The sequence below is a fragment of the Canis lupus genome, chromosome 4, assembly GCF_003254725.2.
Source record: "Canis lupus dingo isolate Sandy chromosome 4, ASM325472v2, whole genome shotgun sequence".
In the NCBI taxonomy this organism is placed as follows: domain Eukaryota; kingdom Metazoa; phylum Chordata; class Mammalia; order Carnivora; family Canidae; genus Canis; species Canis lupus.
This window is the reverse complement of record NC_064246.1, coordinates 9,539,305-9,611,393: the sequence shown is the minus strand read 5'-3', so window position 1 is coordinate 9,611,393 and position 72,089 is coordinate 9,539,305. Positions and strand designations below refer to the sequence as shown.

General features: G+C 42.4%; 2 long non-coding RNA genes across 2 annotated transcripts; one reads left to right on the top strand and one right to left on the bottom strand.

Annotated features, from left to right (window-relative positions):
- Nucleotides 1-36,836: 36,836 nt before the first annotated feature.
- On the bottom strand, nt 36,837-43,704 carry LOC125754916 (uncharacterized). Its single transcript, XR_007410057.1, has 3 exons — nt 43,327-43,704; nt 39,640-39,718; nt 36,837-37,275 (listed from the first exon to the last, which is right to left on the bottom strand). It is a non-coding gene; the product is annotated as an uncharacterized LOC125754916 (long non-coding RNA).
- Nucleotides 43,705-52,978: 9,274 nt separating this feature from the next.
- Nucleotides 52,979-63,696, top strand: LOC118354586 (uncharacterized). The gene is made up of 2 exons (XR_004815385.2): nt 52,979-53,180; nt 63,522-63,696. It is a non-coding gene; the product is annotated as an uncharacterized LOC118354586 (long non-coding RNA).
- The last annotated feature ends 8,393 nt before the right edge of the window (nt 63,697-72,089 follow it).

The following is a 72,089-nucleotide window of genomic DNA, read 5'->3' as shown; positions in this document are numbered from 1 at the left end:
TCTCTTGTCCTGGGGACACTCGCCCCGGCCTCAGCCCGGCTCCTCGCGGGGCCCCTCCCCCTCGGAGGCCTTTGTGTCTTTACTTCTTTTTCCCCGTCTTCCTACCTTGATAGAAGCGCGAACTCTTCTCACTGTTGCATTCCAGCTGGTCTCTCTTTAAATCTCAGGCCGAATTCATAGATTTTCAGGATAATTTGAAGGTTTTCTAGGTAGTTTGGTGGAGACAGGTGATTTGGAGACCCTACTCTTCCGCCATCTTGCTCCTCCCCTCCATTTGTGTATTGATGAACACTTGGGTGGCTTCCATATTTTGGCTGTAAAGAATGCTGCAATAAACAGGGGTGCATGTATATTTTTGAATTAGTATTTACATTTTCTTTGGGTAAATACCCCAGTAGTGGAATTACTGGGTCATATGGTAAATCTGGTAAATCTATCTATCTATCTATCTATCTATCTATCTATCTATCTATCTATCTCTATCTATCTATCTATCTATCTATCTATCTATCTATCTATCTATCTTAAATTTTTAAAAGAACCTCCAAACCATTTTCCATGGTGGCTGCACAAGTTTGTTCTCCCACCAACAGTGCATGAGGGTTCCCTTATCTCCACATCCTTGCCAACACTTGTAATCTCTTGTCTTCTTTATTCCAGCCATTCTGACAGATGTAAAGTGATATCTCATTGAGGTTTTAATTTGCATTCCCCTGATGATGAGTGATATTTCCATGTGTCTTCTGGCCATCTATATGTCTTCTTTTTTAAAAAATTTTTATTTATATATGATAGTCACACACAGAGAGAGAGAGAGAGGCAGAGACACAGGCAGAAGGAGAAGCAGGCTCCATGCACCGGGAGCCCGATGTGGGATTCGATCCCAGGTCTCCAGGATCGTGCCCTGGGCCAAAGGCAGGCGCCAAACCGCTGCGCCACCCAGGGATCCCCATCTATATGTCTTCTGTGGAAAAATGTCTATTCAGGTCCTCTGCCCATTTTTTTTTTTTTAAAGATTTTATTTATTTATTCATGATAGTCACAGAGAGAGAGAGAGGCAGAGACACAGGCAGAGGGAGAAGCAGGCTCCATGCACCGGGAGCCCGACGTGGGATTCGATCCCGGGTCTCCAGGATCGCGCCCCGGGCCAAAGGCAGGCGCCAAACCGCTGCGCCACCCAGGGATCCCCCTCTGCCCATTTTTAAATTGGATTGTTTGTTTCTATAGTGTTGAGTTGTGTTAGTTCTTTATGTATTTTTTATATCACTCCCTTACTGGTTATATCATTTGCAAATATCTTCATCCATTCAGTAGATTGCCTTTTTGTTTTGTTGATGGTTTTCTTCACTGTGTAAAAGCTTTTTATTTAGGTGTAGTCCCAATAGTTTAATTTTGCTTTTGTTTTCCTTGCCAGAGGAGACATATCTAGAAAAATAGGTTGCTATAGCTAACGTCAAAGAAATTATTGTATATGTTGTCTTCTAGGAGTTTTATGATTTCAGGTCTCACGTTTAGGTCTTCAATCCATTTTGAGTTTATTTTGTGTATGATGTTAAGATAGTGATCTAGTTTCATTCTTTTGAATGTAGCTGTCCAGTTTTCCCAGTGCCATTTGTTGGAGAGACTGTCATTTCACTATTGTATATTCTTGCCTGCTTTGTCATAGATTAATTGACTATGTAAGCATGGAGCCCAATGTGGGACTCAATCCCGTGAGCCGAAGGCAGATCCTCAACCACTGAGCCACCCAGGCATCCCAACAGTATTGGTTTTTCCAATACATAAGCATGGAATAGCTTTTCGTTTGTTTTGTGTTGTCTTCAATTTCTCTTATCAGTGTTTTATAGTTTCCAGAGTACAGGTCATTCACCTCCCTGATTAAGTTTATTCCTAGGTATCTTATTCTTTTTGGTACAGTTGTAAATGGAATTGTTTTCTGAATTTCTCTTTCTGCTACTTCATTATTAGTGTATAGAAATGCAATTGATTTATGTATTTTAATTTTGTATCTGTACTGTAAGTTGTAAGTTTCCTGTAAGTTTCCTGAAATCATTGGTCAGTTCTAATAGTTTTTTTGGTGGAGTTATTAGAGTTTTCTATATGCAATATCCTATCATCTGCAAATAGTGAAAATTTAACTTCTTTCTTACCAATTTGGATGCCCTTCCTTCCTTCTTTCCTTCCCTTCTGTCTCTCTCTTTCTTTCTCTCTCTTTCTTCCCTCTGTCTCTTTCTCTATTTTTTTCTTTTCTTTTGTCTGATTGCTATGGCTAAGACTTCCAGTACTATGCTGAATAAAAGTGGTGAGAGTGGACATCCTTGCCTTGTTCCTGATCTTAGAGGGAAAGCTTTCAGTTTTTCACCATGGAGTATGATGTTAGCTGTGGGCTTTTTATATGGCCTTTATTATGTTGACATTCCTTATAAATCTACTTTGCTGAGGGTTTTTATAAATTGATGTTGTACTTTGTCAAATACTTTTTCTACATCTATTGAGATGATCATATGGTTTTTATCCTTTCTCTTATTAATGCAATGTATCATGTTGATTGATTTGTGAATACTAAACCATCCTTGAATCCCTGGAATAAATTCCACTGGATCAGGGTGAATGATTTTTTTTAAATACATTGTTGGATTCAGTTTGCTAGTATTTTGTTTAGGATTTTGCATCTATATTCATCAGAAATATTAGGCTGTCGTATTCCTTTTGCATAATGTCTTTATCTGGTATTGGCATCAAGATAATACTGGCCTTGTAGAATGAATTTGGAAGCTTTCCTTTCTCTTTAATTTTTTGGAACAGTTTGAGAAGAATAAGCATTAACTCTTCTTTAAATGCTTGACAGAATTCACCTGTGAAGCCATCTTGTCCTAGACTTTTGTTGTTTGGGAATGTTTTGATTACTGATTTGATTTCATTACTAGTTATTAGTCTGTTCGAATTTTCTATTTCTTCCTGTTTGTTTTGGGAGGCTATATGTTTCCAGGAAATTGTCCATGTCTTCTAGATTGTCTAATTTGTTGGCATATTAATTTTTAATAACATTCTCTCATAATTATTTGTATTTCTGTATTATTATTTCTCCTCCTTCATTTCTGACTTTATTTGAGTCTTCTCTTCCTTCCTTTCTTTTTTCTTTCTTTCTTTCTTTTTTTTTTGATAAATCTGGATAAAGGTTTATCAACTTTGTTGATCTTTTAGAAGAACCAGCTCCTGGACTCACTGAACTGTTCTATTTTTCTTTATTTTTAGTGTCTCTTTCATTTATTTCAGTTGTAATCTTTATTATTTCCTTCCTTCTACTGGCTTCAGACTTTGTTTGTTCTTCTTTATCCAGCTCCTTTAGGTGTAAGGTTATGTTGTTTATTTGATATTTTCTTGTTTCATGAGGTAGGTCTATATTGCTATAATCTTTCCTCTTAGAACAGCTTTTGCTGCATCCTAAAGATTTTGGATCATTGTGTTTTAATTTTCATTTGTTTTCATGTATTTTTCATTTCCTCTTTGATTTCTTGATTGGCCCATTCATTGTTTGGTGGCATGTTATTTAGCCTCCATGCATTTGTGTTCTTAACAGATTTTTTTTCTTGTGTTTGATTTCTAGTTTCATAGTATGTGGTCAGAAAAGATGCATAATATGATTTCAGTCTTTTTGAATTTATTGAGATTTGTTTCATGGCTTAACATGATCTATTCTAGATGATGTTCCATGTGCACTTAAAAAATGTGGCACTTCAGCACTGTTTTTGGTTGAAATATTCTGAATATATTGTTAGATCCATCTGGTCCAATGTGTCACTCGAAGCCACTGTTTCCTTGTTGATTTTGTTTGATCTGTCCATTGATGTAAGTGAAGTGTTAACATTTCCTACTATTGTTCATTTCTTCCTTTATGTCTGTTATTAGTTGCTTTATGTATTAGGTGCTCCCATGCTGGGTGCATAAATATTTACAAGTATTATATCCTCTTGTTGGATTGTTCCTTTTATCATCATGTAGTGTTCTTTTTTGTCTCTTGTTATAGTCTGTTTTAAAATCTATCTTATTAAATACAAGTATTGCTACCATTTGCATGGCAAACATTTTTCTATCCCTTCACTCTCAACCTCCTTATGTCTTTCAGTCTGAAATGAGTCTCTTAGTAGACAGAATAGAGATGAGTCTTGCCTTTTTGTCCATTCAGTCACCCTATGTCTTTTAGTTGGAGCACTCAGTCCATTTAGATCCATAGCGATTATTATTATTATTTTTTTGGCAACAATGGCAACAGGAATTTTCATTTTATAAAACATTAGGGGGAAAACACATGGTAGTACTGAAAAAAGGAAGACCAAATTTTAATTCTGATTACTAATGATTTCTCAATTGGCATGGAGGATGCCAAGAGAGATAAGAAACATCCCTAGTATTATCAGTTATAGACAGCATTTAAAGCTGGGAGAATGTATTTTCTACTCCTAAAGACCTTGCTGCTTAAATGACAGGACTAACAGGAAAAAAGTCATGCAAACAGAATGCATATATCGCATGAAAGTAGATGTAGGAAATAGTAGTACACGGAGTATACGATTTTCTGAGTTCATTGTGGACACCTGTTTGGAAGTCCTGAATGCTGAAGTTAACAGAGGTTGGTGACCACAGGACTGCTAGGAAACAGGCAGACTGACTAAGGTTAAACAACGAGAGATGACTTCACACTCATTGCCAGGGGGCAAGTCCTGCAAAACAGCACAGCTTTCTTCAGCAACATTTAATAGCGAGAAAATGCGACAAGCAGAGTGGTAATTCAGTATTCAAATGATTCCGATGATTCTAGTCAAACCTCAGGAAGACCACTGAAGGCAAAGAGAAACTAACGAGGCTGAAGGTAGGAAATGACATAGAAGACAATCAAATTATCCAGGAAATAAAGAAAGGCAGGAATGGACCACTTCATGAAGTTACAGAATTCCTTCCAGGAAGCACATCTCAAGTTTCTACTTTGATGATCTTCTTTCTTTACAACCCAGAATGACACAAGCACACAGAAAACTAGCTTCACCAATTCTGAGCACACATTCACGGTAGTTGGAAGATAATCATACTTGTTTTCTTCATTGGCCGAATATTTTACCAGTAGGATTCGACTTGAACTTAAGGCAATGAATACGGTGTCTATACATTGTTGACCAGGAGCAGAACACAGGGCGGCCACAGCACTTGCTTTCCATTGCAGTGTTTGTTAATTGCCTCCGTCCGTCCGAAGGGCTTCTGGTAGAGGAGCGCACGTCCTAGAGCCAAGGTAGTGGCCATGCAGCTCCGCAGAGGCGGCAGAGGCTGTTAAGGTCCATAGCTGTGGAAGCCATGCGGAGGAAGGAAAGGCGAAAAAGCCTCGGCCCCCGACCCTCCTATTCCGGAACGAAAAGCATAATAACGTCCGGACTGGGAGAGAGCGGACCGGCACCATCCATAGCGATTATTGATAGGTATATAGTTATTGTCATTTTGTAACTTGTTTTATAGTTGTTTTTGTAGTTCTGCTATGTTCCTTTCTTCTCTTGTTCTCTTTCCTTGTGCTTTGAAGTCTTTCCTTAGTGATATGCTTGGATTCCTTTGTATTTATTTTTTGCATATCTATTTATTACAGGTTTTTTATTTGTGTTTACTATTAGGTTCTTATGTAACATCTTCTTCATATGGTAGTCTATATTGTTGACAGTCACTTAAGTTTAAACCCATTTGAAAAGCACTAATATTTTACTCCCCTACCATGTTTCATGTATATGATGTCATACTGTTCATCTTTGATTTTGTGAATCCCTTAGCTGATTTTTAAAAAAGATTTATTTCTTTATCTGAGAGAGAGACAGAGACAGAGAGAGAGGAGGGGGAAGGGCAGAGAGAGAGGCAGAGAAGCAGACTCTCCACTGAGCACAGGGCCTGATGCAAGGCTTAATCTCACAACCCTAAGATCATGATTTGAGCCAAAATCAAGAGTTTGATGCTCAACTGACTGAGCCACCCAGGCACCCCTCACCCTTGACTGATTTTTCGAGATATAGTTGATCTTATTGCTTTATGCTTTAACTTCTGCATTGATTTTTAAGTGATTGATCTACTGCTTTTATTATGTTTATATTTACCTGTGAAATTTTTTCCTTTCATAATTTTCTTACTCCTGATTATGGCCTTTTATTTTCACTCAAAGAACTCTCTTTAACATTTCTTGTAGGATGGTTTAGTGGTGAACTCCTTTACTTTGTTTGTTTGGGAAACTCTTTATCTTTCCTTCTATCATGAATGACATTCTTGCTGGGTAGAGTATTCTTGGTTGCAGGTTTTTTTTCTTCAGCACTTATCATGCCACTTTCTTCTGGCCTGCAAAATTTCTACTGAAAAATCAGCTGATAGCCTCATGAGGTTTCCCTTGTATGTAACCATTTTCTTTTCTCTTGCTGCTATTAAAATTCTCTCTTATCACTATTTTTTGCCATTTTAATTATTATGTCTCAAAGTGGACCTCTTTGGGGTTGTTTTGCTGAGAACTCTCTGTGGATCCTGGATCTGAATGTCTGTTTCCTTTTCCAGATTAGAAAAATTGTCACCTATTATTCCTTCAAACAGATATTCTGCCTCTTTTTCTCTCTCTTTTCCTGGGATCCCTATAATGCAAATGTTATTATGTTTGATGATGTGATGATGTCACCAAATCCCTTAGCCTATTCTTATTTTGTTTTTTTGTTTTTGTTTTGTTTTGTTGTTCAGCTAGTTGCTTTCCATTACTCTGTCTTCCAGGTCACTGGTCCATTCTTCTTCCTCCTCTAATCTGCTGTTGATTTCCTCTAGTGGATTTTTAACTTTGGCTATTGAGTTCTTTATCTCTGATTGGTTCTTTTTTATATTTTCTATCTCTTTGTTGGAGGTCCCACTGAGCTCATCCACTCTTCCCAAGTCCAGTACTCACTGGTATCTCTATGACCATTATTTTGAATTCTTTATCAGGAATATTGCTTATTTTCATTTTGATTAATTCTCTTGCTACTGCTTTGGTGTTTGTTTGTTTGTTTGTTTGTTTTTCATTTGGGACCTATTTATCCATTTTCTCTTACTCTCTGGTTTTGTTTTAATGCATTAAGTAAAATTGCTACATATTCTGATCTTGAAAGTAGTAACCTTATGAAGAAGAGGTCCTGTGGTGGTACCTTATAGCATAATGCCCCCTGTTTACCAGAACCAAGAACTTCAGGAGTGTCTCCTATGTGGTTTGTGTGCACCCTATTATTGTGGCTGAGCTGCATATGCCTTTAGTTCACTTGGTTGTAATGGCCCACTTTGCCTATTGTGGGCAGGGTTTGGTCCCTGTTCTGCTAAAGGCCCAATCTGAAGCCACTATGGGCTGGTGGTTGGGCAGTGTCTGCATCCAGACCAGATGCCTGTTCTCCACCTATTTGTTGGGGCTGCAATCACACCAAATTGTAGAGCCTTCTTTCTGTGCTGCCCCCTGAGACCTTTTTGTTGGTGAGCATGACTAGCAGTTAGATCATCTGTCTACTGGTGCTGCAGTTGAACTGGTGTGTGTGTGTGTGGGGGTCATATTTCCCTCTCCCCAGGGCAGAAGTCACTTTGAAATGGCTCTGGTCCCCGCCATAGCTGCTTTCTGGATGTGACATGGAATGGCTTAGGTCCCTGCTGTGGCTGCTTTCTGGATGTGACATGGCAGGAGCCACTTTGGAAGGATGATTGCTGAGTAACGTGGGTTGGATGGGGTAGATACATGAGAGAACACAGGGCAGGGTGTATGGTGTTAGAAAGCTAGGTATGAGGTGTTTGTGCTTATTCCTGCAAGTGTCTGGCTAGTCAGGCTGAGGGAGGGAAGAGAAATGGCACCTTCCAGAGATTTTGTTCTTGAGGAAGTCTCCTAAAGATTCTTGCCCCTCCAGCACACATTCTAAGGTTAATAAATAAGTCTTCTTCATGTATATCCCAGGTACTTCTCAAACCACTGCTTCCATGCTGTATCTCCTCAGAGTTGTTTGTTGTGCTGTGTCCCTAAAGGCAGGAGCTCAGTTTCCTATTGACCCTGTCCCCCAGATCTCCCAGAACTAAGCCTGCTGATTTTTAAAGTACCCAGAGTTAAGCCCTGCTGATTGTAAAAACTTACAAAATTAAGCCCCACTGGCTTTTGAAGCCAAGTGCTATGGGGATTTGTCTTCCCAGAGCAGGTCTGTGTCTGGAGTGCCTGGTGTGGGGTCTACTTCTCTTCTCTGTGCTTGTGGTGTCCCTCCCATTTGTGGTTAGTCTCACCAGGAGTTTAGCTCCTGATCATGTTTCTGCCCCTCCTACCTTTCATGATGTGGCCTCCTCTCTCCAATTAACAATGGAAAGTCTGTTCTGCTTGTCTTCTGGTCACTTTCTGGGTTAGTTTCACTGATGTGGCTGTTATCTAGGTTTCCCCATGGGGGAAGGTAAGCTTAGGATCCTCCTACTTTGACATGTTCCCAAAAATCTCCCTCAGGCATTATTTCTTCAAATATTTTTTTCTCAATGCTCCTTTTCTTCTTTAGGTTTTAATTATACTTACAGTCTAATTATATTTATACTATACTACATGATAATGTTCCACAGACCACTAAGGTTCTTTTCATGTTTAAAATCATTTTTTTTTCTTTTTGTGCTTCATTTTGATTTTAAGTTCCTTACTCTTTTTTTTTTTTTCTAGGATGTTTAATCTGAAAATTCCACGCAGTAAAATTTTCATTTTAGATGTTATGTTTCTCATTTGCTTCTCTTTTAGACCTTTCACTTCTCTCCTCATTATATCCATTTTTTCCTTTAAATCTTTGAGTTATCACACATTTATAATGTCTGCTTTAATGTTTTTTGTTTTATTATTCCATTTTCTCTATTATTTCTGGATTGTTTTCTATTGACTTATTTTTCTATTGGTTATGTATCACATTTTTTCTGCTTCTTGGAAATCTAGTAATTTTTTTTACTAGATTTAGTACATTGCATTTTTTCATTGTTGAATGCTAAATATTATTTTATCCCTTTAAAGTGTGTTGGAGTTTAATCTGACAGGTAGTCAAATACTTGTAATCAGTTTGGCCTTTTCAAATATTGCTTTTAAACTCTTGTAGAAAAAAAAAAACTCTTGTAGATTAGGTCTAGAGTTTTTATACTAGAACTAATTTGTAGGGCAGCCCCGGTGGCGCAGCGGTTTAGCACCGCCTACAGCCTGGGGTGTGATCCTGGAGATCCGGGGATCGAGTCCCATGTCAGGTTCCCTGCATGGAGCCTGCTTCTCCCTCTGCCTGTGTCCCAGCCATTCTCTCTCTCTCTCTCTCTCTCTCTCTCTCAATAGATACATAAATAAAATAAAATAAAAAAAGAACTAATTTGTACCATTTCCAAGGTTTTAAAGCAGTTTGTTCAGTTCTCTTTTCTTTTTTTAATGGGAGAAACCAATTTGGGACTCTTGTTTTTTTATTTTTATAAGTAGAAGTCTCTTTTGATGAGAATTAAAAAAAACCTCTAGAAATATGATACGTTACGTTCATGGGGCTGTTTGGGAGCATTTGGGGTAAATTTTACAGCAATGTATTTAATAGTATGAGCCTATAGATGTGAGGCAGATGGGGCTACTCTGCACATGTATAAAAGGCTTTGGAGAGAAACAGATAAGCTGAGGTGATGCCCAGCAGTCAGATCTACAAATAGGAAGGGTTGGGTCAGTGGTTCTTAACTTCTAATGCAAAGAGAAGTATTTGAGTGTTAAAAGGGCAGATTCTAGGCCTCCCACAAGAGATCTTGACTCAGAAGGTCTAGGATGGGACCTCATAATTTATATTTCAATAGGCACCCTATGGTGATTCTGATACAGGTGTTGAAAAACACCAGTTAAGGATCCTAGTTCCTAGTTGATGTATCCTGATGTGAAGCTATATAATTCCATCTCAGGCACATGAACAGGGGCACCAGTGAGAAAGCAACTGTCCTTCAGGACCAGATGGCAGGTAGAGGAATAAGGAAAGTGTGAGTAAGAGGTGATAGGACATTGGGTACAAAAATTACATTCCCTTGGCAGGCTGCCTAGATTGTGTATAGAAAGTATACCTCAGGATTAGGCGACTGAAGGCCTCCAAGAAGGAAAGGTTCAGACATAGGAACAAGAGCAGCCCTGAAGGAAAACAGGTAGAGTCAAAGCAAAATGAAAACCTCACTTTGCTGGCTGACACATCGGCAACTACAAACACTGATTTAGATGAACCTTTTGCCTCTGCAGTGATCTGGCCTTTTTCATGAAATACTCATCTCCATCCTAGTGAGCTCTCCAGGGACACAATTCTAGCTTTGTAGTCATTCATGCTGGGTTGTTATATTAGCCAACTTGCCTTAGTGCTGTATTGAAGAGCTCAGTAGAAACATAGAGCAGGGTTGATCTCTTCATCAGGGTTCCTAAAAGCTCTGTCTCAGCAAGAATTCAAGAATTCAGGTCGACCGAGTGCTGCTCAGAATCCTTTATTAATTTCCTCTTGATGTATCACCAGTGAGGAGTCAAATCTTCCTATTTTCTGTCCAAACACTAACCACCACTGGTGCTTGGAGCAAAGACAGAATTCTTTCAACTACAGATAAAGGGAGTACAAAAGAGGAGTCCTCTGGACAAAGAATAAGTACTCTGACAAACAGGCCCACCACAGGGCTTCTTCAGAGCAGGATGTGCACTTGGACCTGTGAGCAAGGAGAGAACATTGGACTTTCATGTGACTTAATGACACTGAAGAAGATGAGAATAGAGGTATAACAATGGGAAAATGTCTTCCTGGATTATTTTGTGATCATTTGTGATTGAGGGCAGCTCAATGCCAGAAAGTAACCCTATTCAGAGGTGACTGGCATTGAGGAGAAAAAATGTCAGTGGAGAGCCAAGGTGCTGTGTTGAGAAGTTGAGAAATTGCAATGTTGTAGGACTTTGCAATCACATTTACAAACTGTCAGTCACAATTCCATGGGGTGTTCTTAGAAAAAGAGTCATGGAAATCATATTCTTGAAGAGGATTGATGAATTAAGGAAGAGACTTTATTTAATGAAAAACAAAGAGACCCCTTTACTTTGTGAAGAAGAAAAACTTTTCAGCTGATGTATATTTATTGAGCATCTGTAGATTATTTTTCTTTTCTATGAATTGTATCAGCATTTCTCAAATGAGTTTTGCCTAGTATTTACCCTTTGGGATACTCCTTTGGAAAAAGGTTTCATGATCAAATTTGGGGGAACACTGACTACTATATCCTCCTTGTAGATGTATGCAGAAGGCCATCCAATAAGAAAATAAGAAATACAAAATATATACATGTTTGCTTATACTTTAAAAAAATGGAAGGAGGGGCACCTGGGTGGCTCAGTATGTTAAACAACTCTTGATTTTGGCTCAGATCATGATCTCAGGGCTGTGAGATTGAGCCCTGCATTGAGCTCCGTACTCAACAAGGAGTCTGATTTTCCATCTCCCTCTGCTCCTCCCTCTGCTCCTGCTCTCTTTTTCTCTCTGTCTAAAATAAATAAAATCTTTTAAAGAAAAAAATGGAAGGATAAGCATTCAAAATTGTTGTCTAAGGGGAGGGAGGCAATAGTGAGAGAACATAGAAATTAGAATTAATATATCTTATTTTGTATATTTACTTTGGAATCATATAAACATTATGAAGAATTCTAAAACAAAGCTAAATAAGTGAAAAAATGAATCACTGAAAATTAAAAGTAAAACAAAACAAATGAACCTGTTCCTAGATGGGACATACTTCTGAGAAGGAACTATTTTAATTACCTTTAATACAGAATAATTTAACTGTATATCCCTTCTGGGGATATGCTCTAAGGATATAAACCAAACCAAACCACCAACCAAATAAAAAACCCTAAGATACTAAACTGTTTTCAGTAATCATATTGTGGAGAGTAAGGTTGATATTATTATTTGAAGATTTTTGTGTATATTATTATAGGAAAAGTAATTATGCTGTGGTTTTGAGAATTGAAATTTTTTGGCATGGTTGAAAAGAAAAACAAATGTAAAATTGATGATGTTATGTAAAAACCCTGTAGCCCTAAATTTGAATTGGAAATATCAGTTTGATCTCATAATGTATTTTATCCTTAACAAAACAAAACATATTTTTAGCTCTATCCGTCCAAAACACTAGACACAAAGACCATCCCAGTAGCAGTAAGCACTCCTACATTCTAGATGATGTTCTGTAAATGTCACTAGCCTCTAGAAGGAACCATGACTCTTTGGAGAAATGATTGCTTCCAGGTCTGGGGTGCAAATGAGCCTAGAAATTTTGTCATACCAGAAAGAAAAGATGCCATGAAATAATACTAAAATGATGTCTAAAGCAGAAGACCCAACTTGAACAAGTTCTCATTGGTCAAAGGTGGGACAATTTCAGCATCAATAAGGATAATAGCTGCAATGCTTAAATCTATAGGTTCATAATGATATCAAAAAGAAAGAACCCTTCATTGGATGTCTTTGGAAGGTTTCAGGGAGCCATTTCATTATTTGAAAACAAGTAAATTAAAGGAAAGCATCAGAAGTCAATTTGAGGTTTATTGTATGATTTTCATTTCAGAATAACCAAATAGTAGACAAAGGAAATTTTCTCTTTAAAGGAATTTAACTGATAAATGAAGAAGAAATAGCAAACTTCAGATATCATCAGGCAATGACTGTCAGTGGCTGATAACATCACAGAGAAGGAAACCATTAGAATCATGTGCCTCCTGAAGAAGTAGTTCTGGCAAAGAGGAAAAAAATTAACTGAAACCTGATCAAGACTTTAAATCTTAGTACTAATTTATAAGAAATACAAGGGACAGAAGAACATGCTCCATGTTACCACAGAGATATAATCAACAAAATCCAAACTGGAGATCTTTACAAGATAATTAAGACTGTTTCTTCAGCAAATATTAAAGGAGGAAAAGGAGATGGGGAATAAATTGTAGGTTAAAAGAGACTAAGAAGATATAACAAGCAATATCTTAGAATATGAGTCTTGTTTTTGATTCTGATTTAAGTAAGCTGTACATAAAAATAAATAAACTGAGACTGTATCATACAACCAAGGAAAAATGAACTGCTTAGCTTTGATAATATTAAGAAATGATTAACATTTTTAGATCCGATGATATTAAAGAAAAGAGCTCTTTATTAATTTCTTTTAGTAGAAAAGAGAAAAGATGTGCATCAAAGAACAGCTTTTGTATCTCTTAGAGCAGGGGTTTGCAAACCATGGCCTGTGGGCCAAGTATGGCCCATGGGATGTTGTGTAAATAAAGTTTGTTTATTTGTGTATTGTCTATGGCCGTTGTGCACTCACTCCAGTGGCAGATTTGAGTAGTTATGACAGAGACCTTATCTGTCACTTTACCAACTGGCTCTTGAGATACCTACTGACATAGTTACAGATGAAATGATGTGATACCTGGTGTTTGCTTCAAAATATTACAGGGATGGGATAATAAGTGGTGATGTTGATGAATTGGGATTGATTGTATTGAATTTAGGCTTATCATTTTGTTTCAATATACTATTCTCTTTGTTTTCATGTTTTTTTTCTTGAAATTTTTCATAATAGAATATTTTTAAAATAATGTATATCTGTACTTACTGACATAAAATATTTTCATGATATATTGTTAAGTGAATAAAGTAATTTTTAAAACAGCATGGTATAAAAATATGTTTATATTATATATAGGTATATTCATGAAAATGTGTGAAATAATACAGACAAAACTGTTAACAGTGGGAGTGGAAATGAGTGGGATGAGGAATAGGCTGTTTTTTTTTTAACTTCATACTGTACTGTTTGATATTTTTCTTAACAATGAATATGTTTTTATAGTAATTTTTACAAATATATAGACTGTGACAAGTTTATTGTATTCCCAATTGAATTCCAAAGAAAATTGGTGACCAGCTCTTGATAAAAGATCTTCCAAAGAAGTTTTCATGCACATTTGTCTATTTATTTATTGGCCATGGGATTAACCACTGTTGGGCAGGTGGGTCTGTGTAAGACCTGCCTGTTCCAAGGCAGCTCTTGGTGTCTGACCCATGGTCCTTCTGTGTGAACTGTTTGGGTAGGGTCCAGGATGGGGTGGTTGCTGCTGGGGAGAGTGGGGAGGCTTTACTAGAGCAGCCCTCTGGGTGGCTGGGCCTATTCCTGGCTGTAGAATATCTATAAGCCCCTCACATCCTCAAAGAAATTCCTTTCTTTTAAAATAAAACTTGGTGGATACTTTGTGATTGTGAATCCCGACTGATACTACTGTACCTTTTCTTTATAGGATTATAATAACTGTTGTCTTTCTTTTTCTTATCTTTTTTTTTCTACCAAAAATTATTATGATTACTATTTGTTGGATGAATGAATGAATGAATGAGGGACTAAGTGTGATCCTCCTTCTGTTACACAGGGCCCAACACAAGGGTGGGTTTGACAGATATGTATAAGGAACATTAAAACCTCACAGAAAAACTCACAAAAACCAGAATTGCAGAAAGAACCACTCTGAGAAGGCCAAGGGCTGTTGTATGACTTGCCAGGAATAGGAGGCCCGCAATGGGTGCAGTCAGAACCAGGCCTCAGGTCTCCTGTTTCTGAAGCCAGGTCTTTGGCTTTGTTACCCTGCCTTGTGTCATCAAAGAAGTCTTCCAGGCTTTCACACAGTGCCAGGAGTGGGTTAGAGAGAAGTAAGATGTGAGGAGGAAGAGGGGAGAACTGCAAAATTTCTCTTTTGTTTGTTTTGTGCTGCTTTCCTCTTTTTATCAAAACCTGGGATTTTATCTAAAATTTTCTTCTGTACCAAAGTCCTTCAAAGGCGGTGGCAATGTTACCATTTTTGTTCCAAAAACACCAAATGCAATGCCCTGTAGAAAGAAAACAACTCTATGAAAATCAGTGTGTTGGGTCACCCAGGAACAACCATTCCCATGAGCTCAGTAAGTCAGTCAACTTTCATAAGAGGGGGAAGAGTTGTCATGCTCTGGTAACCCATTTTTGCATCTTCAGCCTTTTGCTTTCAGTACTTTACAACCTGGGAAGATAGATATTCTGTAAGACAGGATGAAGAAGAAAAAAAAAAAAGGACAAGATGAAGAAGCCATCCTGAGTGTTGGATATCCAGTCCTGGTGAGGTAGCATCTTACTGAGACCAGCAATGGTGGCCATGTCTCCCAAGGCAGCACAGTCTTTTTCAGAGACAGGAAAATACAAAGTGAATCTAGCCAAGGTCAAGGAGAGAAGACCCCTCATCCCCTTACTCCTCTAGGCTTTGAGGCACAAGGCTGGAGTTGTGAAGGGGAGTAGGGTTCTCTCAAGGATGTTTTTTTGGCCTGGCAGGATTTTTTCAGCTGTTGGTTTAGCACTCTGTTGGTGGTATTTAAATTCTAAAGGACCTGAAATAATCTAGAAAAAGGTACCTAGAATAATCCTTAAGTCTAAAGTACCTGGCACATCTTGGGTGAAAAGTTCTAACTGAAGTTATTGTATTAACAGACTTCATGTTTCAGTTCAATAAGTTTCTAAATTTCCTCTTGGCTTGTTGGGAAGTTCATTAAAATGCCTTTGCACTAACTCCTTGGAAGCATAGGCTTTTTTGGTTTCTTAAAACATTCCTCTACAAATCCCTTCATGATTTCAGGCAGAGTATGGGTGGGCAGCCTCCCCCAACTCTTCCCTGGAAAAAACCCTGGCCATCTATGACAGATGGAGGCACATTGATCGAATCTAAAGCTACTGAATAATAAAAACTCATGAAAAATAAATGCACCCAGAGAAATAAGCTTTTCCATAGCAGCCCATTCCATCATATTTTCCTGACGGCCTATCTAATTTATGATGGCAATTCCATGGCAGTTCCTCTTAATTTCCTATTATGGGTAATTTATTTTTTCCCCTTCTGAACATGCAGCATAAAAGTCTTTATTGCACACATAAGGGAAAAGGAGACAGCCTCAGACACTGAGCTAATGCCAACACAACATCTTGAATTGCCCGTTGGATATAAGCTTTTGTAAAAGTTAATCAGTTGAAAGACTGTAGAGCAACAACAGTTTTGATTAGAGTCCCTATTTAAACTCTGAATGCATAGAAAAGTTTTGGCTGTCACAAGGTGAAAAATTTGGGTAAAAAAATGGGAAGCTCTCAACCATAGATTTTAAAAACAGATTCATACCATTTTCAGACAGATCCAAATGAATCCACCCACTTCAAGTATTCCATTCCACTGCGGAGTGTACAGAGCACTTGCCTCTGGTAATCTAAACGTCGTTTGGTAGACTAAGGGACAGAACAGCAATCAGAACTGAGGCAGAGAACAGAAATATGGTTGTTGGCTAAGTGGAACACACAGGATGGAACCTAATACTTGTCCAACCCATGAAAGTGTCCTTTCAGGGAAAAGAAAATTGAGAAGATCTGAAGTTACAAAGGGGCTGCTTCCTCAGGACATCTCCGAGAGTGGAGATGAGGGAGATGAAGTAGCAGGAACTGTGTGGTTTGCAGTGGATGAAGATATTGGTTCACAAAGTGGACAAGTCTGGCTTTGCCCACTCTTGTGATCAATAAATGTGGATTCCATAAATGGAACTGTCCTATCAAAGAAGGCTGAAACTCTGTCCCCCACCTCAAATAGAATGAAGAGCAACTACGTAAATTTCTAACATGTCTGTGAAATATGGCATGATGGAAAGGACAGAGATCTTAGAGCTGGAGGACCTGGATTTGAATCCAGGAGCTGTGTGATTTTTCGTTTGATATTTTGTCTTATTTTTGAAATTTTTTACTTTTTAAATTTTATTTAAGTTTTCACTTTAATTCCAGTTAGTTAAAATCCAGTGTTATATTAGTTTCAGGTGTGAAATATAGTGATTCAACAGTATTGAACTTCTATTGCCCGCTTGCCAAATAGATGTGAGTTGGAATGATACCTCTGCGACTAAGAATGGTGTGATGTAGGCGAACACTTTCCTCTCACATCGCCCCATGAAGCACTGTTTTTAATGGTTCCGTTTTTATTTCATTTGTTGTCATTACCACGCAATCCAGTACTTTACTTATGTCATTGCATCTGTGTTTGTTTTTTCTCTTGAGCTAGTCTAGAAGCTCCTGGAGAGATAGGTCCAGTCTTAGGACTACCCGTTCTGCATGGTGCTGGGGATGCACTGTGCTTGGTGCACACAAAGTACATGAGGAAATGCTTGGTGACTAGAGAAATGACCTTCGTTTCTCTCACGTCTAACTGCTCATTAGTGACCTAAAGTGTCCGGTAACTACTCCTCTGGACTCTGGGACAGCACAGATTCTTGGGATGTCCTTGAGCATTACCAAGAAAACATAAATTTGGGCCCACCATACAAATATGAACCATGTAGAAAGACTTCTCCCCTCAGCTCACCAGATTGTTTTTTTAATTAGTTGAAGTTGGTAGGCTTTAAATCATAACAAGATGATGCAAGTTGGTTATAACACAGTAATTTAAATGTAGGCACAACAGGGATGTCTGAATTATAAACAGTGTGATTGCTTTATGATGCTTCATTTTTCCAGAGCATGGGAGCCCAGCCCAGGACCACCTGGCTACAGCTGATAAGGACCAGGGCTTTACCCAGTTAGCAGACAGAGGAGGGGTCCTCAGGCTGTCACTCCTGATAAGGTGGGTCAGGTGCTGTGAGCTTCCAGAACCTGCCAACCCACACCCCAACCTGTAAGGGAGGAGGAGTAGATATGGTAGATATTTTAGAGAGCCACCTGAGGCTCAGCATTTATAGAGCAGCAATATGGTGCCAAGCAGTGGGCTCTGTAGTGAGAATTCAGAATAGAATGAGATAGTTCCTTGTGGATTCTGAATCATTTAATTATTCAGGGTCAATTGAGAGATTAGGTGGATGTTTATCCATCTCTCTCTCTCTCTCTCTTTCTCTCTCTCTCTGTCACACACACACACACACACACACACACACACACAGAGTCAATCATCACAGTGAAGGTAATTAGTGGTACTGATTCTAGAGATTGGGAAGGAGGGATGTGAAGAGTTCCCAGAAGAGTGGGATCGATGTGAGCTCTCTGCCTTCCAGGCTTTGCCATGGGCTAACAAACAGAAAGGATCTATCCTGAAGATAGTCAGTTACCTGTTGACCTGTGAAGGGTCAGCACTTACTGTGCTTTCACAAAGCAAAGCATCATTAACCCTTTAGCTTCCATCAGTTGTACTTTCCAGATTGGCTCTGTGAGAATCTGCATCCCTACTCTCTCCACCTGCTATGCAGAAGTCATCTCAGGGTTAAAAGACCACTAAGTTCATCCATGTCCACTCTCCATCTGATACTGGCATTGGCTAACTTGTTGACCTGGTTCTTGGTCACCAGGGTACAATGTCACCTACTGTAGCTAGTTCCAGATTTGCTTGGCTTTGAAAGTTGAAAAATCCTTTTCTATTCATAGGCTTGCTTCCTTCTGGTTTCTTCCAGTCCGTGGATTATTGGGCCCTGTGCTCAATAACCTTAGGATGTGCTGATAGCCCCAGAAGTCTGCCTGTCTTAAAGGAAGAGAATGTGGAAAATGAGAGTTATAGATCCAACAGAGTATAGAGAGGTCTCTGGAAAATCTCAATTTCTTTTTCAGAAGAAGAGGTATTTCCCAATTAAGCAAGTATCAGTAGGGAAAGGTGAACCACTGGAGAATTTCAGAGGTAAGTTTTCCTTGTACCAGGACTTGTGAGGACCTTGGAAGAAGAATCTATATTTAGATTCAAACAAAGAAAGTGATATTAAATATGGCCTTAGGAACCAAGTAACCATTACTAGACAGTGTCTGATGGGAAGAGGATCACAAAAAGGGGAAAGAATTTACATAACCCCAAGGATTTTGACTTTCTGAACATCAGGACTACTACACATTGTCCAAGAATGCTGCTGACCTCTTACAACAATAGTGGGCCTTTTTGATACTCTCACTGGAATGCAAGTTCTGGAAGGGTGAGAACCCTGCCATCTCCTTCTCCATCATTCCCAGAGCCTAGTCCAGTACCTGGCACCTAGTGGGTCCTTCACAGATATCTGCTGGATAAGTGAATGAAAACTGATTGAAGTGATAATATAACACTAAGTGATCATAAGTCCACTCAGATTTTTAAAGGACCTGCAGTTTACTAAGCACAGTTGCATGCATATTTATCTGAAATATTATTGTGTATGTATGTGCGAAATAGACTGCTTATAAAAGACTGGGTTCCAATGGTTGTTAATAGGTCTCTTCATCCAAAATGAGATTATATAAGCAATGTTAATGCCATCCAATGGCAGTGGCAGTGGAGTTGATGTGTTTTTGCTGTAGTTAGAGTATACTAGTCATAGTCATTAACACTATGGCCTTAATATCAATAGGTAGCAGCTTTTGAGTGCTTACCATATACTAGGGTCCATGCTAGTGTTTTGGTTTTTGTAAATATTTTATTTATTTATTTGAGAGAGAGAGAGAGAGTGTGCATGAGCAGGCGGAGGGGCAAAGGGAGAAGCAGACTCCCCGCTGAGCAGGGAGCCAGACACTGGGCTTGATTCTAGTACCCCGGGATCATGACCTGAGTCAAAAGCATTTAACGGACTGAGCCACCCAGGTGCCCCCATGCTAGTGTTTTGTATGCATTACTTCCCTTAATCCTACAGGCTTCTGAGGAAGGCATGTTAATGATCTCCATTTTATGGATGAGTAAACTGAAGCTTAGAGAAGTGACCTGGCCTAGTTGGCTTAGCTTCTGGTAAGTCACAGGGTCAGAATTTGAATGGCAGTAACTGGTTTGGAGACTAATCACTATACTAAATTTTTGTTGGAGCTATAAAAGTTTCTAAATTGAAATGTTGTAAGTACAATGGTTTCCAAACTGATTTGGCTTGTTGACCATGTTTGGTGCTCATACAGTTAGCACATTCCTAGCAAGAACTCTAGGGTCCTGCCTGTCGGTACAGGTTGCTTCTAGCTTACCTCCCAGATGAAGTCTGCATGATCAGTCTCCAGCTCCCTGAGGCTCTCTCACTTTTCAACACTGGGCTCTGCCCAGTGCCCAGGGTCCCTGCCAGCCAAGCAGCCCCTACATCAGAGAGTCTCCAAGTGCAGTCTGAATTATGCTGCTGCTCAGTGAACATGGCATGAATCATAATTATTTAAGAGTCTGTTTGGCTGTAAGTTTCCCCCAGCAGGCAGGCAGATTGTCTTGTCTGCACAACAGGATTTTGGGTTAGGTTTCCTGATCAGTGCTCCTCTTCCAAATCCCTCTGCTAGAATCAGGACTCAGAACTGAATTTCCCACAGCTGGGGCCCAACACTCTCTATATTGTGCTTCTTAGCCTTTTCCCTTTAGGCCTGTAATAGGGAAGGCAAACTCCTTTAATAAAGAGGTTCCCAATGGATAATAGGCCAAGCACGTTAGAATGTTATTTCTCCCTCACACAATTAGACCTAGTGGTTGTTTCTGGTTGTTAGGGAGTCTTGCTCCATACAGTGATGCAGGGACTCTGGCTCCTTTTAGTTTGGATTCCACCATCATTTTGGGCATTATCTTTGTCAACATCCAGCTCGAAGCAGATGACAGAGAGGATGAAGGAATCACTACCAAGTCCCAAAAGCACTCACATTTTCTTGGCTAGAGTTCTGTTACCCATGATCATCTCTAATTGCAAGGGAGGTAGGCAATGTAGTCTGGTGATGTGCTTAGATACTCCAGCTAAACTTGGATTCTGTTGGATAGCTAGAACTCTGGGCCCCTGGACCGTATTAGCTAGGAGGCTAGGCTGCTGGTGAAAGAAGACCCCAATTAACAGTAATTTAATATGCTGAAGACTTAATTTCCTTTCATATGAGAGAGGTCTGGAGTTCAGGTCTAGTAAGGTGGTTTCACAGTCCCCAAGGACCTATATTCCTACTTAGCCATTCTACCAACCTAGTATGTGCCTTCATGATCCAAAACGGCTACGTAAGCCTTGGACACCACATTCCATTCCAGTCAGCAGGAAGGAGGGAAAGATGGGCACATCCCCTATAGCTTCTAATGAGAGTCCCCTGAAGTCCTTTACAATCTTTCTGCTCACACAGTCTTGGCCAGAATTTAAGTCATATGACCCTGCTTCACCACTAGAAAGCTGCCAAACACGATCTTCTATTCTGGGCTTAGTATGCTCTGCCAACATTGGGATTTTGTTCCCAAGAAGAAAAGGGACACTGGATCTTGGAGAGCTAGCTGAATGCCCCTGGGCCTCACCCTATTTGCAGTGCGCATGGCTCTCCTGGAGGAGTGCAGTTCTGCAGATGTACTGGGACTCGGAATGCTGTTCAGTCTGCTCTGGCAGCTGGAGATGTGGCCTGCAAACTAAAAAACAAATGTCTGGCCTTGTCAAACTTGTATTGGCAGAGGAGAAAAGGGAAAAACATAAATCCAGTGAGCGTCAGAAAAGAGGAGAGTGGAAAACACACAGCAGTTCTAGGAGTTAGCCTGCATGGCTGTTGCTAGCCAGGTTGGGATTTCTTCAGAAGGACATTTTCCTGAAAAAGTTAGTACCTTTTTAGCTTATCTTCTTTCAATTGGTTTTTCATGGGAATCACCAGTCAAGGATCTTGCCTGCACGTAGTGCTTCAGCCTGAAGACTCCTAAAGTTGACTGCTCTTTCCTCCATCTTGATGTCTTGGGTGGGAGGCCATCTAAACAGGGCATGTGGCTATGAGGCTAACTGTTTGGCCAGCAGGTCACGACTTCCATGTGCAGATCACCATCTCATTTCCTCGAAATGGCTGCGTTCTGGCTACCCGTTGTCATGCTTTGTTAGGGGTGCAAGAGCAGGGGCTGCAGGCTTTGCTGTCTTCTCTTCTCTACCTGGAGCTGGATCACTTTGTGTGAGCTCTCTCACTTGCTCTCTCTCATAGGACTTTGTTAAAAGGGAAACAAGAAGACTGCATCAGGGTCTAGCAAGAGGTGCAGAATCACGAAGCAGGACTGCCTATATACCTTTTTGGAGCCAGGCCAAAGTGAAGATGCAGGGCCCCTTGTTCAAAAATGAATTTCAGGATGGTGACAGCAGAGCATTCATCAAGAGCAGGGCACTCACAAGTAAGAGCCCTACGTGGATGGCATCGCTGTGAAGTTAGAGGTCTAGCTCTGAAGGAGGAGATGGGGGGCAGTGGAGTAGATTCAGATCCAGCTGCTGCTTCGTACCAAGGAGGTGAGTCAATGGCTCAGCGATGGTGTGTGCGAGCCACGGATGGCTGCTGCTTCTGGCTCCCTCCAAGTCTTCCAGGAATCTCTCTTGTGTCCCACCCTAATGGAAAACCAGGGCCAAGGCATTCTGGGAAGAGCAGTTGGGCCTGGGCAAGTTGACCCATTACGGAGACACTGCAGTCACCACCTGCCAACTGAATTCTCACTGCCAATCCTTCTTTTTTTTTTTTTTTTTTTTAAGATTTTATATATTTATGTGAGAGAGAAAGAGAGTGGGGAGGGGTAGAGGGAGAAGCAGACTCCCTGCTGAGTGAGGAGCCCAATGTGGGGCTCTATCCTGGGACTCCAGGATCATGACCTGAGCCGAAGGCTGATGCTTAAACTGACTAAGCCACCCCAGGCGCCCCTCGGTCAATCCTACTCACAGACCTCAGCTTGCAATCTCTCATCCAAGGAATCATCAGTGACAGTTTAACTAAGCATCATGCCTCTGCATGACAAGGCCCATCAACTTCTCAGTTTACAATCTGTGTTGTTATTACCTGCCATCTGACCTCCTCCAATAATTATTACATTGCAGCTTCTCTCGTTACTACGGGATGCTACTTCAGGGCGTTAATTATTTGTCAGATTGGGTCAAACTGAATGTGATCTCAAACTCAACAGTGGTTTAAACAAGATGAAAGTTTATGTCTCTCACACACAGAGAGAGAATCTAGCAGTGAAGTCCAGCCCACTATGGTCTCCGAGGTCACTGGGGACCCAGGCTCCCACTCTCCTGTTCGGTCATTCTAGCAGAGGTCTCCGTGGCTGCTGAGCATTAGACACTGTCTTCTTGTTGAAAAGCTTGCCCAGAAGTCCCAGACAACACTTCTGCTTAAATCTCATGGTCTAGAATGTAATCATCTGTTCACAAATGGCTGCAAGGGCGCTGGGAAATGTCTTTTATTCTGAGCAGCACTGGCTGACTTACATAATGGGATTCTGTTACTGAAGAAGAAGAAGGGAATAAATACGGAGAGACAGCAAGGGAGTTAGTCTACGGAGGAAGACTAGCCCCATCCCACGTGGCACCCCTTCCCCAGTTACAGGCTGGGTCCTCCTCTTAGCAGAAGGACCATGCAGGTCACAGGCTACTGTGGACCTGGATATGCATCACCCCAGCCCTGAAATCCCTTCCACAGCCCATCAGCTCCTGGATCGGATCCCCCCAGAGGTACACTTTGACTTGAAGTCATATGGGTCTTCTAACTGTTGGAGAAACAGTTGCTCTTAGAATAACAGGTGCGTTGCTGTAGACAAATAAAAGCTGCTGGTGGGAATTTGGAGAACAGCTAGACTGATGATTTTCAAGCACTTTCAGTGATGGGAACATTTCTTTTATTGCATTCTGAACACGTAGCCCAGTGTGAAGATGAGGTCAAAGTTGAACTGCTTCTGTTAGAGATAGGAGTACAGGTAGGGCTGGCACTCAGCCCTGGTCTCTCTCGTCCCCTGTGCAAGCTTCCAAGCTCCCTGCACAGAAATGCTAGGGCTCTCTGGTGTCTCGTTCAGATCAGCTATTCTATTCTAGCCCAAGTCCATTGTTTTGCTGATGAGAACACTGAGGCCCAGGGAGGTTGTGACTTGGACGAAGCTGGCAGGAGGCATGTTTTGTCCTTGCTGGTGTGTGTGTGTGTGTGGTGTCAAAGTTAATGGGGCTCATTGGGGGCACAGATCTGAGACCAGCGAAGTCCTAATGCTCTGCTGATATGGAAGTTGTCAGCACGTGGCCACAACTGACCGAGACCTTTCTGTGTATTACAGAGGCCATCATTCTGTCTGATGGGGCCACTGGGAACTGGGATCATGCTGAATTGACCTTGACTATTGATTTGGTAGGCTTTTTGTTTTGTTTTGTTTTGTAGTTGGAACAGCAGATTTCTAATTCCTTTGATGGACTTAGAGGCATAGAGTAGGCTGTGCTTTAATTTGTAGTAGGGTAAGAAAGAGACACATTAACAGCTGGTACCAGAATTCCTCTTAGGGAGAGAACTGTCTTTGTTTAGGAAAATGCGATGATAAGCTGCTAGAGGTGGAAGGAGGGCATGAGGCTACGGGTTGATTGTTAGGCTGCTGTGTTTCCTTCAGAGTTCTAGGATCTTCCCTTGGTACCCCTACCCACCTCTGCCCATCTGCTCCAGACTTTCATTTGCTAGTAACTTTGGTGTTCTCATGGCCTACTGTGGCAGCCCAGTATCTTTTGTGATCATGACCTTTTGGGTTTTACTTCCTCTGCTAATTGCTTCTTTCCCCATAAGCATTTCTTAATTCAGATTCCTGAGACATGTGAGTGGATACAACCTGTTTCTCTCTCTCTCTCTCTTTCTTTTATCAAGTCCTGGGTCAAAGGACAGCCTAAAGAATTGCTGTTATCAGGTGGGTGCCCACTTGGGCTTCTCAGCGATGGCCAAAAGAGTGAGAGGTACCCTGGCGGCAGAGCAGCTGCTCCTTTAACCACAGTGACCGGCAGGGCCAGCATCCTTCAGGGGGTGAGGAGTCCCCATGAATGTTATTTTTATTGTATGACCGAGATGAAACTAGTACCCTATTCAACTGGATTCAATTTTTTAAAAAAGATTTATTTATTTGAGAGAGTGAGTGGGGGGTGGGCAGAGGGAGAGGAAGAGCCTTAAGCAGACTGCCCACTGAGCACAGAACTCGACTGGGGCCAGTACCACAACTCCAAGATCACGACCTGATCTGAAACCAAGACTTGGATTGTGCAACCAACTGCACCACCCAGGCACCTCCAGATTTAAGACACTGCTAGTCTGCTTATGTGCAGCCATATAGTAAAATCCTCTACTGCTATTTTTTTTTTTTAATCATTGACTTCATCAAAAACTGCTTTCTAAGCATGATTGCATGTGGTGCCAGGATAGTTGTTTTGCAGAAAGCTTACTGCTTTTCTTTTGCTTTTGCTGTGTTTGAATGCAGACTGTCTTTGAGGATGCTGATCAGAGAGGACTCCCTTCTTTTTGCCAGGCCCTAATTAACTTATTGCTTGTTGTATAAAGCTGGGAGCTAGGAACTCAGAAATATCTGACAAGGATTAAGCAAAAGTATTCTTCCCAGGTCTCTTTCATTTTTTTATTCAAGATAAGTTTGAGTAAGACACTAGTCCCCTCTCATCCACTCTTTCACTTTCTGTGGTTTCAGTTACCCCGGGTGACTGTGTTTTAGAAGATGATCCTCCTTCTGATATACAGTCGGTCAGTAGAAGCCTAACGCTATAACACCTATGTCACTCACCTCACTTCATCTCATTGTGTAGGCATTTTATCATCTCACATCATCACAAGATGAGAAGTACAGGACAATAAGATGTTTTGAGAGAGAGACCACATTCACATGACTTTTGTTATAGCTTATTGTTGTAATTATTCTATTTTATTAATTATTGTTGCTAATCTCTTATGGTGCCTAATTTATAAATTTAATTCTATTATAGGATGAATGTATAGGAAAAAACATCGTTTGCGTAGGATTCTATACTATCTGTGGTTTCAGATACAAAACAGCTTCCTCCGCCTTTTGCAAGGAAACATTCTTTCTTTTGACTCAAATGCCCAAATGGTGGAGACCCTCCCTGTCAGAAGATGGGTGTCAATGGGAGCAGAAGCACCGTGGGCCACTTCAGGGCAGAAACTTGTAGAATTAGTATAGTTCGTGAGTTCTCATTGTCCTGCCTTGGTGAATGGGAGAGCATGTGTCGACACAGAGCCTCTGTCAGCCTCCCTCAGTGAGTCTGTCCCATGAACACAGCCTGTTTTGTTGGGTAAGCACTGACGTTTACATATGGTTTGTTACCACAGCAGAACTCAGCCTGTCCACTAACACGTATCCAATTACAACTTTTTTTCTCATTGGAATGCTGACAGGTGTCCAAACTGTTTTCTTTTCTTTTTTTTTTATTTATTTATGATAGTCACACACACACACACACACACACACACACACAGAGAGAGAGAGAGAGAGAGAGAGAGGCAGAGACATAGGCAGAGGGAGAAGCAGGCTCCATGCACTGGGAGCTGGACATGGGATTTGATCCCGGGTCTCCAGGATCGTGCCCTGGGCCAAAGGCAGGCGCCAAACCGCTGTGCCACCCAGGGATCCCTCCAAACTGTTTTCCAGAGTAGCTGTGCCATCTTACATTACCACCAGCAATGCATGAGTGACAGTTTCTCCACATCTTCACTAGCATTTGTTATCACTTTTTAAAAAAGTCATTCTAATCCATGTGGCGTGATACCACATTATGGTTTTAATTTGCACTTCTCTAATTGCTGGTGATGTTGAATATCTTTTCTTGGGCTTATTTGCTGCCTATATATTCTCTTTGGTAAAATGTGTCTTCATATGCTTTGACCACTTCTAATTGGTTTGTGTATTTTTTACTATTAAGTTCTTTATATAGTCTAGATACTAAGTTTTTAAAAAATATTTTATTTATTTATTCATAAGAGAGGGGGAGAGAGAGAGAGAGAGGCAGAGACACAGGCAGAGGGAGAAGCAGGCTCCATGCAGGGAGCCCGACACGGACTCGATCCCGGGTCTCCAGGATCAGGCCCTGGGCTGAAGGCAGCGCTAAACTGCTGAGCCACTCAGGCTGCCCGATACTAGGTTTTTTGATCAGATGTATGGTTTGCAAATATTTTCTCTCAGGCTGTAGCCTGTCTTTTCACCCTCTTAACATGGTCTTTCACAGAGCAAAAGTTTTTAATTTTGATGAAAAATTTTAAAAAGGTATATATTTTTTTCTGTGTATGGATCATGCTCTTAAAGTGAAGTCTAAGAACTCTTTGCCTAGCCCTAGATCCTGATGATTTTCTCCTATGGTTTTATTTTTTACATTTAAGTCTGCGATCCATTTTGAGTTAATTTTTATATAAGGTATGAGACTTAGATCATGGTTCTTTTTTTTTCCCTTGGTAGTCCAAATGCTAATATGTCCAAATGTTCCAGCACCATTTGTTGAACAGGCTATCCTTCCTAACTGAATTGCTTTTGCACCTTTGTCAAAAATCAGTTGGGTCTATTTGTATGGGTTTATTTCTGAGTTCTTTATTTTGGTTTATTGATCTGTAGGTCTGTGCTTCAGCCAATACCACAGAATCTTGATTACTGTATGTAGCTCTATTATAAGTCTTGAAATTGGGTAGACTGATTCCTCCAACTTTATTCTTCTTCTTCAAAATTGTGTTGGTTCTTCAAGTTTATTTGCCTTTCTATATAAAGTTTAGAGTAACTTTATATTTACAAAAATTCTTGCAGGGATTTTGATAGGAATTATGATAAATGTGTATGTTAATTTGGGGGAGAATTGACATCTTTACCGGGTTGATTCTTCTAACCCACGAACATAGTATATTTCTCTCTATATTTAGATCCTTTAAAAATTCCTTTCATCAGCATTGTGTTGTTTTCAATATACAAGTCTTTTACATGTTTTGTTAGATTTACACCTAAATGTTTCATTAAAAATTTTTTTCGTTATGATAAAATATACGTAACATAAAATTTACCATTTTATTTTATTTTTTAAAGATTTTATTTATTTATTCATGAGAGACAAAGAGAGAGGGGCAGACATAGGCAGAGGGAGAAGCAGGCCTCCTGCGAGGAACCTGATGTGGGACTGGATTCCAGCACCCCAAGATCATGACCTGAGGCAGATGCTCAACCACTGAACCACCCAGGTGCCCCTAAAGTTTACCATTTTAAGTTATAATTTATTGGTATTAAGTTTATCCATAATGTCGTGTAACTACTACCACTATCTATTTCAAGAATTTGTTTTTATCATCTGAAATTGAAACTCTGTAGCCATTAAACAGTAGTTCTCCAAACCCCCATTCCTCTAGCTCCTCACAATCATCCTTCTATTTTCTGTTTCTATGAATTTGACTTTCTGGGTACCTCATATAAGTGCACTTAAGTGGTATTTGTCCTTTTGTGACTGGCTTATTTCACTTTGCATAATGTCTTGAAGATTCATCCATGTGGTAGCAAGTGTCAACATTTAAGACCAGATGGTATTCCATTGTCTGCCTATGCCACATTTTGTTTATCCCCATCGACACTGGGGTTGTTCCACATGTTGGCTATCATGAATAATGCTGCTATGAATGTGTGTGTAAAAATATCTGTTGAAATTATTACTTTCATATCTTTTAGTTGTATACACAGAAATGGAATTTCTGGATCATATTGTAATTATAGGTTTAGCTTTTCAGAAAACCACCAGACTGTTTTCCACAAGGGCTGCCCCATTTTACATTGTTACCAGCAGGGCACATGGGCTCCAATTTTCTCACATCTTCACCAACACTTATTATTTTCTTTCTTTCATTTTCTCTTTCCTTTTACTAATATTTCAATTTTAATTTACATTCCCCTAGTGATTGGTGACATTGAGTACCTTTTCACATGCTTATTGACCATTCATTTATCTTCTTTGGAGGAATCTTCTGTTCATTTTTTAATCAGGTTATTCTATTTTGTTCTTGAGTTGCAGGAGTTCTTTGTATATTCTGATAATTAACTCTTTACCAGATATATGATTTGAAAATATTTTCTCCCATTGAGAGTGTCACCATTCTTCTTTATTAACTCGGTCCTTCAATGGATAGAAGTCTTAAAATTTGATGTAGTCCAATTTATTTTTTTCCTTTATTGCCTGTGCTTTTGGTACCATATTCAAGAAATTAAATTCAAGGTCACAAGCTTTTCCCCTGTCTTTTCTCAAAGAATTTTATGGTTTTTAGCTCTTGTATTTACATTTATGATACATTTTCAATCAATTTTTGTGTATGCTGTAAGTTTTGGGTTTTGCTTCATTTGTTTGCATGTGGATATCCAGTTTTCCCTGCACCATCTGTTGTAGTCTGACCGTCCTCAGCAAATGGTCTTGGCATTCTTGAAAATCATTTGACCATTTATGTGAGAGTTTATTTCTGGACCATTTCATTTTTTTGTAAGTCAATCTTTATGCCAGAACCATTCTATTTTGACTGGTGTAGCTTTGTAATAAGTTTTGGAGTATGAGACTTTCAACTTCCTTCTTCTTTTTTTTTTTTTTTAAGAGACAGAGATGGGGGACGGCCAGGGGCAGAGGGAGAGAGAGAGAGAGAATCTTAAACAGGCTCCATGCCCATCGTGGTGCCCTACACAGGATTTGATCTCATCATCCTGAGATCATGACTTGAGCCGAAATCAAGAGTTGGATGCTTAATCAACTGAATCACTCAGGTGACTCCCTTCTTTTTTAAGACTGTTTTGTCCCTTGAGATTTCATACACATTTTAGTATGGATTTATCTATTTCTGTAGGAATTGTCATTGGAATATTGATAGTGATTGCACTGAACTTATAGATCACTTTATTTAGTACTGTCATTTTAACAATATTAAGTCTTCCAATCTGTGAATACTGGATATTTTTCCATTAATTTGTATCTTCTTTAATTTCTTGCCACAACATTTTATGGTTTTCAGTGTACAACTCTTTTGCCTCTTTGGTTAAGTTTATCCTTAAGTAGTTTCTTTTTTTTTTTTTTTTTTGATACAACAGGAAATGGAATTGTTTTCTTAATTTCCTTTTCTAATGGTTCATTGTTAATACATAAGAATGCAAATGATTTTTTTAAAAGATTTTATTTATTCATGAGAGAGACAGAGAGAGAGAGGCAGAGACACAGGCAAAGGGAGAAAAAGGTTCCATGTTTTGGAGCCTGATGTGGGACTCGATCCGGGGACTCCAGGATCACACCCTGGGCCAAAGGCAGGCACTAAACCACTGAGCCACTCAGGGATCCCGTATGCAAATGATCTTTATGTGTTGATTTGGTATCCTACAACTTCGCTGAATTCATTTATTCTAACAATTTGAGTGTGCATGTGTGTGCGTGTGTGTGTGTGTGTGTTTGGTGTATAATCTTCAGGGTTTTCTGCATATAAGATCATGTCATCTGCAGAGACAGAGATCATTTTCCTTCGTGCTTTCTAATTTGGATGCTTTTTATTTCTTTGTCTTATTTCTTCTTTAATTGCTCTAGAAGAAAACAATTTCCAGCTTAAATTATATATGAAAAGTATTTTACACTCTGAGGAGTTTCTGGTCCATGGTGCAGCGTCCTGGGCTCTCACTGACACCCTCCTTTATGTCCATGGTTTATGGGCTCCATGGACTCCCACCAAATGGTGCCATAACTTCCAAAGTGATTCTCTCTCCTGTAATTGATTCCCTGAAACTTCCATTCTCAGCAATATATTAGGACAAAAGCATAGGATTGAACTATTTGGCAGTAAGCAGTAAACAGTAGAGTGCCTACTTCTGCTTGCCAAAGGCTTTAGTGTTTTGTTTTTATTTTTTTTAAGAATTTATTTATTTATTTATTTATTTATTTATTTATTTATTTATGAGAGAAAGAGAGCAGCAGAGGGAGAGAGAGAAGCAGGTTCCCCGCTGAGCAGGGAGCCGAACAAAAGGCTACATCCCAGGATCCTGGGATCATGACCTGAGCCAAAGGCAGACACTTTACCGACTGAGCCAGGTGCCCCGGCTTCAGTGTTTTTTTTTTTTTTTGTTGTTGTTGTTGTTTTTTCTTCTTTTTTTAAATTTTATTTATTTATTTTAATAAATTTATTTTTTATTGGTGTTCAATTTACCAACATACAGAATAACACCCAGTGCTCATCCCAAGTGCCCCTCTCAGTGTCCGTCACCCATTCACCCCCACCCCCCTCCCTCCTCCCCTTCCACCACCCCTAGTTCGTTTCCCAGAGTTAGGAGTCTTTATGTTCTGTCTTCCTTTCTGATATTTCCCACACATTTCTTCTCCCTTCCCTTATATTCTCTTTCACTATTATTTATATTCCCCAAATGAATGAGAACATATAATGTTTGTCCTTCTTCGATTGATTTACTTCACTCAGCATAATACCCTCCAGTTCCAACCACGTTGAAGCAAATGGTGGGTATTTGTCGTTTCTAATGGCTGAATAATATTCCATTGTATACATAGACCACATCTTCTTTGTCCATTCGTCTTTTGATGGACACTGAGGCTCCTTACACAGTTTGGCTATTGTGGACATTGCTGCTATAAACATTGGGGTGCAGGTGTCCTGCCATTTCACTGCATCTGTATCTTTGGGGTAAATCCCCAGCAGTGCAATTGCTGGGTCGTAGGGCAGGTCTATTTTTAACTCTTTGAGGAACCTCCACACAGTTTTCCAGAGTGGCTGCACCAGTTCACATTCCCACCAACAGTGTAAAAGGGTTCCCCTTTCTCCACATCCTCTCCAACATTTGTTGTTTCCTGCCTTGTTAATTTTTCCCATTGTCACTGGTGTGAGGTGGTATCTCATTGTGGTTTTGATTTGTATTTCCCTGATGGCAAGTGATGCAGAGCATTTTCTCATGTGCATGTTGGCCATGTCCATGTCTTCCTCTGTGAGATTTCTCTTCATGTCTTTTGCCCATTTCATGATTGGATTGTTTGTTTCTTTGGTGTTGAGTTTCATAAGTTCTTTATAGATCTTGGAAACTAGCCCTTTATCTGATACGTCATTTGCAAATATCTTCTCCCATTCTGTAGGTTGTCTTTTAGTTTTGTTGACTGTATCCTTTGCTGTGCAGAAGCTTCTTATCTTGATGAAGTCCCAATAGTTCATTTTTGCTTTTGTTTCTTTTGCCTTCGTGGATGTATCTTGCAAGAAGTTACTGTGGCTGAGTTCAAAAAGGGTGTTGCCTGTGTTCTCCTCTAGGATTTTGATGGAATCTTGTCTCACATTTAGATCTTTCATCCATTTTGAGTTTATCTTTGTGTATGGTGCAAGAGGGTGGTCTAGTTTCATTCTTCTGCATGTGGATGTCCAATTTTCCCAGCACCATTTATTGAAGAGACTGTCTTTCTTCCAGTGGATAGTCTTTCCTCCTTTATCGAATATTAGTTGACCATAAAGTTCAGGGTCCACTTCTGGGTTCTTTATTCTGTTCCACTGATCTATGCATCTGTTTTTGTGCCAGTACCACACTGTCTTGATGACCACAGCTTTGTAGTACAACCTGAAAACTGGCATTGTGATGCCCCCAGATATGGTTTTCTTTTTTAAAATTCCCCTGGCTATTCGGGGTCTTTTCTGATTCCACACAAATCTTAAAATAATTTGTTTTAACTCTCTGAAGAAAGTCCATGGTATTTTGATAGGGATTGCATTAAACGTGTATATTTCCCTGGGTAACATTGACATTTTCACAATATTAATTCTGCCAATCCATGAGCATGGAATATTTTTCCATCTCTTTGTGTCTTCCTCAATTTCTTTCAGAAGTGTTCTATAGTTTTGAGGGTATAGATCCTTTACCTCTTTGGTTAGGTTTATTCCTAGGTATCTTATGCTTTTGGGTGCAATTGTAAATGGGATTGACTCCTTAATCTCTCTCTTCAGTCTCATTGTTAGTGTATAGAAATGCCACCGATTTCTGGGCATTGATTTTGTATCCTGCCACGCTACCGAATTGCTGTATGAGTTCTAGCAATCTTGGGGTGGAGACTTTTGGGTTTTCTATGTAGAGTATCATGTCATCGGCGAAGAGGGAGAGTTTGACTTCTTCTTTGCCAACTTGAATGCCTTTAATGTCTTTTTGTTGTCTGATTGCTGAGGCTAGGACTTCCAGTACTATGTTGAATAGCAGTGGTGAGAGTGGACATCCCTGTCTTGTTCCTGATCTTAGGGGAAAGGCTCCCAGTGCTTCCCCATTGAGAATGATACTTGCTGTGGGCTTTTCGTAGAGGGCTTTTAAGATGTTGAGGAATGTTCCCTCTATCCCTACACTCTGAAGAGTTTTGATCAGGAATGGATGCTGTATTTTGTCAAATGCTTTCTCTGTATCTAATGAGAGGATCATATGGTTCTTGGTTTTTCTCTTGCTGATATGATGAATCACATTGATTGTTTGACGAGTGTTGAACCGGCCTTATGTCCGGGGATAAATCCTACTTGGTCATGGTGAATAATTTTCTTAATGTACTATTGGATCCTATTGGACAGTATCTTGTTGAGAATTTTTGCATCCATGTTCATCAGGGATATTGGTCTGTAATTCTTTTTGGTGGGGTCTTTGTCTGGTTTTGGAATTAAGATGATGCTGGCCTCATAGAACGAATTTGTAAGTACTCCATCTCTTTCTATCTTTCCAAACAGCTTTAGTAGAATAGGTATGGTTTCTTCTTTAAACGTTTGATAGAATTCCCCTGGGAAGCCATCTGGCCCTGGACTTTTGTGTCTTGGGAAGTTTTTGATGACTGCTTCAATTTCCTCCCTGGTTATTGGCCTGTTCAGGTTTTCTACTTCTTCCTGTTCCAGTTTTGGTAGTTTGTGGAGAGGTCTGCTGTTACCCTAATACTCCTCCCCATAAAAGTCAGGGATTTCTCGTCTCTTGCTGCTTTAAGGAGCTTCACTATTAAATGTCGAGGTGTTGGGATCCCTGGGTGGCGCAGCAGTTTGGCGCCTGCCTTTGGCCCAGGGCGCGATCCTGGAGACCCGGGATCGAATCCCACGTCGGGCTCCCGGTGCATGGAGCCTGCTTCTCCCTCTGCCTGTGTCTCTGCCTCTCTCTCTCTCACTGTGTGCCTATCATAAAAAAAAAAAAAAAAAAAATGTCGAGGTGTTGAACGGTTTTTATTGATTTTAGGGGGGGGATCTCTCTATTTCCTGGATCTGAATGCCTGTTTCCCTTCCCAGATTAGGAAAGTTTTCAGCTACAATTTGTTCAAATACATATTCTGGCCCTCTGTCCCTTTCCGCGCCCTCGGGAACACCAATTAAACGTAGGTTTTTCTTCCTCAGGCTGTCGTTTATTTCCCTTAATCTATCTTCATGGTCTTTTAATTGTTTGTCTCTTTTTTCCTCAGTTTCCCTCTTTGCCATCAACTTGTCTTCTATGTCACTCACTCGTTCTTCCACCTCGTTAACCCTCGTTGTTAGGACTTCTAGTTTGGATTGCATCTCATTCAATTTTTAATTTCTGCCTGATTAGCTCTAAATTCTGCAGTCATGAAGTCTCTTGAGTCCTTTATGCTTTTTTCTAGAGCCACCAGTAGCTGTATAATAGTGCTTCTGAATTGGCTTTCTGACATTGAATTGTAATCCAGATTTTATAACTCTGTGGGAGAGAGGACTGTTTCTGATTCTTTCTTTTGAGGTGAGGTTTTCCTTCTAGTCATTTTGCCCAGTGCAGAGTGGCCAAAAAGCAAGTTGTATTGGGAAAAAGAGAAAAAGAGAGGAGAGAAAGAAGGAAAGAAAAAAGAAAGAGAAAAAAAAGAAGAAAAAAAGAAAAAAGAAGAAGAAAAAGAGAAAGAAAAAGAAAGGGAAATAAAGGGTGGGGGAAGCAAACAAATCAAAAAGCAAAACAAAACAAAACAAAACAAAACAAAAAACCACGGGGCAGTATCTTCTGATTCTGTGTACTTTAAGTCCCTTGGCTTCTCCTGGAACTTGTCCGTCTAGCTGGTCTTCTAGGGGAGGGTCCTGTTGTGCTGATTTTCAGGTGTTAGCACTTGGGGGAGCTGCTCTGCCCCCTCCTGGCAGGGCTCAGTGGGGGTTGTTTACCCCGTGAGGACCCTGGAGGAACAGCCCCAGTGGCGGGGCCAGCTCTGGAGCCCTGGAGTCAGCCCCCGCAGGAACTCCGGAGCTCTCGGTCTGCAGGGCCTGGAGGCTCCGGGGCGGGGCCGCTGATCTGCTCAGCTGGGGCAGGAGCGTCCTCGCTGTCCTGGGCCCTCCCGGCTCTGCCTGTCCCGGGGGAGGCCGGATCCTGGGCTGTGTCCCGGCGCCCTGTGCTTCGGGGCCTGCGCTGTTGGATTCGCGCTCCCGCCCCGCAGCCCCCTCCGCGGAGCCGGCCCCGAGCCCCCCCGAGCTGCCCCCGCCCCGCAGCCCCCTCCGCGGAGCCGCCCCCAGCCCCCCCCGAGCTGCTCCCGCCCCGCAGCCCCCTCTGCGGAGCCACCCCCGACCCCCACCCCCGAGCTGCTCCCGCCCCGCAGCCCCCTCCGTGGAGCCGCCGCCGAGCCCCCCTGAGCTGCTCCCGCCCCACAGCCCCCTCCGCGGAGCCGCCCCCAAGCCCCCCCGAGCTGCTCCCACCCCGCAGCCCCCTCCGCGGAGCGGTTCCCGAGCCCCTCCGAGCTGCTCCCGCCCCGCCCCCCTCCGCGGAGCCGCCCCCGAGCCCCCCAAGCTGCTCCGGGTCCCGCCGTGCGCGCTGCAGCCCTTAGGGAGCTCGGCGCACTCTCCCGGGGCGCAGGTGTCTGTTAGTGTCCCCGGGAGCCCGAGGGCATCCCCGCCCTCCTGGGTCCTGCTCCAACTCCCCGCGAGCCCCTTTCCGCCCGGGAAGGTTGGTGCAGCTCCTGCGTCTCCGGGACGGGGCTCTCCTGTCCTGGGGACACTCGCCCCGGCCTCAGCCCGGCTCCTGGCGGGGCCCCTCCCCCTCGGAGGCCTTTTGTTTCTTTATTTCTTTTTCCCCGTCTTCCTACCTTGATAGAAGCGCGAACTCTTCTCACTGTAGCGTTCCAGCTGGTCTCTCTTTAAATCTCAGGCCGAATTCGTAGATTTTCAGGATGATTTGAAGGTTATCTCGGTAATTTGGTGGGGACAGGTGATTTGGGGACCCTACTCTTCCGCCACCTTGCCCCTCCTCCTCCGGCTTCAGTGTTTTAAAGAAGGCATTCTGTTTGCCTAATAGGAGTTCCCCTGACAGATGGAGTTTCAGACAGTGTGCTACATCTTGGGTGGTGTGGAAGTTTCCTGACTATCTCCCAGGGAAGGTTTGGTTTTGGTGTTCTCAGAAAAGTATTTTTCTTCAATTTCATATTTCTTCAGTCATTACTCCCCAGGAATATTCCCTCTGGGACATCTCTGGCAGATCCCCAAGGTTAGAACTTGCCTTGTTCTTGCTTTGGATTGATTTGAGAAATTCTAGGTGCTGTCTCTCTCCACATTGGTTTCCTCTCCCTGAGGGTCCAACCCAGGGAAAGGCCTCTTCATCTTTACCCACAGATCCACCATATGTGAGTTCCATTGGAAATGGAATGGAGAAGAGCGATGCCCTTAAATGAGAATTTGGGACCCCATGGGAGGATGGAGCCTGCTAATAAGTCTCAACTGACTCCTCTGCACTTTTTACCTGAACTCCATGCAAATGCCTGATCTTCAGAACTTCTTGCCAGGTTAACTTGACCATTTGTTTACAACTTTTAAAAAAACTGCAAAAACCATTTATTGTTACTGATAGATATAAATATTAATATCAACCACTATTAAGCAGCCATTTGGTCAGACATCATGCTGGACACCTGCTTCCTTTTTAATATTTAATTTATATATGTAGTTGAGTTATTATACCTATTCTACTAATGAGAAAAGAGGCTCATTCGAGGTTAAGTTTCTTGTCTAAGGTCCTAGTGCTGAGTGTAGAGAGGACTTATGTTTGACTGAGTCCACATTCACATGCATTCCCTTAAATGCCTACCCTGTGTCTTTTGCTCTGGTTTAAACTCGGGACACAGGAAGCCAGAGATAGAGTGGGGAAAGCCCTGACTAATTTTCTCTGCCTTGGAACTCTCACTGAGTTCCTAATAATCCATATTTGAGTGTAATGCAAAACATGATTTTTAAATCCAATCTAACCACATGGTTATGAAGTTAGCTACACAGCTATATTTTAAAACTTTTCCCTACTAAGATATCAACACTTCTTGTTTAACCTCATAGCATTATTGTAATGATGAATTAGATTGTGCATTGCTAAGAGCTCAGGATTTTTCAGTGGGAAAAGCACTTCACAAATGCAAGTTATTATGATTATCATTCCCTCTTCTGTTTCTGACTCTGCCCTTGGGCAAGTGATGCCACATTTATTTGCTTCCAGTTCTCTCTGCCTGTAGAGATAATCGAGACTGCTTCTCCACGTTGGGACTGTAAAATGAGAGGTAGATGATAAATGAGTGTATGCACCTCAGAAGACCTAAATATTGTTATTTGGTTCAATTGGGATTAATATCGGTTTACACAACTGTAAGTTTCCTAGGCACAAATCATAATCTTTATACCTTGGACAATTCTGGTACACTGTTGGTACTTAGAAATATTGATAAGGCTCAAATATATGTAGTCAAAACATTTGATGCAGACATCAAGAACAATATATTTAAAAGGTTCAGGTTCATTATGTGAACTTTTGTGCAGGCAAACATTAACAACAGACCTGTACATCTTTTATAATTACAGTCTCCTGGGAGGGAGAAACTAGGCAAGGGTACAGAGCTACAGGCATCTTCCCAAGGCTATACAATCCTTTTGGTAATACCTGCCATTAATATTGTCCTGTGGCAGCCTGTGCCAAGTGCTAGGAATATAAGGCAGAGCAGGAAAAGAGAGGGCACGATCTCTGTCCTCAAGGAGTCTAGAGCCCAATGAGATGGATATTAATTAAAAACACTCAAATAAAATGGAGAATTACTAATGTGTTTGGTTATGGAATGAAGTACAGGGAGATAGAAGGAGGTAATTCATGGAGTCCAGGAGGTGGACAGAGGAAGCTTCCCTGAGGAGAGGGATGGGGCTGAGATGGAAGGGAAGAGTAAGCACAGCTGTGAGTGGGAGGGTGGGAGAACCCTTTCCTGGGTGGAGGAAGCTGCAGCACTAAAGCCCCACCTGGGAAGGAGGGGATGCATCTGGTTAGAGGGGGTGAAAGAAGCCAGTGTGTTGAGGGGACATAAAATAAGGGACATGGTAATAGGTAAGGCCAGGTAGTTGGGGTCTGTTTCCCACAGGGACTGGACTCCCCAGGCCCTGTTAGGGATTTTGGTCTTTATCTTCTGGATAATAAGAAGAAATTGTTATTAGAATAAAATGAAAATGAAAAAACAAAAACAAAAAACAAAACAAAACAAAAAAAGAATAAAATTAAAATGGTCTTAAAATGAAATCTTGTCCTTTGTGACAACAAAGAGGAAACACCTATGTGACAGAGAAAGACAAATACTATGTGATCTCACTTATATGTGGAATAAAAGGCAACAAGTTCATAGATACAGAGAATTGGTTTGTGGTAGCCAGAGGCAGGGGCGAGGGGCATTGAAATCTGAAACCACTTTCAGATTTCTGGTGTGTCCAGGAGGATGAATTGAGAATGGAAACCCAGAAGAGGATTGAGGTGAAAGTTTGGGGTGAAAGAGCAAAGTGTTACCTTTAGACATGTCATTTTGAGATTGTAGAGGTGTCAGATGTCAGCCAGGGGACAGGCCTGAGCTCAGAGGAGAGGCTAGAGAGGAAAACTCATGAATCACCTGTATATTGGTGGTAACTAAAGGCCATGGCCTCAGATAATGCTTTTATCTAATTCTAGTGTTATTTCCTGGCTTCAGTGGGTACATTTTAAAAGCCCCAGCTTTCTCTCTTTTATCTCTTCTGTTACTTTTTTCTTTTTTTGTAAGGGCACATCTCCAGAGTTTCCATTCAGATTTGTAGATGACTTTCAGTGAATCTAATTAATCTTGCCACTGCTTAGCCTTTAGAAAGGAAAAAGGGAAGATAGGTCAAAGAAAGGGAGGGAAGAGGGTGGAAAGAGAAAGACTGGGGGAGGACCAAGAAAAAGCAGTGTGGTTCTCTGGAGGAAGGGACCACATCACCTTCAATCCATCAGTCTGAGCTTGCTGGCTCCTTAGTTCTGATCATGCCTGGAGTTGCCTTTCTACCTTGCAGCCTCCTTCCAAGCCAAAGGCTTGGCATCCTTTAATGTTGCTTCCTGATAGTCCTAGGAAAGTTCTCTGCCTTGATCAGTCTACAGGTGTTCTGAGTGTCTGGGATGGCCTTGTCCATGTTAGGGTCAGGATATGCCCAGGGTGCCAGGCTGAGTTATTATTATTATTATTATATTATTATTATTAATATAAATATTAATATCAACCACTATTAAGCAGCCATTTGGTCAGACATCATGCTGGACACCTGCTTCCTTTTTAATATTTAATTTATATATGAGTTATTATGCCTATTCTACTAATTGGTGTCTGGATGGGCCAGTTGACACCAAAGACCAACCTTATGACTTGGCCTGAAAGGCGGGAGGAGGATGGAAAGCAGGGGGCCTTCCTTGGAGCAGGTCAGATGGGGAAAGATGACAGACGGGAAGAGAAATGGCCCACAGAGTGGGAGAACAGGGCAGGAAGAAAATTATCATCAGAAAGGGAAGGCAGGGACCAAATGGTAGAGTTTCAGCCAGGACCAAGACTCACTGGAAAAAGCCAAGGAGACCTCCCATTGGGTGTACCCATTTACCTGATCTCAGATGGGCAGGGTTGTTCCCAGGACTGGGGAAGGGTGGAGCCTGGTTCCATGGGGACAGCGGTGGCATCTCCTTTGGTTCTCGATTAAAAGGAAATACATCAAAATGCTACCCTCGGTTATCTTTTAAAATGTAGGTTTTTTTTTTCTTTTTATAAGCCTGTCATTGAGCAAAACTAAAAGAAAGTAGTACAATCAGAAGCCCAGATAGCATGAAAGATTAGGAAGCTGTCGGTAACTTCATTATATTTCAATGTTTTTAACACAAATTTGTGCGTTATCAAACCTCTTTTACTAGCTGCATTCCTCATGTGGGAGGTTTTAAAGAACTGGCTGCTGGTAATGTTCCCTATTCTAAAATATTTATGTTTAAAAGCAGAAAAAGCATCGAGATGATTATAGTCTTTAGCAGCACGATGGAGTTGCCGTGAGTGATTTGAAATGATGTAAACGACTCCTGGTAGGCTGCGGTGTTTTAAACCTCGTTCCAGCTTCCTCAGCTCAATCTGGTGAGCAAGGAGGTGACAAGAAATCTGACCCCACTTACTGTGCGCCTGCGGGATCGCAACTGCTTTTCACAATCCTGTGAGAAACACACCATTACCCTCATCTCGTAGATGTAGAAATTGAGGCTCTGGGAAGTGCAGGCATCCCAGGCACATAAAGACTCAGCTACCAAGGATTCGAGTTTGAGCCCCGATCTTCTGACCTAGTATCCAATGCTTTCCCATGCCATCTTCCTTTTGTTCTTTGTGTTTATTACTTATTTATCCCTGACCTTTTCCCTTTAAGATGATTTGGAATGGCTCAGAGGTAAATGGCAATCTTAAATTTCACGAAATAGAGCTTCTTATTCTCTTTCCCCCAAAATCAGGAAAAAGGAAAAGGGGTTCCTATGGGCAGCCACCTGGCCAGCCTTATCCTTTCCTCCTTTACTTCCTGGTGGCTTCTTCTTGCCCGCACCCTGGATTGAGATGCATGTGGCATCTGTGCATACCTCCCTGCATGCATGCTGCACCCATGTGCACCCCCTGTGCACATGCTGCACCTGTGCACACCCCCCTGCATACTGCATCTCTGTGCACCCCCCTGCATGCATGTTGCATCTCTGTGCACCCCCTGCATGCATGTTGCATCTGTGTGCACCCCCCTGCATGCATGTTGCATCTGCGCGCACCCCCCTGCATGCATGTTGCATCTGCGTGCACCCCCTGCACACATGTTGGATCTGTGCACAGCCCCCTGCATGCATGTTGCATCTGTGTGCACCCCACTGCCAAGCACCATATTGGCGCTTCTAGGGCATCCTTCATCCAATCTGATTAGATCGGATTACATGGGGGAAATCTTCACTGACATAACGAGCAGCATCTGATATTATCTTCAGCTCCTTCTTGGTTTTTGTTTTTTAAAAAAACATTAAAACCCACATGTATTTAATGTGCTGTGGCGGAGAAGGGAGGAGTGGGTAACCTGGCGTGTTCATCGCCAACATTCTACTGTGTCTGGGAGACTAAAGTCTTTGAGAAGCACCCACCCCAGCCCTTCCTTCCTTTCATCTTCCACTTAGTTACTTCTCTTTTCAATTCATTTCCTTCCTGTTCCTTTTTCTGCTCTTTCCCCTTTTCGCTGCTAATCAACAAGCTTAACCTAAAACCAAGTCTTTGTAAATTTTAACATTCTACATTTCAATCCCAATCCAAGCCAGAGCACAGTGAAGTGAAATAAGACCTGTCTGGACCAACATGCCATATGTCCTTTGGATAAACCATCAGCATTTCCTTCTTTAAGCCCTTTACCAGTAACTGCCTCAATGTTTTTGTGTAGTAAGGATTGCCATCCTTGCTTTGTAGATGGGACAAAATAAGTGAGAGCTGATCCAAGGCACTTAGGAGCAGAGAACATTGGCTGAGAATAAAATAGACAACCTGTGGCTTCTCCTTTCATATCCTAGACAGTAGAGAAGGCCTCATGGGAGCTTGCAGAACACGTGTGACTATGGATGAGAGTCCACTGAAGTCCAGCCAGACTGAGCCATGTCTCCTAAAGCTCTCTTCCACGAAACACATGCCTTCAGTGGTTAGCGATAGGTTAGGTGAGTGATAAAAAAGAGTTCCACATTCATATGAGTTGTGGAACTCCTGGGCTTCCTGAAGTTAAATAGGGCTCCTCTCTCCAGAATTTCCCAGAGCCTTTAGCATGAAGATAGGCATTGAGAATCTTCCTGAGGAGTTCCACAGGATGGGGCGTCTCTCCACAGGGTACTTTCCACCCCACCCCACCCCACTGTCTTCTCAGCATCTCCAGGATGTTCTCTGCAACACAGTTTAGAGGAATGTTTATTGACACTTCTCTTCTCAAAATCAATGGTTTCTTATCATCACTAGTACACAAAATGGGTATTCAGAAAACTCTTAACCTTGGGGAGAAACGACCAAGCACAATGAACTTCACTTGATTCCTTCAGAGGAGAAGGAATGCAGGTGGGGTGGGGCACATTCCCTTCCCTCCTGCCTGGAGGTCCCTCTGTAGCAATTCTTCCAGGGTGTGTGGATAAGAAGGATGGAACCAAGTAAGTAGAAGCTGCTGCTTCAGATTTGCTTCTCTGACATGGGTCTTGAGGACCCCTGAAAAGGTCTCTCTCTCAGCTGTTGCTCTTGGACCTTGGGAAAGAAGCAACAGGCCCTCCTACATCATCCGGTGAATAGGGCCATCACTATTTGCAACATTAAATCAAGAAGTCTCCAACCAATAGAGCATCAGCCAAAGCTATGAGTGTTTATGAGGCAGAGATCCAAGTTCTAGGACGCGGAGGACAGCTGCATATATTGGCGTACATCCACAGAGACCAAATGGTGTATTTTTTAAAAGGAAGCTCTCGTTCAGACCTCAGCAGGACCAGCCAACTACTCTCTCCAGTTTCACACTGATCTCCAAATGCCTGGCTCACAAGTCCTTCCATGGTGGAAACTGGAAAATCCTGTCATACTTAGCGTTGAAGAGAAGAGTTTCTCAAAGTTGGGTGCCCATGCCCTGAGGAGGTGGTGTGTGCAAAGTCATGGGACAAACATCTAACAACCGTACATGTAGATTAAAAAAGCATTTTTGTATTTTATAATTATGTTAACATAATTCCTGGAATAAAAAAAAACCTCCTGTGTTTTCAAGATGAATTACGAGGCCTCAATGGAATTTTGTGGTCCTCTGTGGGTTTTCTCTCTGAAATGGGAATGGGGTAAGGAGTTGGCTATCCTCTACTATTAGGAACTCTTGGGTGAAGAATTTTGGGATTTTCATATCTAGTTCAATAGTCATCTGGTAACTGAAGAAACTGAGGCCCAGAAAGATTACATATCTTGCCCTAATCCCATGCCTGGTAGACATTGTCAGCTGTCTACCCAATATTGATTCCCATTCCTCCACCTACCCTCCCCCCTCCTTTTATAACTATATAAACCCTAGTTATGACCAGTGTGGGAGCTAAAAATACTTGCTTTCTCAGAATTCCTTTAGTTAGGAATAGTTATTTAATACAGTTCTGTCCAATGGCCCAGCCCAGAGTTCCTCACTTCCCGTGGGGCTTGTGGGTTTTTTGTACTTAGAGAAACACCAGGAAGATCTTAACTCTCCCCCTTGGGCCCCCTTTTTTCCCTCCTGTTACTCTGAGCTGTGAATACTTACATACTCTGTAAGTATGGCCCCTTTTCTGACATAGAGAGCATCAGAATTGTCAGTTGTCAGTCCCCACCACTGTAGGATGATTCTCTGTAGGCGGTTTCCAGACTCAGGCTGTGATGAACCAAATGAAAATGTTTGGTTTTGTAAAAAAAATTTTGAGAGTTTCTAGCAAGATTTACTTTCCTGACTCTGATGTCTCCCCTTCCTTTTTTGTTCTTCCTTCATATTTCTGGCCAAAGTGTGGGTGTGAGGTCTGGAGGTGCTGCAGCCACCTTGTACTAAGAGGCAACAAACCTAAGGATGAATGCCAACATTCTGGGGATGATGAAAGAGGAAGTTAGAATGACACTTTGTCTCCAACAGATTTTTTGAGCAGCTCCTCCAACCCTGGACTTCCCAGATTCAGACTGTGCGAATTAGCACTAATTTTGAAATCCCTTTAATTAGGTTTCTATTAGAGGCAAGTAAATTCCTGACTGATATGCCCTGCCAGCTTGTTTAGAGCAGTAGAATTTTGGTGTCTTATAAAAGGTACCTAGGTCTGTAAATATACTTACATAGGAATTTGCTTATAAAAATTTCTAGTTTATAAAATATTCAAAGGATTAATAGTATTGATCAATAATAGTATTGATCTCTAATTGACATATCCTTTAATTCATAGGTGTTATAATTGTGACTCAATGTTACTTCAAAGAAAATTATCAACAATTTTAAAATGCTTTGTGATCTATACATGACTTCATTCATTGTGCTCATTCCACTATCTAGACTAAGCCACAAGAAATTCCAGAGAGAATGAAGGGGTTGGTACCATTCACACCACGGAGGTCCCTAAGGTAGGGAAGAAGGCAACAGTGATGGAGAGTAAATCCCTCCCCACCCTGCAGACAGGAAGGGCAGGAAGTCCTCTGACTTGGAGCAAAAGGGTCATGATGATCCAGTGTGAGGGTCCTGACTCCTCCCTCTGAGACCATTAACCAGGGGAGATTGTGGCTAATGGTAGACATCTCAGAGAGGCCAAAGGAGGGCCTTCCCCACTGTTTCTTTCCATGGGACTCAGCAACATCATTGCATCCTACTGCAACATGGAGAGGTCATGGCAAAAAATAAATGATGGGATGGTGTGTTAGGGCAGGAGAACTGCTTATTTGTGATTGGGAAGAAACTGAAGTGAGCTGGGGAGAGCTGCGGTGGCAAGGTGCAAGGTGACTCCATAGCAGAGGTTGTGGGGTGATGGCCTAAGCTGGGGCTGGCTAAGGTACATAGCTAATGTTGAGAGGTGGCAGAAATAGGGTAGTCAGTGAGTGGGGCCTCCAGCCCAGGTGCCAACTCTGTGAGCGACGGGCCAGAGCTGACTGATAGCAAGTGCTACTGGGGTGCCTAGTGATGGAGCCCAAGGAATGTTCCTGAGGAGGCCTCGGGTCCTGGGAACACACAGTGGGCCCAAGGCCAGTCCTCACCAACCCCCAGACCTGGCCATTTACCCTAATACTCTCTCATAGGAGCTAGGGAGAGGGTGAGGGACAAACCCTAAAAATGGAGCCTTAACTTCTAAGAAACCGTGACCCTGAGAAAGACAGTTTGAAAGTAACCAGACTGAGCTCCCTTCTCTGATGAACTTGAGTCCTCTTCCCTGGGTCCTGCCTTTCCTGACTCCCAACCATGAACAGGAGCGGGGGCACCAGAGCCAACTCAAAGCAGTTCCAGGGGTGGAGTGCCGCATTTTCTGGTGTGCAAGTTTTCACTCCTGTCACCCGGCCTTCTGCAGTTAGGGACCCTGGCCTTCTGCAGTTAGGGACTCTGGCACCAAATAAAACGGGAAGATAAAGAGGAAGGCAGGAAGAGTGAGACTCCTTTTCCCAGCGCCACAGCAGAGGGAGGGAAGCCTGATTCCAAACAGTGGACTCAGAAGAGAGCAATCGGGGAGGCGAGCCGGTGGGAGGGCACGGGGGATCCCCCAGCCGCCTGCGCGCCTTTTCCAAACAAACAAAAGCCCTGCTGTACTCGCTGAAGGGCCTGGAGGGACCAGGTCCCACGTCCTGCACCTGCTGGCCTTCGAGGGTCTTCATCCGACTCGGAAGGCAGAGGTGGGAGAGAAGAGAACCGGGGTCCCACAGCTTGCTGGAAACCTCTGCCGGGCACCCCCTCTTTGCATTTCATTTCCAACAAGTGTTCACTGCCGAGTGTTCACTGCCGGCCCTCCTGCTGTCCCAGCCCCAAGCCCTGCATCGCCATGGTAACAATCTTTACCTCCTGGCATTTGCAGCGTTGTTTTTTTTGAAAGGGCCTCTGTTCTTTATTTATCTGTTTCATCTATTGCGGTGTACCGCCCCCTTACTGTGTGCCCAAGCTTTGTGCCTCTTCCACCCAGGTTCCAGCTCTGACTCTAGCGCCTGTACAAGGGGACCCACAGAGCTTCCCTCATCCCCCCTGGTAAAAACCGAAAACCCATCACAAACGCCAGGTGCCAACCTAGCTCAGCATCTGCTCCCCTGGGAAGGAGGGGAAGTGGGGGGGAAGGGGGGAAGGGGAAGGGGGCGGTGGAGCAGCAGAGAGCAGGATGTGGCCTGTGGTGGGGCCCCAGAGCGGAGCAGAGCAGGAGCCCCCCCAGCGCCCCCCCCCCAGCTGCTGGGTCAAGGTGGGCCCTCAGATCACAGCCCAAACCTGCCCCGGCTCACAGCAGAGGCGGCCGGCTCTCCCCGCAGAGTGCATTTGACAATATTTAAGAGGAGACTCAAATCAATTGTGAATCTTCTCAAATAGAAGTTGCTTTTCCTCTCACTGAAGCTCAGGGGTAGGAGGAGGTGGGTGCTGCGGGTGCCCCACGACGTCAGGGCCGCAGGCATCTCCCACCTTCAGCCCCGCCTCTGGCAGGGAGCACCCATGCTTCAGGTCGCCCTGCGGTCCCCGTGCGCTGCAGACACCCGCACTCCATCGGCGCTCCAGGGAGGAGGGGGCGAAGGGCGGGCAACGTGGTTTTGCTCCTTGGTCTGTCTCGTTCAAGGAACCTCCCAGATGTCCCCGTGAACACACTTTCACTCTAGTCTCTTCTCCGAGAGCTTGGCCCGACGGCCCCAGCACACCGTGGTCCTGTGGTCAGAGGGAGCCCTGGTGATGCCCTCCTCCAGGTGGGCACCTTGGTGGCCCTGACATCGTGGGGGCTTATCGGGGACAATGGGTGTCGTGTAGTAATCACCCCTCCCTGCAGCTGATGGGGAAGGGGCGGAGGGAGCACCTCCACTGACCTTCTACTTGGTGTGTTCACATGTGCTGCGGAGGCTTATCCTCCCAGAGATGGGCTGCTCCACATTGCCACCTGGAATCTGGGAGGGGGTGGAAGCCACACGTCTGCTAGTGCAGAGCGCTAGGTGTGACCATACCCCCTGGGGAAAGACCGGGCATTGCAGAGGGTCTCCACTGTCAAGAACCCGAATGCCATTCGTCTCTGGTCACGACCTGTCTGTGCTGGGCAGGAGGGGCCGAGCCGTGCAGCAGTGACCTGAATGAAGAATAAACCACATCCACCCACAGGACCAGCATCCAGAAGCCACTGGTTCACTTTTGTTTGTTACCGGCCTGACAGCAAATGAGAGGGTATAGACCCGCCTGTCCCTACTAGATTTATACATGCTCCTCTCAAGGACCCCATCTGACTGGTCTCAGGCACTCAGAGCCTATGAAGGAAGCAGCAGCCTCTCTGTTGAGGTTGGTCAGCGAGGCAGGAATGAAAAACAGTACCCTGGAGACGATGGACTCTGCCTGAATCTTCCATTCTTCAGCCTCGAGAAGTGCCCATGATGGAGGCTGTTTGACCTGAAAGGGACCTAAGGATGCTATGGCTCACTCCCTTCATCTTCAGATTAAAAAAAAACAAAAAACAAAAATAAAAAAATGCAGGCTGGATCAGAGGCAGCAGGACCAGACTGGCCAGCCTCCTGCCCCTCCCCTATTGGCTGATGGTTGCAGTGTTGATTGTATCTTTGGGGCTAAACTCTGGCTGGGTTTTGTTCTAAACCCCTTACAGGAGGGTGACTCATGCCTTGCCAGTTCTCTTTAGTGCTGGCTTCATTATCAGCAGCTCAACAATAAATCTCTCTGGGAAGCAACCCCTGGAAGAAATAGAAAATTCAAGTGCTACTGATTTGGCCAACCCGACAGTGGTACCTAAATGCTAAGTATGCATTATTAATTTTATGCCCTCAGTGGCAGGCCATGCACTCCCGTGAGGTGCCAGAGTCATTGCTTCAAAAGGAGCTTTTGAGCGAGCTTGCAGCTGCGAGGAATCCACCAGTCTCCATCTGCCAGCCCCCAGGCTGCAACTTGGCTGCCAGGCGGGGATTTGCACGACTGCACGTTGTCTTGGCTCCCCTTCTTCCAGCGGGAAGATTGGCATGTGGTTTGCACAGCCAGACAAGCTGCCAGGTGACTCCTGATGTCCCTCCTGGGTGGTCACAGGCCACTAGGTCGCTTAATGCACTAGGACCTTGACCAGGCTCCCCACTGGGAGCAGTTAACTGCTGGGTGTCCCAGCTTTTCTTTGTCTCACCACATGGATTTTTATTCATTAGCAAAACAAGAAATGCTGATTTGCCCCCATCTGTAATGACCCAGTGCTACAGAAAAAGACATCAGAAATGTCTAGGTCCTTTATTCATTTTTATGACTGAAACACTACATGAACGTAGCCTGTCTTGCTCTACATTTCCTTCACAAAATGTGGATTTGGGGCTGATATAGTTGGTGTATGTTCTGGGAAGATACATTTTGAATTAGTTCTTGCTGGGAAAATTCTCTGAGTATCTTTGCATATTTACTGGGTGCCTAACTATAGGCCAAGAATCTCTGCCTTCATGGGGCTGATGCTCCATCACAGGCAGGAGCCAGAAATTGATGAGTTTTAGACAGGCAGAGCATGACTGCAACTCAGCTCAGAGAGAAGCACAGGACATCCCATGAAAGGAGATGGGGCTGGTCACACATGTGTCACAAGGAATCGAGAGTACCCCACAGGAAAGCTCTTGAAACATAGATCAGAGTTTGATGAACAGGAATGGTGGAAGAAGTCCGGAGAAAGAAAAGACAGGAGAGTGTGTTAGTCTGGGTTCTGCAGAGAAACAGGACCAGTAGGACGTATGCATGGATGTGGAGGAAAAGACAGGGAGAGAATTGATTTTAAGGAATTAACTCATGCACTGGGGTGTGAGCAAGGCTGAAATCTGTGGAGCAAACCAACAAGGTTGGAGACCCAAGGATGAATTGCAGTTTGGGTCTTTCTTCAGTAGGAGGGGTGGGAAACATCAGTCTTTTTCTGAAGACCTTCAGCTGATAGGATGAGGCCTCCCCACTGTGTGAAGATCAGTTCACTTTAGTCAAAGTGACCTGATTTATTTTTATTTTTTTTAAAGTGACCTGATTTAAATGTAAATCTTATCCAAAAGCTACTTCAACAGGCACATCCAGAAGAATGACCAACCATCTGGGCACCATGGCCTAGCCACGTTGACACACAAAATCAACCATTACAGAGAATAAATGTGTGAAGTCAGAAAGCGTGGGCATCTGGGGGGAAAGCAAATGATCCATGTAGCAGGAGTGGAGGGCCTGTGAAGGTGTGAGGTGGAGGGTGTGTCTTCTGGGGTCAGGTTTGTGACATGGAGACAGGTAGTGTGCCGTGGATTAGGGGGTTACTGCTGCTGGTGCAGGACAGTCTTGGGGGAGATTGTGTGGGTGGTTTGAGGAAGAAAGTCATGAAAAGCGAAGGTAGAAGCAAGTGACAGTTTAAAGAAAGAATCTACAATAGAATAAACTCCTATCAAACAGTGTTCTGGCCATGCTATGCCCCCCCGCCCCCCACCCGAGGGACATGAGAAGTAGCCTTATGATCTTTCCATTCTTTCCCATGTCATCCCAGGCTCTCAGTCTGAAATTTTACTGGGCATTTATTTTCTTAAGTCTTGGTACCAGGCATCGCTGTACTTCTCTTGAGTGATTCTTTGTTTTTATCTTTGAGTCATTGTGATTAATGACACTGAGCATGGCTTCCTCTTTATGTTAGATGCCAAGATCGCCAAACCTAACTTACAGATCATTCCATGAGGGGCATCATGGTGCACATGTTTTGAATGTGCACATATTTCTGGCTTTATCTTATTTTTCTCTCCCTCATTTTCTACCCCCCCCCCCCCATCCTAACTTACTTGGGTTTTTTTTTACATTTTATTTATTTATTTCAGAGTTGAGAAGGAGAGAGAGAGAGAGAGAGAGCACAAGCAGGGGGAAGGTTCAGAGGGAGAGAAAGAGAGAACCCCCAGCAGATTCCTCATTAAGCATGGAGCCCTACGTGGGGCTGGATCCCAGAATCCTGAGATCACAACCTGAGCCAAAGTCAGAGGCTTAACCGACTGAGTCACCCAGGTGTCCCCTAACTTACTTGTTTTTAAGTCTGGTTATAATGTAGTCACCTTTGCAAGTTACTTCAAATCCTCTTTGGAATGAAGTGAAGTATTAACAACCAACTGGACTTGACAACCCATGGGGTCAAGGGTATGACTTTCCAGGCCTTCATTAGAGAAAGGAAAATCTGGAGGCAGACTGGTGCGGGGGTGACTCTGAAAATGAGTTTCATTTTAGAAGGGGGATTCCTTCAGACCTTGCCAATTGAGCTGCTAAGTGAGGTCTGCTTCCTGCAGGCTTAGCCCTCCCCGGGCTCTGGGACAATGAAAGTCAGTAATAGGCTGATCCACTTGAAGCTGCTCCTTCATAGTGAGTAGCGTCCAGAATTGACCTGCTGCCCTCCCAGAGTCTGGGTGCTGGGTTCTTATGTGAATAGCGACCTTTGGTCTCTCTCTCTCTCTTTTTTTCTCCTTCGGTCTCTTTGAATTCACCCACCATGCTTATAATACCCGTGGCTCTTTGGCCCTGGCTCTCTGTGGTGTCCTGTACTTGAGGGGTTTCTTTCCATCCCTTTACACACTGAACTGGACTTTGCTTTTAGCATCCTTCACTTCATCCCAAATGATTTTCTCTGGTTTAGGACCTGGATGGACTGAATGTTGATCTGCTACATCAGAACTTTCTGGGCTATGAATGCAGGTCTGGATCAGACTTGAGTTTTCTCTGCTGCTTTTGATTTGATTTACGATTATCTGTTCCTCCCGAGGAGAGGCATCTGCCCAAGCTGGTCTAACCAGTATTCCCAGCCCTCACTCCACGGTTGCTGCAGAAGGGCCCCTCCTCCAAAGGTGAGCTCCCAGCATATCTAGCAGCCAGGACCAAGCTGAATGTCATGAGTTTGAGGTTCCAAAGGCAATCCAGGTAGAGATATATGCCAGTCAGGAAATATGAAGCCGACAAGATTAAAGAGAGTGAATGGTATTGACTTAGGAGATATCCTCATGGAAAGAATTAACTGTAGACATTGGCAAGAATACATCACCCAGAGACTGGTATTGTGGTAAGAAGAGAAAAAGGACAAGGAGATACCTTGGGGGCAATATCTCTACTATGGGGACAGGAGAGGGAGGGAGATCAATAAAGTAACCCAAGATGGTATGATCAAGAAGACCCAAGGAGAAACAAGGGGAGCAGAAGGTATGGGAAGCTCAGAGAGAAAGGAGCTACATGAAGAAGGCAGTGAAAAGTGACAAGTGGTGCAGAGAAATCAGGAAGGAGGAGGAGGAGGAGAGGGGAGGACGAGAGAGAGGAAGAGGAGGGAAACAACACATTGACATGGTGACCCCAGGTCACCAGTGAGTTTTGTGGGATTACGCTGAATTGAATCATGGCCAAAAGTCTGACTGGACAGAATGAAAATATGAAGAAGTGGTGAGAAAATAGGGGATTTATGAAAAGCCAATATTTTAGGAAATGCTCCGAAGAGAAGAAAGAACTTTAGGGAGGTAGGCTATAGAAGCACTGGGCCATAAAGCCTTTTGTTAGTGGTCTGTTTGAATGACAAGCTGAATCTGAACCAATCATGAAGCCTAATTTCCATGTTCTTCTTGGTGGAGAAAGAAGCAAAGCAGTATTTCTTCCTTTGGTAAGGCTGCGCAGACATCTGTCACAAGACTATACGCCCTTCCAAAGTGTCCTGATGGAAGGTGCAAATGTCAATATCCTTGAATAGTCTACAAGGGAACCTAGAACAGATTTTTGACTCATCAGAAGCAAAAGATAGCTTTTAGCAATGCCGGCTAATTTGGGCGAGAGACATGGTCCTGTTTTTCAGGGATTTGTCATCCCAGACAGGTTAGAATATCATTTAAATATTTTCTATATTCTTGTGTTGAGTACACTTATGTGGAAAGTGGCCCAGGGTGTTGGGGGAAATCTGTGGCAGATGGTCATTAAAGTAAAGACCACATCATGGAAGTAGAAATGACCAGTTTTTGAGTGACTACACAAGAAGAGACTTTGACGATTTAAATTCCTATCCAAAAACATATGTAGTTTTATCCACTTGAGAGTAAATTACTTTTAGAGTGACAGAAGATTAGCTGTGGAAGTCTCATCTGAATATAAAGTCTTGTCTATCTCTAATACTTACAGAGGTAAGTCACAGGGAAATTGCGTTTTGACGCCGATAAACGATCTTCCTCATGTTCACTGATCAAATTGCAAAGCAAACTTAATTCTGAAAGTATTAACAATGTTTACACATTTAAGGGTTGGTTACTCTGTCAAAAATATAGGTCCAGAATGAATTGTTAGAAGCTGAAAAGCCAAAAACACATTTCTCTCCACTGGCTTCCTATACTATGCTTTGAATCCAAGCTCCTAATCTGGCTTTGCCTTCAACTGTATGTCCCCCATGTTCTGTGGGCCTGCACTTTGCCTCAGTGAGGCCATTCTGTGTACTGCCAGGTCCACTTTTGCTTCCATGTCTTTGTCTCTGTCGGGTCCACTTCAGCTGTCTATCTTCAAGTCCAAGACAGAGAGACTACATCCATTGACTCATCATGGTCAGCATCTGCCCCTTTAGCTCTATTTAAAGAGCTTCACTGGAGACTTTTTTACTCATGACCTCACTCCCGCTTCATTCTGGTGTTCTCTGGTTTCATGTTGGCTTAGATCCAGTTTCTGTCTCCCCTCCTGTTTTTTACACATTGGGTATGAAGATGCTTATGAACTGACCTTCATTTTCTAGTTCATCCTTGGACACTTCCCAGGTGGCTTCAGCTGTACATTAGCTCTCTGGCTCTGATTCTCTCTAACAAGATACCATATCCTAACCCAATGCCACTGAGCTCCACACATGCACTCACTCACTAGGCTAGTGCCGTTGACCCCTGAGTGTATGTGTGTGTGTGTGTGTGTGCATGCATGTATGCGTGCAAGCACATGCATGCATGTATGCACACATGTCTGTGTGCGAAGGTACAGTGCTCAGAAGTTTGCCTATTAGCAATGACCACCTTCTCTCTTATCTAACCAAGACCTATCTTAGCCAAGTTGGGTAAACCTAAGAGCCTCAATATTCTTATCTTTAAGATGAGGATAATGTTATTCCCAAATGGCGTGAGGATTTAAATTTTGAAAATTACATTGCATTCAGTAGAGTCTATGGCACATGGACAGGGCTCAGTAAATGGATGCTTATCTCAAATCTTAGCACTATTATGATGATCAGATTTCACCAGTCAGATTTCTGATGATCTCTTCCTTCTCTAATATTTGGTGACACTTAAGTCTGAATCCTGAAATTGACCAATCATTCAGTCATATGTTAACTTGTATTATCCTCTTGATTCTCAAACCAGATTGTAAGAAGATCAAGAACAAGGATGATACATTATACTTTTCTGGTGTCTCCTACAAAATTAAGCACACAGTAATGTTTGACAGCACAGAAGAAGGTAAGAAAACCAAGAGAGGTCTAAGAGAATGCACTTTGAATGGTGCCTATAAAAGGGATCTTCTGTCAAGAGGCAAGAAAACATTAGTACATCTCTGAGCTTACTGACAGATTTTCAAGCTAGATTCCACTACTGCTCGCTCCCACCCTAAAACTCATGAAGAGAGCAACAAATATCTCCATCCAAAGATGTGATGGTCATCCTTCCACACCAAGCATATCACGTTTCTCCTCTCCTTTCTGTCACAGATGCTGATCTCAAGGAGTCACAAAGCAGAATGCAGTACCTCCTCACAAATAGTCTAGGGGGCCCCAGACTCAAAAATGTTAATGCCTCACATATTGCTGTCCAAGATCATAGGGCCAAGGGGATGTGGACCCTCATCTAGTCTCCATGTTAACAGGATTCCAGCAAGCCCTCCTTATGTTCACAAGTCCACCCCCGCCCCTTTGCAAGTTAGTCAGTGGGCCTTGCCTCCATGACTGGACCTTCTGGGAGGGTGAATTGAGGAGCTAGAAGGCCTCTCTTGGGGTTGAAAATCTATGTAGAAGCCCCATTACACAGGCCCAGTTGGAGAAGTCCATTTGCCCTCCTTCCCACCCCATTTGTCACCATAAATAATATTTTGCAAGCTATAGGGATATGACATTAGGAAGCCATTTGCAGGAACCTCGAAGGCTCTTCTGGGTGGAGTCTCATGTTGTTCCAGAAGGGAGCTCCCATTAGTGGAGTTATATGGCCTTTGGAAGGTATGGCAGTGGCCTCTTGCTTAGCTTTGAAAGGAAGCCAAGTGACCTCTAACCACCAACTGGTCCTAATTCTACTCATGTGTTTAAGTCTTCTTTCAGCCGATCTGGTAACCAGCAGTAGCAGATTAGTGAGTACAGCTATTCTGACTATTTCTAGGATGGCTGCCATTTTCTTGCATGGAAAGGAATCGGGCCGGCAGCATTTGCTGCCATATCCTCTCTGCTGGAGCAGTGATTAGTTGCACCATTGAATTCTAAGCCTCTCTTTCAGCAATTACAGCACCTTCTATTATGAGCTTGTTGAGAGTTGGTTTGGGTAAAATTTTGCTTATTTTCTTGCTCTACGGGAAAATCACATTCTGTTCCCTTGCCCAAAGCAACTGTGCCTCTAAACCTGTTCAGGGCATCTGGCTTTTGAGATCAATGGCAACACAGACACAATTGGACCATGCTTCTCTCGTGAGCCAATCTCTCCCTTTCACAGACCTCAGCAGTGTCAGATTAAGTGAGCAACAACTGGGCTGAGCTACCCATCAAAACAAATCAGTCAACCCATAAATAAACTGCTGGGATACCTCAAGGGATTTAGAAGAATTTTTCATTGTCTTGTTCTTTTGCTTAATATATGATTTCTGCAAGGGGCATGGTGGCATATATTGCTTTGGCAGCCCTCCCCCCTGTTAGTGTGGTGATTGGCAGAGGCTCACACACTGCCCTTCTGGGGGCACTTCAGTAGAGACAGCTTGGAGAGAAGTGGTATTTCACAGAGAAGCAATCTCTTAGCATGTTTGGTGTGTGACAGAAATAGGAACCATATTTTCTGTCCCAGTGATAAGAAAATACACACTTACAAAACTCAAGAGCACTTATGGAGAACTTACTTAGACACAAGGTTGCTGGAACCATAGTATACAGATAGCCTAGCATCTGGCGCAGATCCCGGCTATATCCCATATCTTGTCTCTGATGCTCTGCCCTTTGGGGTTTGTGAGTTTGTGGAAATTCTTTTGAGAAGATGTCACTTTTTCCTGATTATTTGGCTTATTCATATATCAACTTTTAAAAAAAGAGAAAGAATCATCTCTATATTTCGTATTATATCTATGCACTGATATTTGTCTTCCTTACCTTGGAGTGTGTCTTACCCACCTTTGCATGCCTCGGGTCTGGCATTATGACTTCTATTAGGTCATCTGAAGGAAACAACGGAACGGACTCAAGTAGAGATTGAAGGTGTCATTCAGCAGATGCATGTCAGGGAGCACCTGAAAATCAGGTCACTTCCCAGTCAAAGCAGGGTTTTAGTTCTGCAGGGCGAAGGAAAGACAGGTGGCATGTCCTGGTGGTTTGGGTCAAGTAAAGGTTTTGGTCTATTATTGGTGTGAAATGTGTCCCAGTTTTCGTGCATCTTTGCATGAAAGGATTGTGGATGTGGCCCCATCCTGGTACCTGTTAAGAACAGCACTTTCAAGAACCGTTTTTACAAACTCTGCAGTTTGTTGGTTAGTTGGGGTCCACGAGGAGGGGAAGGTAGGGGGAAAAAGGATAGGAAGTTAGGGGTCTGAGGCAGTGATGAAACAGAGAGCTCTCTGTCATGCCAGTTGAAGTCTTTTTACAGAGTAAATGCCTAGCAAGTGTTTGTTGAGTGCATGAAGATATGGCTGAAAAGATGTAGGATCCACGTCTGAAGTGCGTAACTTTCCTCTCATTGGACAAGTGTAAAATAGGATTCAACTGCAAGAACTCAAAGACTTCCCAGGGATCTGGGCTGTGTCAGAATGAGCAGAAGCTTACTAAAATGGGACATATCTCTAGCTTAAGGAAGCAGGCATTTAATAGAGGGCATTTCATGAGCTCTCAGAAGAAAGACAGTTGTGTTCTGGTCCCCTAGTAGCAACCTCCTGGTTTTGCCACTCTCATTCCCTCAGGCTTCAGAAAAAGGGGTAGAAAGCTATACTCACACCTGAAATTCTAACAAGAAACAAACTGATGTGTACTATGGAAAAGTCACTCTTAGTGTGTCCAAAAAATACAATATTTATCTAGAACTATGTTAAATATGAACAAGATGGAAAGAAACTGTCCTGGTAACTGCAAAATTTCTCCCTGTTCCCCAACCTTGCTCAAGCTCTCCCTCCCTACCACCACACGAGTGAAAAAGAGAAACATTATGCTGCATTCAAAATACAGAAAAGAATCCAATATGGAAGAAATTATAATCTTTAAATCAGCATATTCCCCATGAGTGTTTCAAATTACAGGTGAATTTAGTAAGAATGTATACATTTATTTATTTATTTAATAATATCAATTTCAGGGATAGAATTTAGTGATTCATCAGTTGCATACAACACCCAGTGCTCATTACGTCAAGTGCCCTCCTTAATGCCCATCACCCAGTTACCCTATCCCCTCCATCCACCACCCCTTCAGTGACCCTCAATTTGTTTCTTAGAGTAAAGGGTTTACTTCCTCTTTGTTTTCATCTTATTTTATTTTTCCTTCTCTTCCCCTATGTTATTCTGTTTTATTTCTTAAATTCCACATATGAGTGAAGTCATATGATATTTGTCTTTTTCTGACTGACTTACTTCATTTAGCCTAATACCCTCTAGTTCCATCCACATCATTGCAAGTGGCAAGATTTCATTCTTTTTGCTAGCTGAGTAGTATTCCATTGCATATATATACCACGCCTTCTTTTTCCATACATCTGTTGATGGACATCTGGGCTCTTTCCATAGTTTGGCTATTGTGGACATTGCTGCTATAAACATTGGGGTGCATGTGCCCCTTTGAATCTCTATGTATCCTTTGGGTAAATTAAAAAGAATATATACTCATTTTTAAAAACAAGAGCACACAGAGGAAATGGAGCAATAGCCATAGAATTCTGAAGAGAAAAGCTCCTGAAGAATATAATTTGGCCCCAGTGGTCATTTAAATATAAAGACAACAAGTGAACATTCACAAGCAAATAATTTAGAGCATGTGACTCCCATAAGCTTCTTGATAAAAACTTCCCAGTGATAAAATTTAACTGCTTGAGAGGTGAATCAAAATGAATAACTTAGAAACGGGAAAACCATGGTCACCAAACAAACACTAATGCTGAATTTGTTTAACTGTAGAACTAAGATTAAGCCACTGGCAGAGGCGTAATTGCGCAGCAGAACATGAATGTCAGGAGCCCTCTAAAAGTAATAATAATGCACAGAACAAATATTGGGAGGTAGAGACAAGAGGACACTGGAGGAAGGCTTAAGAATATTGGATATTTTGTCTCTCATAGCATGTAATCAATATTGTCTGAAGCTGAAACATGTACTTTAAAGAAATGAGTCCAGGTTTTTAAATGATTTTTGTAGCCTTTTTTCTTAAATGTGATGAGATATTTAAAGAACTTACATTTTGGGAGCAGCATTTTCTAACCATCTATCCACGTATCTACTTATCCATTCATCAAGCTGTCTTTTTATATGCAGTGGACCCTTGAACAATGTGGGTGTGAATTACATGGGTCCACTTAGACGCAGATTTTTTTTCAATAAATACAATACAGAACTGTAAATGTATTTTCTCTTCCTTATGACTGACTTTATTGTAAGAATACAGTATATAGTACAGATTTTTCACTGCACAGGGGTTGGCACCCCTAACCCCCTTGTGTTGTTCAAGGGCCAGCTGTATAGGCAAAGAGATGTTTGGGGTGAATGTCACCAAATGTTAACATTGATTATTACTAGGGATTACTTTATTTTCTTTGTTCTCCTTTTCTTTATTGCTTGAATTTTTAATAATGAGCCAATGCTTACTTTATAAAAACAATAAAAGCGTTATTTTGTCCAAAAATTAGAGGACCACATCATGTAGTCAGTTTTTCTTGAGGGTCAGATTTAGGCCTTGAGTAGTATTTCTTCTAACCACACCTTCAATTTGGAGATACAAGATCATCAGCAAGACTCACTGAGGTATTTCAAATTCCCTCCTAAGCTTATGAATTTTAAAGGCACTACCATTCAAGATAGAATTTAAGGAGGGAGAGCTGAATGAAATAAAGGAGATAAGAAGGAAACCTCATTTTGACCATGAAGTATCTGACATGGTTGTAGGACTATGGAGATGCTCAAGATGTCAGACCCAGGTTGAGGTATTGAGAGAGCAAGAGGGAAGTCACACCTGGAAGTCATGGCAACAGTGAGACCTCCAACATGCAAGCACATGGGAAGAGGACCGAGGACACAGGGAATGTGCGGTGGAAGATGGGAGCGTTAATGATGGGAAAGGAGAGAGGTGCACAGTTGCCAGGACAAATGGTGGGTAGAGAGCACCAGCAAGTCCAGGGCACAAATGATGCTGTGCAGACTCCTGCTTGCAAGGAAGATGGGACATGAGGGGTGCACTGCAAGACAGTAAGCAGAATGTCAATCCCTCCAAGCCCAATGCATCCAGCCATCTTAGATACAAAGGATGACGCTATACACATTACTAAAAGCTGGCAAGTCGGGGGTAACAAGACCCTTCCTTGCATTTAGACAAAATGAAATAACCGGAAACCAAACTGAAACCTTTCCAGACCCCAAATTTATTCTGAGAGAGAGATGGCTTGTCTGGATGAGAGTTTTCTCTTAATCACCTTAGTTGGTGTTCCAAGTAACATATATAAAGTTCTAATTCTGGTCTCCTCACCTGGGGGAGAAATGCGAGTGCCAACAACAACAGAACAGCAACTGCTACAATGAAAGTGATGCAGGAGCTAATCTTGGATTCAACACGATACAAAGGATCTAGAGGAGGAAAAAGGCAAAGAAAGACCTTAATCAATTGGAGTTTAACCTTTGGTTCAATGCATTGTGTCTTGTATCGGAACTACACAGGCTGAGGCTGCTTTATTTTAAAAGTTGTGTTGATGACTTATCAAAAACATTTTTATCTGGAAGATCATTCAGGTGAGAGAATACTCCAGAGTAATTTCTGTTCTACTTAGCATTTAGATAGCACCAGAGAGCTGTACAGGGTTATTAATACACATCTTGTACTTTCGAAGCAACTTACAATCTTTCTGGACAGTACCCCATCCATGGGGCTAAGTGGGGGTGGCCAAGGAGTCAGATGGCTTGAGCTTGAGCCTCCTCCTTTTGAACCATCTATTTGCTCTTCCTGCTGAGGATGGGCCCTTGTCTCGGAATCAGGTCCTTCAGCAGCACTGTCCTCATCTGTGAAGGACAGGACTCTCTTTGTCTGTGAATCCTCTGTGAGACAGGCCACTTCTCATACAGGAACACAAAAAGAAGATGCAGGACACCCAAAAATACTCCTTATGTGGCTCTAGACAAAATAGAGAATTGCATTTTACTCCCCTCTGGCACCAGCCTTCTTCCTGTTGAGACCACTTCTCATCCTTGCTCTGATTAGGACATTTAGGGACTTCATGCTCCCCCATGTTTTCCCAGAATCCCTCACTGGGCATCCCTCCTACCCCTCCCCACCTCCAGACAGCAGCAAGCAGTTCCTTCTCCTGAAGATAGCAGACTGGGCCCTTTTCTCTTGTTCTGGAATTGGGGCCAAATCTCTAGAGCTAATGATGAGCAGTGCTTGGTTCCCCATACTTCAGAGAGAGCTGCTGGGGATTGCCAGCAACCTGGGCCTGCAGCAGAACTGGCTTTCCCTCTTCCCAGACCTCTCTCTCCAGGCTGTAGGAGAGGCTGAGGCAAGAGAGACAGGGAAAGAGTCCCTGTGGTTTGTGCCCTTGTATAAAGTGTGGTGTCCAGCCTAAGAGATGATTCCCTTTCTTCCATTGAGCCAATGGAGGAGGCCTCTGAGAGAATTGCTTCTCAAGGTTGGCCCTTCTTGTCAGAAGGGGAGATGGCAGGGTGGTTTCTAAAAGTGTGCAAGCCCAAGGCAGCTCAGTCCATGGGGGCACCCTAATAAAGAAAATATAACATGTCCTAAGGTGCAGTGCTTTGCAGTGTCCCCTCCCCAGGAACAGATTCCTAGCTGGGGAGAAAGATTGCGGAGTGCGAGCAGGTCATGTGGCAGCAAGGCTAGATGAGTTTGGTGTGGGCAGGATATGTCTCCCCTGGATGGGGTGAAAATCATACAACATAGCAGGGCTTGAGCTATCTTGCTATACTCTATACCTGGGAGATGTTGGCTGGGTCAGGGATCCCACTCCAAGACGCCAGGAGATGGAGGATCAAGACTGGGCTCTGCAGGGGATAGAAAAAGTCAAGAGATGCCAAATGGTGTTCTTAAGAAGTTCACAGCAGTGGACACTGCCACACCGAGGCTGCCAGGGCCAGTCAGTATAAGCCCTAGAAGCAAGGCTGGCTGCCCCAGAAATATGGTTAAATAGAGACATTTACCTTCCCTTCATCCTCTGTGCAGCTAGTGAAATGTTGGAAAATGGATGAAAAAGGGCACATGAATCATATAACCTTTTAAGTTCTTTAACCCTGCTACTTCTAGATCTGAAGTGCAGTCACAGGAGTATAAATTTTGTTTGGCTTGTTTAGATTCTAATGTGATATGAGGTCTCATTTAACATCTGTAAGTTTTAATATCTGTAAGAGATACCTATTAAAATAATCTTATTTTGATATTTAAAAAATAATTTTGTATTATGTTATATCTCATTGCAAAGCAATGCATACCCTCTACAGAAAATTTAGAAAATTAGGACAAGGTTTTTTTTTTTTTTTTTTTTTAATGTTACTGTGATAAAAACACTTAACAGATCTATCCTCTTCAATAGGCAAGTTTTTATTTATTAATAGAGTAAAATGCCCCCATTTATTTCGCCCGCAATTCTGTGGATTGGTGATTTGGGGCTGAGCTTCAGTAGGCAGTCCTCATCTTTTTTTTTTTTAAAGGAAATATTGGTATATAACATTGTATAAGTTTCAGGTATGCAATATTATAATTTGACATCTGTATACACTACAAAGTGATCACCCATCAAAATTCTAGTTACCATCCATTACCAGACAATTGACCCCTTCACTCATTTTGCCCTATCATCTTCCTCCTTTCCTCTTTGGTAACCATCAATCTGTTCTCTGCATCAATGAGTTTGTTGTTGTATTCTTTGTTCATTTGTTTTCATTTTTTTTAGATTCCACATATGAGTGACACCATATGGTATTTGTCTTTCTCTTTCTGACTTATTTCACTGAGCATAATACCCTCTATGTTCATCTGCGTTGTCACAAATGGCAAGATCTCATTCTTTTTACATGGCTGAGTAATATTCCAGTGTGTGTGTGTGTGTGTATTCCATTCATTATCTATTCATCCATTTGATGGATACTTTGGTCACTTTGGCTATTGTGATTAATGCTGCAATGAATATAGGGTGCATGTACATTTTTGTTTAATGGGGTTTTAAATATTTTATTTATTTGAGGGAAAGAGAGACAATGAGAGAGAGAGAGAGAGAGAGAGAAATAACGAGAGCGAGCATGAGCAGGGGGAGAGGCTGAAGGAAAGGGAGAACAAGGAGCCCAATGCAGGGCTCGATCCAAGGACCCTAAGGTCATCACTTAAGCAGAAGGCAGATATCTAACTGACTGAGCCACCCACACATCCCTGTTTTTATTTTCTTCAGGTAAATACCAGAAGCAGAATAGTTGGATCATATGGTAGTTCTATTCTTAATTGTCTGAGTAACCACCATACTGTTTTCCACAGTGGGTGCACCAAATTACATTCCCACCAGCAGTGCATGAGAGTCCCTTTTTCTGCACATCCTCACCAACATTTGTGATTTCTTGACTTTTTGGTATTAGCCCTTTTAACAGATGTAAAGTGATAGCTCATTGTGGATTTGACTTGCATTTCCCTAATAATTAGTGATGTTGAGCATCTTTTCTTAAAGATGCTTAGACCTTTTCTGGTCTGTTGGCCTTCTGTATGTCTTCTGTGGAAAAAAATATCTATTCAGATCCTCTGCCCATTTTTAAATGGGTTGTTTTAAAACAGATATGTTTTTTAAAAGCTAAATATGAATCGAAAGCAATAAACAGTGCTATTTTTGTGTTGGACACCTCACAGATGGGGATGGTCTCATTGCTTCCCTAGCAGGGAGATTGTTGTTTGAAGTTAGCTTGTGAAAGGACATTTCCTTCAGAGGCCTCAAATCGTGACATCTGTGAACCTGAAATAATTTCTTCTGGTAGAGGTGGAGGGCATTGGGGCAGGGCAGCAGGAAGGTGAGATACCAAAAGCAAGGCAAGCATGAGATAGAAGGTGGAAGGCAGATCTGGAGCTATGGGCCAATCGTGGGCCTCTGATGGGGCTGCTTAGAATTCTCCAGGAAGGCTGGGAGGCCAGGTGACATGAAAGGCTATGGATCAAACTAGACAGGAAGTCTAAAACTATATTTCCTCTCTCTCTTTGAGTTCCTCCTATATGCCAACCACTGGGCTACCCTCTGGTGGCAGAGATGACCAAAGCTCCATACCATACCAGTCTCTGCCAAACTAACAAGGATGATGTAGGTGAAGAGTTCATTAAAATGTCATCGGTTCCACCAGAGAAGTTTGAACTCGGTGCTGCAAGAGGACAGGGAAACCGAGAGTGTGGGAAGCCTCACACAGCGGGTGATACCTTAGTTGAATGGGGTGGGGCAGACAGAGGGGATAGCATGCACAGGGTGCAAAGGTACTGCCAAGGGTGGGTCGATGCGTAGGATGAGCAGCTCAGGGTAATGGGTGACAGTATTTGGGGAAGAGAGGGAGGAAGTTCTAAAAATCAGTTTTGATAGAGTCCTTTCGAGTTTTGCTCTAATTAGCTGTGATAAAATGGACAGACATGAGCTTTGTAGCCAGGCCAGTTAAAGCTTAATTGTTTAGCCCTGGTCTGTGCAAGCTGGGTGGCCTCAGGCAGGTTCTCCTTGCTTAGCTTTCATTGCCCATCTGTAAATAAAAGCGGTCAAAGCTGGTTCTTCAGGCTGTGCTAAGGATCAAGGGAGGGAACGGGAATGAGAGCACCTAATAGGCCAGAGATCTGGGAAGCAATGGCTTCCTCCTTCCTGCCTGAAAACCTAACTCTCCCAGGAAATCCTGCCACCTGCCCAGCTAGAAGGCTCCACATTCCATCTTCTGAGGGCAACACTGTGTCACTTCTCTGCCACCATTCTGGAGTCTGCAAAGGCGGAATCCACGAGAGTGATGAGTGTGTCGGGGCCTGGGTGAGATCTGGAGTTTGGAACACCACCAACTCTGTGTTTTGCCTTTAGGATGAGGCCTTCCTGAAGAGTGGTCCCACACAGTCACATGAGCTCAGGATACCTGGTGCAGCTCCAAATACCTGTGGTAGGAGACCTGGCAAGATAGGCTTAACCACACGCTCCAGCCCTTGGCAATCCCCCTCGATAGTGACCACTACGTGGTGCCCTCACCAGCCACTAACAGAACCCATCTGTCCTCTGTCAGAGTATTATGGCTGAATTGTGTCCCCCTGCCTGATTCACATGCTGCAGTCCTAACCCCTCGCACCTCGGAATATAACTATATTTGGAGCTAGGGTACTTAAACGGTGTTTAAGTTAAAATAGGATAAGCCCTAATCTAATAGGACTGGTATTCTTACAGTAAGAGGAGATTGGGACACAGACACACACAGAGGGAGGACCACATGAGGACACAGGGAGAAGACGGCCACCTACATGCCAAGGAGAGAGGACTCAGAAGGAGCCAACCCTGCTGACACTTTGATCTTGGACTGCCAGCTTCCAGAACTGGGAAACAATAAATGTTTGTTGTTGAAGCCCCTCTCCCCATGTGTGGCACTTTGTTGAGGCGCCCCTAGGCAGCAAATACGCAGTCTGAAAATCTTCGCCCCTCCTTGGCATTTTTCTTGTCAACAAAGACCAAACCCAACACATTCTGCTGGTGCTTGTACGTTCACACTGTGTCTGTGGCCCCTGCAACTGCCAGCCATGGAGAAAGGCATTCTTTCCTGCACACTCAGACCCTCACAAATGATACTTTCGACAACCACTTCAACCCCACAGCTCTCTCTTCCCCAAACCCCAGTCATCTGTGAGCCTTAATATTTTCTCATTGCTTCATGCATGTCAAGCCTGAGGCCTCAATGAGAGTATTGCCATTTGTTGCTGGAGGAGGTGGCAGCGTGGTTCAGCTTTGGAATCACGAGTCAACCAATGAAAGACCAAAGGGCAAGCCGCAACATATAAGATGTCTGTTTTGGGGGAGTCTTAGGGATTGCAATCCAAGAGACTCAGATTCCAGAGAACTCAAAAACATGCTCTAAAGAGACAAAGGAGGTTGGAGTTTTTAAAGAGGAAAGAGGGAATTTACATAAGTTGTTTTGAACGAAATGTGTGATTGGTGCTGGTGTAGCTGCAGTTGGCCTCATCTATGTGTGATTGGTTGCTAGGGCTAGTGTTAGGCAGAAAGTCCATTTATGTTCATTTTATCATATAGTAGATGCTTTGGCATTTAGCTGAGTTCAGCAAAAATTCCAAGAATTTGGGACAGAAGACACGCCGCACCTCCTCAATGTCTTCCCAGCTTCCTTTTAAATAACCCTCTTAGCCATGCTTACTCTCTTTTATTCTGTTGTTACACACAGAGCTGGTTTGAATCTCAGCTCCAACATCCTGGCTGTTACCACCTCGAGCTTTGGTTTGCTTGTCTGCATTGCTACAGGGAATCCTTACTTAGCTGGTCCTACAGAATGGGCCAGTCAGATCAACCCCACCCTGGAATCCATGGTTCCTTTCTTGGTCCATGGTGGGTATGCCATTATCCCATGTTGCATCATCCACTGCTACCACCAGGACCACACGTGGGCTCCCTGGCCATGTGGTTCTACCTCTGCCAATCTGGACTCACTTCTGGGCTCTGTAGTGGGTGCCCAGCCCACTGCCATTTGCAGGCTAGTCCAGGACCCTGACCCGCCAAGGCTGTGCCTTCACACTGTGCAGCTACCTGACTTATGTCCAGGCACCAGGTCCCACAAGAGCACAGGGACAATGAGATCTTTGTCTTACTTGTGCATACCCAAAGGTATTCTTGAACTGCCAGAGTAACAGTCTCCCTACAGCTAAGAACTCTGACTTCCATTTTTTCACAAACACCATTGTTATGGCGTTAAAGCAGAAGCACTCTGCCTCTGTGATCCTCAAGAAGCACTGACTTGGCTACAAACTGCAAACCAAGGGGCAAAAGCCTTGTCTGAAGAGGGGTATTGAACACCAAACCGTACTGCTTTGCCAAACAGGTATATGGGCTGAAACGGGGGTGGGCAGGTAGGTATAATTATGTCAGAGGTAACTAAAGCAAACAGACCAAAAATATAGGGAAAGCATATTGGTTAAAAAAATAATAAAACTTCTGAGTTTTCAAAGGGGTCGATTATAATTACTTTTATTTGAACTCAGAAATCTTTCCCAACCACAGCTAAATCTTTTCTTGAACAATCTATGACAGTCCCCTGCTACAGGAAGTTAAAAGGGCAAATTTTTCATGGCCAATTAAAGAGAATCATTGAGATGTCTGCTGTCTAGACTGAACAGCCCTCTAGGGCTGGCCCCCTGGATCAACTTTACCTGTAAGCATCAACCAACCAAGAGCCAAAACTTTTGGTAATGGGACATTTAAAAAATATTTCTTCTCATTCTTTTTCTCTGTTATAATTTACCAAGATTTTAGGAGCAGGAGCCTAATTCCCTTTGGGAAATGTGATGTGGTGGCATTTTGGCCTCTTTTCAAAGGCATGTGCAGTCTGTCCTTATATCCAGGTGTGAGCAGCAATGAGAATCTATAAAAGCCAAACCTGAATCTTAGCAGCACCCCTTCATTGAGGTATACAGACTGTGATGTGAATAAGCAGAGTTTGAGCACAATGCCTCCACAAAAGGACCTCTCCTGTCACTCCCCCAGTTCCCATGGGCTTCATAGCCCTGCTCACCATTGGGTAAAATATTTTGATACCAATAACTCTATAAAGCTTGCGGGACTTGAAGCAGAAAACTATGGGGACCCCTCTTAAGAAAAAGAGCAAAAGTTATCTTAGTTTGACACATTTTCCCAAAACCTATGCACACGTGAATACTTTGTGGGGGCCTACCCTTGAGTGTTGGAGGGGGCTGAGGCTCCTGTGCTTTCAGGAGTGCCGGTGGCCAAGTATTCCCAGGCAAATCCTAGGGCCACCTTTACCCCCTTGGGCCTTGGGTTTTCTTCCTTCCCGAGCTGCCTGAGTGTCCTACAACCTTCATTCCTTCTCTAAGCTTTAGTGTCAGATACAAAGATGAGCCCCACTATGTACTCTGGGCCTCAGTTTTCTCTCCTATTAAGTGAGGGCTTAGGATACTATCTTCAGAAAGTGTCTGGAACATACTCTGCTCTCAGTAAATGCTATTCTGTGCCTATTTCTCAGACCTCTTGCCTGAGTTCCTAACCACTCAGTAGCCCGGTTTCTATGTCTGATTCTAGCACAAAATGTTACTATAGCTAAGAATTATAAGAAGAATTGTACCCTTCTCCCTAAGGGGGAAAAAACAGCTACCAAAAGAGACCAGGGACCATCAGGAGCATGAATATTGAGATGTTCCACAGACAACGTTCCCACTGAAGACTTGTCTATCCTAGGAAACAACCAAACCCAACTTCAATTTTAAATATCCAACCAGAGGAGATTGGTGAAATGAAAGTATCATGATTCAATGGAACACACCAAACTCATTTTAAATGATATCAATAGATTTCTATAACATACTGCTAAGTAACTGATACAGGCTGTGGAACTGTATTTACAGTATGACATACTTTCCACACACATACATACATAACCGGAAGTATGTATTACAAATGTTATCGGTGATGATCTCAGGATGGTGAAGGAAGGGCCATTTTCTTGTATCACTTTCCTGCATTTCTTATGTGACTGCTGCCCTGCCGATGCCCAGAGCACACCTTGGACCACTTTTTTCCTGAGCCCACACCTACTTTGAGCTTATAATCAAATTTTCATCATCAAGTAGGTGTGCTATTGCAAGATGCTTCTGGGCTCATACTAGTGAATTTAGAAACAGCACGCACTTTCAGCCAGTTATTGCTGTGACTCTAGAAGAATGATTACTTTCACCATTTTGTGGGTCTGATGATTCTTCAGGAAATTGAGCTGAAAGTTTAATATCAAGTGACTTTGTGAACAGCATTTTTATTTGAAACTTGAGCCTTTGGTTTCCGAGATGTGAAGCACACTGTTCCACTCAGTAGGGAGTTTGCTTGGACCATTAACGACGTCAGTTTGGTTCAAACAGGACCTGATGTGGGGGGTCACATCCACAGGTGATCCCATACATTATTTGTCCCCAGTCACAGCTCTCTGATTTTAAGCAGCTCCACATTGTATGAGGCAGCTTCCTAAGGAAACACTGGTTTCATCTGTGGAATTATATTTCTGAACACCAACCTATATGTAGAGTAGCTCAGAAATACTTGTCAAAAAATACTTAAGAATAGTGATCGAAATGATTTCTAATGTTTATATTCTGTTACTCTGTTTTACTAGTAATATTAAGTTAAAGCTTAGCTTTTGTACTTAATTTCATAGTTTGCAAACTACTTTGTAATCACAGTTTTGTTGATGTATAATTCATATAACCATACAACTCACCCACTTAAAGTACAGTTCAGTAGTTTTCATATATTCTCAGGGTTGTGCAACCATAACCACAACCTAATTTTAGAACATTGTTTTCACCCCCAAAAGAAACTCCATGCCTATTAGCTGCCACTTCCCATTACCCATCCCTAACCTTCATCCCCAGACTTAGGTCACCAGTAGTCTACTTTCTGTCTTTAACAGATTTGCCTTTTATGGATGTTGCATATAAATGATACCATACCATGTTGCATAGGGTCTTTTGTGACAGGCTTTTTTCACATAAGCGCATAATGTTTTCAAGGTTCTCCATGTTATAACGTGTATCAGCTCTCTGCTCCCCCCCTTTTTTAAAGATTTTATTTATTTATTCATGAGAGACAGAGAGAGAGGCAGAGACACAGGCAGAGGTAGAAGAAGGCTCCCTGCAGAGAGCCTGATGTGGGATTTGATCCCAGGACTCTGGATCACAACCTGAGCTAAAGCGGGACAATCAACCCCTGAGCCACCCAGGTGCTCATCTCCACTCCCTTTCATTGCTGAATACTCCACTGAATGAATAGATCACATTTGACTTGTCCACATCAGTTGATAAGCATTTGGGTTTTCTACTTTTTGGCTATTATGAATAATGCTGCTGTGAACATTCATGTACAAGTTTTTTATAGATACATGTTTTCATTTCTCTTGGATATATCCCTAGAAGTGGAATTGCTGGATCATACAGTAACTGTACAGTTTACATTTTGAGGAAAAACAAAAATGTTTTTCCAAGTGGCTGTCCCATTTTACATTCTTACCAGCAATGTACAAGTGTTCCAATTTCTCCACATCCTCACCAACACTTATTATTGCCTTTAAGAACATTATAGCCTTGTTTGGTTTTCCAAATAACAACCAGTTCTTCAGTTTTCTGACATCAACCAGATGCCTTATAATTCCACTCGATTCTGACACTCTCTACCTGGGGTTAGTGTAGACCCCACAGATTCAAGAGCTCAGTCCCACAAAACTGACCCTGGTGCATCCCACCAGATGCAAATAGGGTCCCCAGGCTACCCGAACTTCTGCCCAACTGACTACACATTCAGGGCTTATCATCTTAGGTTCAGTAATGGGCTAGAATGATTCACAAAACTCAGGAAAGCTCTGGAGTTATGATCACATTTTTATTTAAAAAAAAAAAATACAACTGGGTCGCTTGTGGGGCTCAGCGGTTGAGCGTCTGCCTTTGGCTCAGGGACTGATCCCAGATTCCCGGGATCGAATCCTGCATTGGGCTCCTTGCATGGGGCCTGCTTCTCCTCCCTCCACCTGTGTCTCTGCCTCTCTTTCTGTGTCTCTCATGAATAAATAAATAAAATCTTTTAAAAAATTAAATTTAATTTAAAAAATAAAAAAAAATACAATTTAGGGGCAGCCAAAAATGGAGGAGATGGATAGACAAAAGTATGGAAATAAGATCACAGTGCCTTCATGCTCTCTCCAGGCATGCCATACCCCCAGCATGTCAATGTGTTCACCATCCCAGAAGTTCTCTTAGCTTCTTTGTTTCAGTGCTTATCAAAGTTCCATTGAATACCCACATCTGATTAAATCGTTGGCCATTGGTGATTGAACTCAATCTCCCTTTCCCCTCCCTAGAGGACCAGGATGGATGTTAACAGTTCTAACCCTCTAATCTTGTGGTTGGCTCCTCTGGGAACTAGCCCCCATCCTGAGGCTATCTAGAGGTCCACACAGAGTCAACGGATCAGCAAACACTCAGGTGTGGTCATAAGAAGCTCACTCATCATTTGGGAAATACCAAAGATTTTAGGAACCCTATGTCAAGAACTCAGGATGAAGACCAAATATATATTTTTATCACAGCCATTCTGCTGGGTATAAAGTGCTATCTATTGTGCTTTTTATTTGTATTTCTCTAATGACTAATGATGTTGAGTATTTTTTCATATGCTTATTGGTCATTTGCAAATCTCTTTTTGGAGAACACTCTATTCAGATTCTTTGCCCATTTTTTATTCGGTTATTTGTCTTTTTATTATTGAGTTGTAATAGTTCTTTTTATATTCTGGATATATGTCCCTTATAGACTTGCAAATAATTTCTCCCAGGCTATGTGTCGTCTTTTTACTTTCTTGATGATTGTTTCTTGCAGTACAACGTTTTTAATCTTCATAAAGTCCAACTTATCCCTTGTTCCCTTTTTTGCTTGTGTTCTTGGTGTCATATCTAAGAAACTATTGCCTTACCCAAAGTCACAAAGATTTACTCGTTTGTTTTCATCCAAGAATTTTATGGTTTTAGCTCTTACATTTAGGTCGATAATCCATTTTGAGTTAGTTTCTGTATATTGTGTGAAACGGAAGTACAACTTCTTTCTTTTGCATGTGAATATATAGCTGTCCCTGCATAGTTGAAAAGTTTATTTTTTCACATTGAATGGTCTTGGTACCCTTGCCAAAAATCAATTGACCATAAATGTAAAGGTCTATTTTTTAGACTCACTTCTATTCCATTGATGTATATGATTATGTTCATCCCACAGTCTAGTTATGGTAGTGTTATAGTAAAATTTGAAGTCAGAAAGTTTGAGTTCTTCTACTGTGTTCTTTTTCACTATCATTTTTGGCTATTCTGAATCCCTTGCATTTCCATATACATTTTAGGATCAGTTTGTCATTTTCCACAAAAATCCAGTTGGGATTTTGATAGATTGTTTTGAATCTGGAGATCAATGATTCCAACCCATGACCATGGTGCACCCTTCCATATATTTAGATCATCTCTTCCAATGGCTTGTAGTTTGTAGTGGACAAGTTTTGCTCCTCTTTTTATTAAATTTATTCCTAATTTTTTCTTTTTCATACAATTATAAATGATATTTTGTTTTCTTAATTTTATTTTTGAGTTGCTTGTTACTGGTATATATAGAAATATAATAGATTTTGTGTATTGGCTTGTATCCTGCAACTTTGCAGAACTTGTTTATTAGTTATAATAGTTTTTTAGTGGATTCTTTAGTATTGCAAGTACTTTTTGCACATTATCTCATTTAATCACCAGAAGAGGACTGTGACTGGTGTAGGACAGACATTAGCTTCATAATTTTACAGATGGAGGAACTGAGGCTTGGAGTGGCAAAGAACTTGCCTTAGATCCCATTGTTAATAAATGGCAGAGCTTTGACTGATTCTCAGGAAAGAGTAGGAAGACAAGGCAGATTGTCCAGAGTCAATTTTCTCACCATCCCAAAACTCTAAAAGAAAAGCAAAAAAAGGGATCCCTGGGTGGCACAGCGGTTTGGCGTCTGCCTTTGGCCCAGGGCGTGATCCTGGAGACCCGGGATCGAATCCCACATCAGGCTCCCAGTGCATGGAGCCTGCTTCTCCCTCTGCCTCTGTCTCTGTCTCTCTCTCTCTGTGACTATCATAAATAAATAAAAATTAAAAAAAAAAAGCAAAAAACAAAAAACAAAAAAACAAAAAACAAAACCTATAACCTGCAAGAAAAAAAGAGGCTGGGAAAAGATAATAGCTGATAAGAAATGTCAACAAATTTTTTCTGAAGGGAAACTATGGCAGTTACTGCCTAACTAGAATAGAAGGATCCTTAGTGTGAGTGTCTAAGGCAGAGTTTAAGAAGTTAGCACACTTATAAGATCACTTATACATAAAAGAAACAAAATGATCTGCCCAAGTCCTGAAAAAACCTCAGGACTTAGAAAGTACAAAGTCTCCTAGAAAATGGGGGTGAGTTATGGGCTGGGGATTTAATGAAATCTGCACATGTGTAGTTAAATCCCCGCACCTGCTGTCACATCTGAGTCTAGTGTCTCCCCCTCCACCTGGGAACAGATAGTTGGTTTATACTTTGGAAAAGCTGACTAGGGACACCAGAGAGAGTAGGGATTGGCAGGATGATAGGAAGAAAGCAGATAAATGGTGGAACCTCACTCAGGTCATTCTTGAATGCTGGAAGGCAGACTTGCATTCTGCTCCCCCTGCAATCTCTAGATAGGAGAATAGAGGAAAAGACCTCTCTTGAAATAGATTGGTGTTGACACTTGGGGCTCCCTCTGTTGAAAACATAAGCTGTCACCAGCCATTTTGTGGAGAGTGGCCAAGTCCTTCTACACATATACAACTTGTGGTCAGTATTTGAGGGAAGTATTCAATATGAAAGAGAGAGATAAAAAAATAAAGAGGAAAAAGGAGGCCAGAGGAAGCATAGATAATGCAGGAGGCAGAAAACTAAGAAAACAAAAACAAAACCTCTTAATATCTTCAGGGAATATGAGAGACCTCTTGGAAATTAAAACCAGGATATGAAAAATAGAAAAAAAATGTAAAAGCTTCATTAACAGGATTGGAATATAAAGTTGAGAGAAGATTCCAAGGAACTGGAATTGGACAACAAAACAGAACCATGGCCAGTAGAAAAAGAGAGATTTAGAAACACAGTCTAGGTTTCAATGTCTGATGAAGAGACACTATATATAGAGAGATCTGCACAGAAAAATT